Raw genomic sequence first — 72089 nt, forward strand, 5'->3', positions numbered from 1 at the left:
GGGCCACTCTGTGAAAAACGAACTGCACAGTGGAGGTAAATATGATATGTTTGTAAAAAAAAAAAATGAACCCTTACAAGTCTCAGAGGGGGACGACCCTTAATGCATAGCTCCCAACTGTCCCTGATTTGGAGGGACTGTCCCCGATTTGGAGCAATGTCCCTCTGTCCTTCATTCCTCCTCATTTGTCCCTCATTTTGGTCTGATCTATATAGATGTATATAAAATGCACTTTTTATCAATCAAAAAGTGTTTTCCAGCACTAAACATTTCATCTGATTCTATTGGCCAAAAGCCAACATAAAGGAATAGTAGTGGTAAAAAAAACACTTGTGGGTTTAACTAATCTTGTTTTTTGTACAATTCTCCTTTAAGGGGGTGTGGCAAGGGGTTTGTCCTATGCCTGCATACTTTTTCTGATAGATGTCTCTTGTTCCCATCTCAAAAAGTTGGGAGGTATGTTAATGGGTTAGGATCAAGGGCATAGGTGTGCGCAGCCTATTGCATTAGGGGTGTGCACCCTAAAAAATTCAAACAAACACACCTTTCTCTACAGCCTCAGCTGCACTGGACAGTGAATGAAAGGGAAGTGCTCTGTGCTGAGCGGCTTCCTGTTCATTCACAAACGAAAGCATAGTAAATACAGTTTACTATGCTTCAGTTATGAATGAGCACAGTGAGTGAGTGTGTTCACTGTGTTCATTTAGAAAAAGAAGGCGCTGGTAAATTACATATTTACTAGCCCCTTCCCCCACCTTCAATCCTATAACTTCCTTGCAGCAGCTAGAGGAGAGGAGGGAAGCCAGCAGCACTGCACGTGAGGGATGCCCAGGCAGTAGTGGGAAACGGCACAGCACGTGGTGATTAGGGTGTGCCCAGGCACACCTGACACACACCCTGCGCACGCCTATGATTAAGAGAGCAGTTTATGTGACATCAAGGGAGTCAGAAAGTTGGGTAGGGTGGTTCTATTATTGGCTGACATTTGTGCTTTTTGTGTTTGTTTATTTTTTTTTGTTTTGTTATTTGTTTTTTGTTTTGTTTTTCCCCTTCCTTCAGAGATTATCTCTTTTTGTAACTAAACGTTTGCAAATTAGTACTGCTGGGACCTTGAAGAAGGGGGCATAGCCTGAAAGCTTGTCCTGAAAAATTGTATTTTAGTGAAAGCTGTTGGCGCTATATAAATCCTGTATTATAATAATAATAAAAATAATAATAAATAAATAAATGATCATGGGCAGTACTCAATTGTTTCTGTTGCAAGTGCACTAATACGGCTACATTCACCTCCTGCCGGGAGAAAGGAGATTAGAAGAGTTGCAGCGTGCATGAAGGTCGCCTGTAATAGTTGATGGGGATGCCGCTCCCTCCACACATTTATCATCCTCGGACTCTGCGATTACAAGTTACAAGACATCTTAGAAGAGAGCGTCTGTTTGGGGAGCGGCGGGTGGCCTGTCACTCCTGCTGGCGGCTGAGAGCCGGACTCCCTGCGCTGCGCGGCTCGTACTTGTACAGGCAGGGCCGTGGTGACAGATAGGCAGACTGGAGTCTTTGTTGCTCAATATCTTCTCCCGGCAGGGAGCTGGATCTCACCCGACAGAGTTTCCTTTCCCATGGACCCCGGGGCCCTCCATATTGACACAACTGTCCTCCACATTGGCTGACAAAGGACGCCCCGGCGTGTGAATGTCGGAGCCACTGACAAGCTGAACAAACCGCAACATCTTCACAGGAGGGGGAAAACTACGGAGACCCCAAAATTGTATTCCAATCCATCTCAATCCAATCAACCGTTATTTGGGATCCGATCCCCATCACTATCCATAAGATCAATAACCACTTCAGCCCCGGAAGATTTTACCCCCTTCCTGACCAGAGCACTCTTTGCGATTCTGCACTGCGTCACTTCAACTGACAATTGCGCGGTCGTGCGACGTTACACCCAAAAAAAAATGATGTCCTTTTTTTCCCACAAATAGAGCTTTCTTTCGCTGGTATTTGATCACCTCTGCGTTTTTTTTTTTTTTCGCTATAAACAAAAAAAGAGCGACAACTTTGAAAGAAAAGCAATATTTTTTACTTTTTGTTATAATAAATATCCCCAAAAATATATATAAAAAAGATTGTTTTCCCTAAGTTTAGACCGATACGTATTCTTCTACATATTTTTGGTAAAAAAAAAATTGCAATAAGTGTATATTGATTGATTGGTTTGCACAAAAGTTATAGCGTCTACAAAATAGGGAATAGTTTTATGGCATTTTTTTAAATTAATTTTATTTTTATTAGTAATGGTGGTGATCTGCAATTTTTATCGTGACTACATTATGGCGGACACATCGGACACTTTTGACACTATTTTGGGACCGTTGTTATTTATACAGCAATCAGTGCTATAAAAATGCACTTACTGTGTAAATGACACTGACAGGGAAGGAGTTAAACACTAGGGGGCGATCAGGGGGTTAAGTGTGTTGTAGGGAGTGATTCTACCTGTAGGGGGATGGGCTTCAACTCACATGACAGCGATGACTGCTCCCGATGACAGGGAGGAGTAGATCTCTGTCATGTCACTAGGCAGAATGGGGAAATGCCTTGTTTACATAGGCATCTCCTGTTCTTCTGCCGATCGCGGGCACCCGGCGGACATCGAGTCCCCGCATGCCCACAATGCCGCATCTTAAAGGGGACGTACCTGTATGCCCTTTTGCCCACCCGTGCCATTCTGCCGACGTATATGTGTGCGGCAGTCAGGAAGGGGTTAATCTGCAGGAATTTATTGAATTGGTGTTAAACCCAAAAGCAAACATTGATTATATTGGAGTTTACCATTTCCATGAGGGCTGCATTCGTTTTCAGTGTTTACGCTTTCTTTCTTCTATTTTCATCTGGTGATCTAGCCAGCAAGTCTGTTGGTTTTAGACAAGAACAAGCTCCCCAGCAGATGTAGCAGTTACAGGGATGGGACAAATGATTTAACACTGGCAGGGGGTGCTTACAATGATCAGCTTTTATTTATTTACGTAAAAGCTTTATCCCAAAAGGGGAAAACAGTTTGCTGCAACTGAATATAAAGTGTGAGCTGGAGTTTGGCTTCAATTTGTTAGTGCAGTGATGGGGAACCTTGGCACACCAGATATTTTGGAACTACATTTCCCATGATGTTCATCTACACCGCATCAGTATCATGGGAAATGTAGTTCCAAAACATCTGGGGTGCCAAGGTTCCCCATCACTGTGTTAGTGTATCTAAATCTGTTGATACATCGAACACTCCCCTCCCCTTATGCCCCGTACACACGAGCGGACTTTTCAACATCCAAAGTCCGAAGGACCGAGTCCGTCAGACTATCCGATCGTGTGTGGGCTGCAATGGACTTTTGATTCGCCAAAGTCTGACGGACTTTAGAAATGAAGCATGCTTCAAATTTTCCCGAAGGAACTCCGCCGGACCCGGTCCCCTTCGAAAACTCCGCTCGTGTGTATGCTACTCCGACGGACTAAAACCGACGCTAGGGCAGCTATTGGCTACTGGCTATGAACTTCCTTATTCGAATCCAGTCGTACGTCATCACGTTCGAATCCGTCGGAGTTTAGTGTGATCGTGTGTGGCCAAGTCCGTTCGGCCGAAAAGTCTGTCAGAACTCCGGTGGAACTCCGGCGGAACTCCTTTGGAAGTCTGTCGGACATAAGTCCTCTCGTGTGTACGGGGCATTAGACTGACCAAATGCATCTGTCTGCCGTGCCCCTTGTGCTCCTTCATCCAGAGTGGGAGCTACTCTAATACAGGAGGTGTGTTACTGGCCAGATCACCAGGTGAAAACAGAGGGGGGGGGGGGGGGGGAAGGGCTAAAAAAGAAAACAAATGCAGACACCACATCTAATGATTGGTAATCTCACAGTGTGCAGTGTAAGAGTAAGCCCTTGTACATATGGTCGGAGATTTCGACAACCAAATCCGTCAGATTTTGTCCGTCGGATCTTGTCCGAAACTGTTGCATACACACGGTCGGACTAAGTTGTCGAAAAATCCGATCAATCAGAACGTGATGACGTAATTTCGTTACGATGGGACTACGTTCAGGCTAGTAGCCAATAGCTTTGATGTAGGAATTTGATCTGAGCATGCGTGGCACTTGGTCCGATCAAAATTCTCTACACATGATCGGAGTATGTCCGATCAAACCAGTTGGTCGGAAAATATTTCCAACAAGTGGAAAAGTGGAAAATTGGGTCCGACGGGTATTCCGACAGAATCAGTCCGATGCATACCACACACAGTCGGATTATCCGACAACACGGTCCGATAGGACACATTCCGACGGATTCTCCGACCGTGTGTACAAGGGCTTAGACATTTCAGTCCAGGAGAGGAGTCAGTACAAATGTGCAAGACTGAAGGGAAAGATACTTCCTATAGGTGGAGTCGTGCCTGGTACTGGTAATGTACTACAAGTGACACCCAGATCAGTCACATCGCTTGGCAAAAAAGGGAAAAAAATGACACGTAATTTAATTTCAAAGTCATTTTTGTTTCTCTGGTCTAATAACTCAAAATCTCTCATTATGTTGAGTTGTCATAGATGAGCTGAAAGCGGAAATTCAACTTGCAGGGGGAGTGTCTGCTTTATAAGCTGATAGGTGGGACCTGTCACTGCTACTCTCTCTCCTTATCCAGGGTGATTGGTCTTGTCTCCACCCCCCTTATAGTTTTCTGTAGAGGGTGGCGCCTTCTGGGACCCTCCCACAACTCTGCTCTCTTTCCTTGTGCAGAGTGATCTGTCTTGTCTCCGCCCCTCCTATAATTTTCTTTAGTGGGTGGGATCTGCTGGGCCCCTCCCACAACTGGTGATTGTCTTGTCTCCTCCCCACCTATAGTTTTCTGTAGAGGGTGGAGCCTTCTGGGTCCCTCCCACAGCTCTGCTCTCTCTCTCTCTCTCTCTCTTTGTGAAGGGTGATTTGTCTTGTCTCCGCCCCACCTCTAGTTTTCTTTAGAGGGTGGGGTCTCCTGGGTCCCGCCCACAGCTCGGCTCTCTGCCCAGGCTATTTTTACAAGGTGATATCTGGGTTTGCAGAGGCATTTGGTGCACGCAACTGGATTTCGATCCTTTGTGGCTATTGAGGAATATTTTAACATGGAGGTTTTATTGTCCGGTTTTTGTGTCCTTTAACACTTTTTATCTCTAGATTACATAGTGTGTTTCATATGATTGGCTGGTGCCTGATAAGATGGCAGGAAGGCAGCGCGAATGGAGCTAATAAGCCCCCCGGTAGCCCTCCTGTAGAATTCAGCATTTTGTGGATTTATAAGGAAGTGATGATCGGCGGAGACCTTCTGTAAAATACATTATTAATTCTTTTTATGAGCTTTTAAATCCTCCCGGCTGCGGTTCTGCAGATTTCAGCCTTGAACGCTGATTTCCCCTTTTTTTTTTTGGAGAGACCAACACAGAGAAGAAACTTTCCAGACCTCATACAGCGGGAAAGGCGTTTGTGAAAAATTAGGAATGTCAAGGATCTCCGAGACGACTGCGGATTGCGGGGTGCAGACCGCAGACTGGGGGGAAGGTCAGTTCATGAGCACCAGTCTGGGCTGACCGCAGAGAGGCTGAGAAATGAGCCCCCAATATTATACTGATCTTCATTCTGATGGAGGATAAGATGCAGATCTTTCTAGGCTACACTAGGAAATACAAAGAGGCTTATACATTTGTTCTGTGTAAGTAGGGGAAAAATGTAATGTTTTTAAGTTATTTTCTCTTCAGGTTGGATGTTATTCATTCATTCGCAAATATAGTGAATCAGCAAAATACCACATTATAGCCACTAGGTAGAGCTGTCAAGCATAGTAAATAAGAATTTGTTTCCTTTGATCATCAGCTTCATCTAGTGGCCATAATGTGGTATTTTACTGATTCACTCCATTCTGTATGAAGAAGAACATACAACCTGGAGAGAAAATAGTCTAATAACTCTTCATTTGCCCCTGATCGCACATCCCCACCTCTTCTACAGAATCCTGACAGTGATCATTGGAGGAGTTATGCCATGGCAGTGGGTCATTTCTGAGAGCTGTGCTAGCTGCTGCATCTTCCAGAATAAACTGCATCTCCCATGATTCAATTAGTCAAGGGTGCAGCTGTTGGGTGGGAAATAGTAGTGACTATCCACTGATTGACAAGCTAGCTAGAGCCATTCTGTTAATGGTTCTAACCACACCTACTCTGATGTCAGTGTGCCCTGTTGTAGTTGTGCCTGAAGCAACGGGAAGCAAACAGAACCGTTTTTGCAGAAGGGAAGCTACATCATTAACCCACTTCGAGGAAGAAGACCTCTAGCTTCTGAGACGTATGGTACCGGAAAACACCTGCTGCCTGCCTCAACCTCCACCTGGACCTGAATACTTTCTCTGCCTGACTCAACCCCTGCCTGGATTTCACTACTCTCTTGCCTGCTGCTTGCCTGCTGCTTGCCTCAACACCTGCCTAGACCTAACTGTTCTCTTTGTTCTCTCGACTGCTGCCTTTCCTCAGCCCCTGTCCGGACTACTCTCTCATCTGTCACCTTCCTCCCTCCTCAATCCTGTTCTGGACCTCACTTCTCTCTCACCTGCTGCTTGCCTCCACCCCTGCCTAGGCCTGACTGCTCTCTCATCTGCTGACTTCCTCAAACCCTGCCTGGACCTGACTACTCTCTTGCCTGCCTCAACCCCTGTCTGAATTTCACTACTCTCATGCCTGCTGCTTGCCTTCACCCTTGCCTAGACCTGACTGTTCTCTTGACTGCTGCCTGCCTCAGCCCCTGTCTGGACCTGACTACTCTCTTGTCTGTCACCTTCTCCCCACCTTGATCCTGTTCTGGACCTCACTTCTCTTTCACCTGCTGCTTGCCTCCACCTCTGCCTAGGCTTGACTTCTCTCTCATCTGCTGCCTTCCTCAACCCCTGCCTGGACGTGACTACTCTCTTGTTTGCTGCCTGTCTTCACCCTTACCTGGATCTGACTAATCTCTTGCCTACTGCTTGCCTTGACCCCTACCTAGACTGCACTACTCTCTCACCTGCCGCTTATCTTAATCTCTGCCTGGACCTGACTACTCTCTTGCCTGTCTCAACCACTGCCATTATCTGACTATTCTTTCGCCTGCTGCTTGCCTCCCTCTTGCCTAGACCTGACTGCTCTCTAGACTGCTACCTTCCTCAGCCTCTGGCTGGATATCTGACTACTCTACTACCTGCCACTTGCCTCCATTCATGCCTAGATTGCATTACTCTCTTGCCTACCACTTATCTCAATGTCTGCCTGTACCTGACTACTTTCTCACCTGCCACAACCACTACCAGTATCTGACTACTCTCCTGCCGCTTGCCTTCACCTGACTGCTCTCTAGACTGCTGCCTGCCTCAGCCTCTGCCTGGATCTGACTACTCTATCTCCTGCGGCTTGCCTCCACTTCCACCTAGGCCTGACTTCTCTCTCGAAAGCTGCCCGCCCCAACCACTGCCTGGACTTGACTGCTCTCTTGCCTGTCGCCTGTCTTTACCCACTCTGGACCTGACTTCTCTCTCACCTGCTGCTTGCCTTCACCCCTGCCTACACCTGACATCTCTTTCATCTGCCACTTGCCTCGGCCCCTACCTGGACCTCACTACTCTCTTCTGTGCCTCAGCCACTGCCTGTACTGACTACTTTCTTGCCTGCCACTTGTCTCCACCTCTTACTAGACCTGACTGCTCTTTCACCTGCTCTCCCCCCTCCTCTCCCTCTCCCCTCTCTCTTACCACCTCTCTCACGACCCTCTCTCTTACCCCGTCTCTCGTCCCTTCTCTCACCCCTTCCCTCACTCACTCACCTCCACTCTCTCCCACCCCCCCCCTCACCCTCTCTCACCCCCCTCCCTCTCCCCCCTCTCTCTTACCACCTCTCTCTCTTACCCTCTCTCTCTCAACACCCCTCTCGTTCACCCCCCTCTTGTCTCCACTCTCAACCCTCTCTCTCTCACTCACCTCCACTCTCTCCCACCCCCTCTCTTGCCCCCTCTCTCTCATTCCTCATCTTACTCTCCCCCTTTCTCTTACCACCTCTCTCTCTCTCTCTCTTACCACCTCTCTCTCAATGCCCCTCTCTCGTTCACCCCCTCTATCTCTCCTCCCCTCTCTCTTTCTTACCTTTACTCTCTTCCACCCTCTCTCTCTTTCCTCCTCTCACCCCTCCTCTCCCCCTCTCTTTTACCACCTCTCTCTTACCCTTCTCTGTCTCTCTCACGCCCCTCTCTCGTTAACCCCTCCATCTCGTCTCCCCTCTCACCCCCCTCTCTTACTTTTACTCTCTCCCACCCCCTTTTCTCTCTCTCACCCCCTCTCTTTCACCCCACCTTCTTTCTCTTCCTCACTCTCTCTCAAACCCCCTCTCTTCAAAAATATGTACATGCATTCTCTCACCCTCCCGCTCTCTCACCCCCCTCTCTCTCCTACCCCTCTCTCTCCTACCCCTCTCTTACCACCTCTCTCCATCTCTTACCTCCACTCTCTCTCTCAACCCCTCTCTCTCACCTCTACTCTCTCCCATCCCCTCTACTCTCTCTCACCCCCTCCCACCCCTCTCTCTCCCTTACCACCTCTCGCCCCCTCTCTTTCTCTCACCTCTACTCTCTCCCTCTCTCACCTCCACTCTCTCCCACCCCCATCTCTTACCCCCTCTCACCCCCTCTCTCTCACCCCTCTCTCGTACCCCCTCTGCCTCTCTCACCACCCTTCTCTCATTCACCATCCCTCTCTCTCATTCCCCTCTCTCTTACCACCTCTCTCTCTCACCCCCTCTCTCCCGCCCCTCCCTCTCACCCCCTCTCTCCCCCCTCACACCCCCCTCTCTCTCTCACACCTTCACTCTCTCCCCCTCCTCTCCCTCACCCCCTCTCTCTTACCACCTCTCTCTCTCTTACCCCCTCTACTCTCTCCCACCACCCTCTAACCCCTCCCTCTCACTCACCTCTACTCTCTCTCACCCCCTCTACTCTCTCCCACCACCCTCTAACCCCCTCTCTCTCACCTCTACTCTCCCCCCTCTCTCTTACCACCTCTCTCTCTCAATACCTCTCTCTCGTCCCCCCTCTCACCCCTCTCTCTCTCTCACTCACCTCCACTCTCTCCCACCCCCCTCTTTTACCCCTCTCTCACCCCTTCTCTCTTTCCCCCTCTCACTCTCACTTCCTCTCTCCCACCCCTGCTCTCTCTCTCTTACTCCCCTGTCATGCTCCCACCCTCTCACCCCCTCTCTCTCTTTCCCCCTCTCTCCAACCCCCTCTCTCTCTTACCCCCCTCTCATCCTCCCTCTCTCTCACCCCTCCTCTCTCTCCCCCTCTCTTTCTAACCCTTGCATTCCTCCCTCTCTCTCTCACCCCTCCTCTCTCTCCTCCCATTTTTCTCTCTCTCTCTCTCCTCTCTCTCTTTCCCTCCTCTTTCTCACCCCCTTACCCCTCCCTATCTCCCCCTCTCTCTCTCTCTCTCTCATCCCCTTTCTCATTCTCACCCCTCCCTCTCTCGCACCCCTTTCTCATTCTCACCCCTACCTCTCTCTCAACCCCTTTCTCATTCTCAACCCTCCCTCTCTCTTGTTTGCATGTTTTCTAAGTGTAAAAAAAAACATGGGGGTTAGTAACCCTACCAGGAAGGAGCTGAGTGGGAGCCGAAAGGCTGCACAAGGCAGTCAATCCCTCAATCATCAAGCATCTTTACTGTGCTATGTAATCAGCAGGTGCTTCCTTCTGCCCCCAAAAACCACACCCAATATTTGCCATGGCATGCTGCACCCAGCACACTTCCTTCTCCAGCATTAGGGCCCAAATAATGATTGTGCACATAGGCTCACTTCTTTCATAAAATGCCCCTGGTTGCGCAATAAAGATGGCTTCTGCACGGCAGCCAGTTTTAAACCTGGGTGTACCCATTGGCTTCTATAGAAATAAGTTGGTAACTTACATGCAGGGTATGCTGCAGGTAGATATTTAAATGCCCCCTTTATGCAGCTGAGCTGCAATAACTAAATGGCAGGTGCTCAAATTGCCACCACCTTTGAACCTTTTGGATGTTCGGTGGCTTCCCAGCAACGGTAATGGGATTCTCTTTGAGACCTGTTAGGTGCCCAACATAGGAGGCATGCTTGGGAAGCCATTGGGCACCTGACAAGTTCTCAAATGCCCACCACCTTTGAATGATTTACTTCCCAGCAATGACAATGGGAGTCTCCATGATCCTAAGCTGCAGACAGGAATTGGCCCACTCCTGAACATGAGGGCCCAACAGCTTCCATAGTTTGCTGATGGGCCCTTCTGTACAGCTGAGATGCAGTATGTGGAGGATGGCTGCCATGAATGCATTTAATGTGGGCAGTGCAATATGTAGGTCAGGCTTTGTGTGGGTGTGGCCGAGGACACAGGGGGTCCATGATCTCCTATTGCCCGAGGGACCCCATGAGTTGTCAGTCCGTTCCTGATCGTATATTATTTCTGTGTGCAGTAAAATTAATCATAGTGTGTTTCTTTCCCTGAAAATATTGGGTCTGATAACCTGTTGCGCTAATAACTTGTGATGCAAAAAATTGCAACTTCTAGGGTCTCTACTTTATTCTCCAGGGTCTCTACTTTTATAAAATGTAACATTTTTGAGTTTTAAAGAGGACCCTCCATCCCCTTTCCCTGTCCCTACTCTATAAACCATTAAACCTGAATAGGGGGGAAATAAACAATTATACTTACCTATACTCTTGTGACTTTTTCTTCATACTTACCTATTTTTGTCCTGTCTTTGTGCCCTTTCCTGCACCACCATATTTAAAATGCTTGCGACACTGTGCATACGCAAGATGAAGCAAGTAGGACACTACAGGTATCTATTGGGGGGGGGGGGGGACCTCAAAAAATGTCAGGAAAGTATTCCCTCCCCCCACCCCAACAGATGCCTGTAGTGTCACGGCGCATGCGTGAAATTAAGTGCGTGACGTCATGCGCTTCATCTCGCGCATACGTTGTATGACAATACTGTGGGTATGGGATTTCACTGAAGGCAGTGGCAACATTGCATTTCCAGGGGGCATCAATGTAGCTGGGGTTTCGTCACCACTGCCTTCAGGAAAACCAGGAAGTAGAGGGGAAAAAAAGGAAAATTACAAAAAATAAAATAAAAAATGTATTCAGCAGGGAAAATGTACTTTATTTATTTATTTAATCTTTTTTTTTAAACTTTTGACAGATTTACTAAATGCAAACACAGATGTTGAAAAAAATAATAATAGCGAATTCATCGAAAAATGTTTCTAATTGCTTTAGAAAGAACAGAATACATGGCACCCAGAACGCACCAGCGCGCAGTTTGGGCGCGTTCATGCTTTGTGAGTTTTTGTTGACCCCCCACGTCTCTTCTCCTGGCCAGAAGCCACCGCCGGTTCTCTATACTCCGGATTATAATTTCATCTTCTTCTGCCAGGTAAAAAAAAGTTTAGCATCCTCGCAGGATGTGCCGGGTCGCCGAGTCTCCTGGCAGCGCTGAGTTATTGTGGTAACCTTTAAGAAGCGCGCGGCGGTGCGTGTCGCAGGAACGGGGCGATCACCTCCACCTCGGGTCACCCGGAGCGCAGATAAATCTGGGCAGATGCAGAAGTCGGTGCAGCGCGGGGACAGTGCATAAATAACGGCCTTTATTGCCGGTCCCAAAACACTGAAGGCTTAACTGGGAGCATTACTTCTTCTCGTCATAATACGGAGAGGAAATTTACAACATCCACCCCGCAGTTCATTTGCAAAGAGACCTTCAGAGAAACATGAAGAGCTTTCACAATTCGTCTTCGCAGGTGCACATGAAAATTTGGGGTGCAGGGGGATCAGAAAAGCACCTGTTGCCCATTTACGACAGAAACATTCACCACAACACATGAGCCAATATATTTAATTATTAATAATATTAAACTGTTGGCGCTATATAAATCCTGTATATTGATACCACTACTACTACTACCCTGTTTCCCTGAAAATAAGACCTAGTGTGATTGTCGGTGATGGCTGCAATATAAGCCCTAGCCCCCAAATAAGTCCTTGTTAAAGTCCTTGTAGGTCTTATTTTAAGGGTGGGGCTTATTTTCGGGGGAAACAGGGTAGGGCTTATTTGGGGGGTAGGCCTTATATTGCTGCCATCACCGACAATCACGCTAGGTCTTATTTTCGGGGAAACAGGGTATTACTACTAAAAATAATAATAATAATAATAATAAAAATAATAATATCACTATTTCTTATAATTAAGATTTTTTTTCTTTTTGCATTATAATACTACATTTTTTTTCTCTTTGTGAATAAAAACATATTAACTACTACAATACAGGGCACTTTCACCCCCTTCCTTCCCAGCCCAATTTTCAGCTTTCAGCGCTCTAGCGCTTTCAGTGACAATTGCGCGGTCATGCTACACTGTACCCAAATGAAATTGTTATCATTTTATTCGCACAAATAGAGCTTTATTTTGGTGTTATTTATTCACGACTCCGTTTTTTATTTTTGCGATATAAGTGCAAAAATAGCGGAAATTTGGAAAAAAAACAATATTTTCTTTTTTCTATTTGAAAAGAAATCCAATAAAATCAAATTTTGGCATAAATTTAAGCCAAAATGTATTCTGCTACATGTTTTTGGTAAAAAAAATTCCGTTAAGTGTATAATAATTGGTTTGTGTGATCACGGACATATGTACGCAAATGATCATGTACATATGTGTGCAGGTGATCACGTACATATGTGTGCAGATAATCATTGGGACATGTGATTTTAGTGGGACATATGTGGGGGACATGTTTTTATTATTAGGGACATGTGTTTTTATTATTTGGGGACATGTATGTTTTGGGGACGTGTGTTATGGGGACATATGTGGGGACTGTGTTTGTACTGTGTGGTGTGTTGTGTGTTTACACTACACTGATGATCAGTGAGTAAAAAGCTGTAAAAAGCAGCCCATACTCACTGATCATCAGCCGGCTGCAGCGTTCTGCTCTCCTCTCCTCAGCGATGACTTCTGTGTGAGGAGAGGAGGAGCCGATTGCCTAGCAACCGGCTGTTTGTTTACATCACATGACGGCCGTGATTGGACACGGCCGTCATGTGATCAGGAGGGCCAATCACAGAGCCCTCCTGCCGATCTGAGATGTGCCGTGTCCGGGTGACACGAGCACATCGGGATCGCGCCGCTGCGCGGGCGCGATCCCGCTACTCCTGAAGGACATTCCTGAACGTCCTATCAGGAGTAGACGGCTCCCACCCGGCCGTATATATGCATTGGCCGGGTGGGAAGTGGTTAAATATATCATTTTTTTTCTTTTTTTAATATTATGTTCAAGATGTATTTATTTTTTCTTACTGACTAGAAAAATATGACATCAACCTTGAAAACTGGGGATTCACTGTTCAGGGGGATCAGTAAAAAGCACCTGTAAAGCCTCATACACACTATCAGATTTTCTGCTGATTTCTTCCATCAGATTTACCAAAACCATATAATATGAGGTCAAACCTTAGGAGTTCCAATGTGTATGTAATCAGGCAGGCCCTTCTACTACATGGTTTTGGTAAATCTGAAGAAAAAAATCAGCAGAAAATCTGATCGTGTGTATCGGGCTTTAGACTTTAGTACAGAAACATCCACCACAGCACATGAATAATAGTAGGAATATAGGATTTATTTATCTATCTATCTATATACAGTACACACTGTATATACAAAAAAAATAAAAAAATAATATATATATATATATATATATATATATATAGATATATATAGATATATATAGATATATATATATATATATATATATATATATATATATATAGATATATATATATATATATATATATATATATATATATATTTATTTATTTATATACATAGATATATATATATATAAATCTATATATCTATCTATCTATCTAGATATATTTATATATAGATAGATAGATAGATATTATCACTCTGTATTGCTTTTTCCTTCTTTTTGAAATATTTCATTTTTGATTGCAAAGATATCAAATATATCATTTGAATATTCATTTTTACCACCTGCAATCGACAGGTGACAAGCTCCAACTTAGATCATCTGTGCTATGAATTAGGCAAAAAAGAGAGATCAGGTTACACTGAGTGTAGAGTGAGGGTTATGGTTTTTATGATGTTCAAGATTTAAAAAATTGTTTTTCATTTTAATTTTTTTTCAATATTATGTTCAAGATTTTTTCTCTCTTTTGATTACAAAAATAAAAATTGGGGTACAGGGGGGAGTAGCAAAGTGCAATTGTTACCCATTTATGATTCATCCATCCTTCCAGAAACATCTGCCACAGCAACAATAGTGAACAATATTCAGAATATAAGATTTAAGATTTAATATAAGATTTATACATACAGTATACATACAGTGAATATATATATATATATATATATATATATATATATATACAGAATATATATATATATTTTAGCACTCTCGCCTAGCAGTAAGAAGGGTCACTGGTTTGAATCCCAACCACGACACTACCTGCCTGGAGTTTGTATGTTCTCCCTGTGTCCGCATGGGTTTCCTCCGGGTACTCCGGCTTCCTCCCACAATCCAAAGACATGCAGGTAGGTTAATTGGCTTCTGTCCAAAATTGGCCCTAGTATATGAATGGGGACCTTGGATTGTGGGCTCCTTGAGGGTGTAGGGACCAATGTAAGTGTGCAATGTACAGGGATAGGGACAATTGTAGACACTCACTCAGGTTGAACTAGATGGACTGGTGTCTTTATTCAACCTTACTAACTATATACATATACTTTTTCAAGGCACTGTGTATATATATATATATATATATATATATATATATATATATACACAGTGCCGTGAAAAATTATTCATACCCCTTGAAATTTTCCAAATTTTGGCATGTTACTAAAAACATAAATGTATTTTATTGGGAGCGCCTTCTTCCCCATGTTTGCTGTGTCCCCCACATGGCTTCTCACAAACTGTAAACGTAAATTCTTATGGCTTTCTTTCACCAATGGCTTTCTTCTTGCCACTCTTCCATAAGGTCAGATTTGTGGAGAGCACGACTAATAGTTGTCCTATGGACAGATTCTCCCCCTGAGCTGTGGATCTCTGCATCTCCTCCAGAGTTACCATGGACCTCTTGGCTCTTCTCTGATGAATGTTCTCCTTGCCCGGCCTGTCAGTTTAGGTGAACGGCCATGTCTTGGTAGGTTTACAGTTGTGCTATACGCTTTCCATTTTCGGATGATGGATTGAACTGTGAGATGTTCAAAGCTTGGGATATTTTTTTATAGACTAAACCTGCTTTAAAGTGGTTGAAAACCCATTACAACCACTTTAACCTACAGGTAAGCCTAGATAAAGGCTTACCAGTAGATGCAAGAAATATCTCCCAAACCTAAAAGGTTTAGAAGATATTTGCAGAATTAGCGGCACTGATGTCGGGCGCAGACGCACTGAGCGTGCTGTTTCCAATGGCAATCAAGCCGTTAGTAGCAACCCCAGCGCGTATGTGCGGGAGTGACGTCATCACGGCTCTGGCCAGTCACAGCGCCAGAGCCATGATACCTGGAAGTCACTCCGGGATAGGTGGCGGCATCGGAGGAGGCGAACAAGGGCCAATGCCAGGGCTTCGTTTTCAGGTACAGGTTATCTCAGGTTTGCAGGGTGTATTTTTTTTTTTTTTAAGAGGCTTTACTTCCTCTTTAAATTTCTCCACAACTTTATCCCTGACCTGTCTGGTGTGTTCCTTGGCCTTCATGATGCGGTTTGTTCACGAAGGTTCTCTAACAAACCTCTGAGGGCTTCAAAGAAGAGCTGTATTTATACTGAGATTAAATTACACACAGGTGGCCTCTATTTACTAATTAGGTTACTTCTGAAGACAATTGGTTCCACTAGATTTTATTTAGGGGTATCAGAGTAAAGGTGAATACAAATGCACGCCACACTTTTCACATATTTATTAACCATTTATCATTTTCCTTCCACTTCAATTATGTGCCAACCACTTTGTGTTGGTCTATCACATAAAATCCCAATAAAATACATTTACATTTTTGGTTGTAACATGACAAAGAGTGGAAAATTTGATATATATGTGTGTGTGTGTGTGTATATATTTAAAATATTGTTTTCTTGTTTTTCAATATTATGTGCAATATTTTTTTTCTATTACAAAAATATTAAACATATCATTTGAATATTAAAATTATTATTATTGTTATTATTATTATTATTATTATTAATAATAATAATCATAATAATAATAATAATAATAATAATAATAAAGAAGAAGCCAGTGTGCTGGGAAAGCTTGCACTAAAATGTATTTAGTTAGCCAAAAAATGGTATCATCCCAAACCCAAGCTTCCATTTCTATATAAATAATATGAAAAAATTATATAAAACAAGTGTTTATACAGCTGTAAACTTTGAAATTAATCATTAATATAAAACTAATCATAAACCATGACAGCACTCCATTACAGCTGTCCACATAATGGAAGGACATAATTGAATGCTAATTACTACTTAAAAAAAATTTGTAGCTATAATCCAAACGTGACAAAAGGCTTGCTACAAAAAAATGGACAGAATTATTCCTTCCTCAAAATGTTTTGGTAATATTTTACCACCTACAGAAGCTTTTCAACAGGAAAACTTAAAATCTCGGTTCAAATCTCAACCACGGCACTACCTGCCTGGAGTTTGCATGTTCCCCCTGTGTCTGCGTGGTTTTCCTCCGGTTACTCTGGTTTCCTCCTCTTAGGGCACTGTGTTTCATCCACTGATACCAACAATGGGGCATAATTCCTCCCAATTACACCAACATTTGGGCCCAATGACACCAATGATGGGGCACAATTCCTCCCAATGACACCAACAATTGAGCCCAGAGGACACCAATGATGGGGCAAATCCCTACCAATGATACCAATGATGGGACACAATTCCTCACACTGACTCCAATAATGGGGCATAATTCCTCCCAATGACACAAACAATTGGGCCCAATGCCACCAATGATGAGGCACAATTCCTCCCAATGGCACCAATGATGGGGCACTATTCCTCCCACTGATACCAGCGATGGGGCACAAATCCTCCCAATGACATCAATGATGGGGCACTATTCCTCCCAATGACACCAACAATTGAGCCCAGAGGACACCAATGACGTGGCGAATACCTACCAATGATACCAATGATAGGGCACAATTCCTCACACTGACTCCAACGATGAGACACAATTCCTCCCAATGGCACCAATGATGGGGCACTATTCCTCCCACTGAAGCAAACGTTGGGGCACAACTCCTCCCACTGCTACCAATGATGGTGCACAACTCCTCCCACTGACACCAACGATCATGCACATTTCCTCCCAAGGACATCAAAGATGGGGCATTATTTTTTCATGCTGATATCAGGGCATTTTCTACTCCTACAGGCCACAGTCTGGCCCTCTAAAGTCTGAAAAGCAGTAAACTGGGCCCCTGTTTAGAACGTTTGGAAGGACTGTCCCTGATTTGGAGGGACTGTCCCTGATTTGGAGCAATGTCCCTCTGTCCCTCTTTCCCCCACATTTGTCCCTCATTTTGGTCTGATCTATATAGATGTATATAAAATGCATTATTTATCTTTCAAAAGGTATTTCCCAGTGTTAAACCTTTTATCCAAATTCTAAATTGTTGCATTTGGGATAGTAGTGGTAAGAAAAGCACTTGTGGGTTTAACAAATCTTTTTTTTACTTTAATTCTCCTTTAAAGGGGGTGTGGCAGTGGGTTTGTCCTACATACTTTTATTAATAGGTGTCCTTCGTTCCCATCTCAGACAGCTGGAGGGTATCCAGGTTGGTGATGTCTTCCGCAGCATATCCCAACCCTACCCTATCCTGTCCTAACTCTGACCCTCATTTCCTATATTAGGTCTACAGTCTCTGACACTCCTCTCCAGCATTACATATACTGAACATTATGTGCGGCCCTTTGGTGATGTCAGGGGTTACGTTTAAGGCTTGCTTTAGTTCATAAGCTGACATTCGCTGATGTAGATCATGTGACTGCAGGCTACAGGAGATCAGCAGCACTAGTAAAACAAACAGTAAAAAAAACAAAAAAACAAGCATTTTGTTTATTTACTTCTTTTAGAAATGGCAATAATTGTATTTATTTATTTCTTCATATTATATTATATTTATCTATTTTAGAAATGGCAAATATTTTATTTATTATTTTTATATTTCTTCATATTATATTATATTTATGTATTTATTTTAGAAATGGCAATTGTTTTTTTGTTTATTATTGTTTGATTTATTTATTTATATTGTATTTGTGTATTTATTTTAGAAATGGCAATTGTTTGATTTATTTTTTTAAATGTTTTTATTTAGTTATATTTTATTATATTTGTTTATTTATTTTAGAAATGGCGATTATTTTATTTATTATTTTTACATTTATTTCTTCATATTATATTATATTTATGTATGAATTTTAGAAATGGCAGTTGTTTTTTTTATTATTATTTTTATATTTATTTCTTTATATTATATTATATTATATTTATGTATTATTATAGAAATGGCAAGTGTTTTATTTTTATTTTTTTAAATGTTTTAATTTAGTTGTGTTTTCTTATTTTTATTTATTTATTTTAGAAACAGCGATTATTTTATTTATTATTTCTACATTTATTTATTTATTTTATATTATATTTATGTATTTAGTAGAGATGGCAATTGTTTTATTTAGAAAACATGATTTTATGTAGTAATATTTTTGTTATATTTATCTATTTATTTTAGAAATGGCCATTATTTTATTTTATATTTTTATATCTCTTTCTTTCTCTTATATTTATCTATTTATTTTAGAATGGGCAATTGTTTTATTTATTTTCTAAGCTTTATTTATTTAGTTATATTTTATTATATTTATTTATTTTAGAAATGGCAATTTGTTTTATTTTATATTTTTACATTTAGTTATTTCTCTTATAATATATTTATATTTATATAGTTATTAAAGGGCAATTGTTTTTATTTTTTAAAACTTTTTTTATTTATTTAGATTTTTTTATATTTATTTATTTAGATTTATATATTTATTAAAGGGCAATTGTTTTTATTTTTTAAATACATTTTTTTTATTTATTTAGATTTTATTATATTTATTTATTTTAGAAATGGCGATTATTTAATTTATTTATTTATATTTACTTATAATATTTTTATTTATTTTTATTTTAGAAAATGTTTAAGACACAGTGAACAGAGCAAACAAACAACCGCTTAGCTCACTTTGATACAGGCTGTGGATCCTTTGGCCCTGAATTTGCGATTTGTTTCCAATCTCTATCCATTGTAAACACCCCTGTGGCTTTAAATCTCCACGATAAAAAAAAAAAAAGAGATGGCAGAAAACAAACTCTTTTTCTCTCCTGATCCAATAAGCAGCTGTAACCCGGGGCAAGCAGCTGTCTGCGGCGTGCAGTCCTGACCTATACCTTATTAGACGCAATATGTTGGGAGTGCAGCCTGCCAGCCGAGCTTATGTTACCCTGAAAGGACGCGCTCGCCTCCATGCTGCAAATGTCAGGGATCTGCCAGCGCCGTTCCTGGAAGCTGACGCTCTGTCTGTTTTCCCGTGGCCGCTGGTGACCTTTTTCTAGCAGATGTGCAGGCGGCGGCGGCGGCCGCCTGCGGCCTGACACCATTGTACAGATCATCGGCGCAAATTGAGGCCGAGGTAATTGAGACGAAAATCGCCGGGAATAGAGCGTCCGCGGGGCCTTGTCGCTGTAATTCACAGTATTTGTCGAAGATCTAACGTGCGGTTCATGGTCGTCCTCAGATGATTCCGGAAAGGTGGTTAGGTTGGAGGTTAGGTTCACACTCCTGTGCATCAGGAACGCGTGCAAAATCATGCGCTTTCCCAAAAAGCAGAGAAACGCGCTGCCCTTGAGTTAATTAGTACTACACCCCCCTCCCCCCCCCCCCCGGCACTTACAGTATCTCACAAAAGTGAGTACACCCCTCACATTGTGTAAATATTTTACTCTCTCTTTACACGTGACAACACTGAAGAAATGACACTTTGCTACAATGTACAGTAGTGAGTGTACAGCTTGTATAACAGTGTAGATTTTCTGTCCCTTCAAAATAACTCAACACACAGCCATTAATGTCTAAACCGCTGGCAACAAAAGTGAGTACACCCCTAAGTGAAAATGTCCAAATTGGGCCCAATTAGCCATTTTCCCTCCCCGGTGTCATGTGACTCGTTAGTGTTACAAGGTCTCAGGTGCAAATGGGGAGCAGGTGTGTTAAATTTGGTGTTATCGCTCTCACTCTCTCATACTGGTCACTGAAAGTTCAACATGGCACCTCATGGCAAAGAACTCTCAGAGGGTCTGAAAAAAAGAATCGTTGCTCTACATAAAGGTGGCCTAGGCGAAAAGAAGATTGCCAAGACCCTGAAACTGAGCTGCAGCACGGTGGCCAAGACCATCACAGCGGTTTAACAGGACAGGTTCCACTCAGAACAGGCCTCGTCATGGTCAACCAAAGAAGCTGAGTGCACGTGCTCAGCGTCATATCCAGAGGGTGTCTTTGGGAAATAGACGTATGAGTGCTGCCAGCATTGCTGCAGGAGGCTGAAGGGGTGGGGGGGTCAGCCTGTCAGTGCTCAGACCATACGCCGCACACTGCATCAAATTGGCCTGCATAGCTGTCATCCCAGAAGGAAGCCTCTTCTAAAGATGATGCACATGAAAGCTCGAAGACAAGCAGACTAAGGACATGGATTACTGGAACCATGTCCTGTGGTCTGATGAGACCAAGATAAACCTATTTGGTTCAGATGGTGTCAGGTGAGGAGTACAAAGACATGTGTGTGAATGAATGAATGAAATACTTGTATAGCGCACAATGCGAACTGAATCGCCTCTAGGCGCTCTAGACGCGGTGTCTTGCCTACAGTCAAGCATGGTGGTGGGAGTGTCATGGTCTGGGGCTGAATGAGTGCTTCCGGCACTGGGGAGCTACAGTTTATTGAGGGAACCATGAATGCCAACATGTACTGTGACATACTGAAGAAGAGCATGATCCCTTCCCTTTGGAGACTGGGCTGCAGGGCAGTATTCCAACATGATAATGACCTCAAACACACCTCCAAGACATCCACTGTCTTTCTAAAGAAGCTGAGGGTAAAGGTGATGGAGTGGCCAAACATGTCTCCAGACCTAAACCCTATTGAGCATCTGTGGGGCTTCCTCAAATGGAAGGTGGAAGAGTGCAAGGTCTCTAACATCCACCAGCTCTGTGATGTCATCATGGAGGAGGGGAAGAGGACTCCAGTGGCAACTTGTGAGTCTCTGGTGAACTCCATACCCAAGAGGGTTGACACTTTGGGCCCAATTTGGGTATTTTCACTTATGCCCCGTACACACGAGAGGGATTAAGTCTGACAGACCTCCAAAGGAGTTCCGCCGGAGTTCCGACGGAGTTCTGGCGGACTTTTCGACCGAACGGACTTGACCACACACCATCACACCAAACTCCGACGGAGTCGAACGTGATGACGTACGACTGGATTCGACGTAGGGAAGTTCCTAGACAGTAGCCAATAGCTGCCCTAGCGTCGGTTTTAGTCCGTCGGAGTAGCACACACACGAGCGGATTTTTCGAAGGGGACCGGGTCCGGCGGAGTTCCGTCGGGAAAATTTAAAGCATGCTTCATTTCTAAAGTCCGTCAGACTTTAGCTTCGCTAAAGTCCGTTGCAGCCCACACACGAGCGGATAGTCCGCCGGACTCAGTCCGTCGGAGTTTGGATGTCGAAAAGTCCGCTCGTGTGTACGGGGCTTAAGGGGTGTACTCACTTTTGTTGCCGGCGGTTTAGACATTAATGGCTGTGTGTTGAGTTATATTGAGGGGACAGCAAATTTACACTGTTATACAAGCTGTACACTCACTACTTTACATTGTAGACAAGTGTCATTTCTTCAGTGTTGTCACATGAAAAGATAATAAAATATTTACAAAAATGTGAGGGGTGTACTAACTTTTGTGAGATACTGTATCTGCATTTTTACTTGTGCCAAACCGCATGGTGCGATTCACTTTTAGAAAAAGGTTCAGTGACATCTTCTTCTGTGTTTCTCAACTGTAAGGGCAGCCTATTGAAATGAATAGGCCACCCGACACGTGACCCACAAGTGCATGTAAAAAAAAAATGCATGGAAATGCGTGTGCGTTTTCGATGGCGCCTGTAGGTTTGAACCCAGCCTCTGGGGGTTTGGGCATGCATTTTACATCTACTGAAGAAACAAGAGGCAACCTAAGGGCCAGTTCACACCAGAAAGCAGTGCGGGGAAACCCGCGTTCCGTGCACGTTTCCTGCTCTGCATTCAAAATGCGATCTGCATTGCGGGTGTCGATGCAATTCTAACGACACCCAAAAAACGCAGATTGCAAACATATTGTTTTTGTCTGCACTAGATCGCATGATACAGAAGTACCGTGCATTCCCAGCATTTTATAGCAGTGCATGCGCTACTTTCACATTTGATCATCAAGTCCTTGGGACTCGGCTGATCACAGATCGGAGTAAAGGCCCAATCCCGGCCCTTTACCATGTGATCACATGATGTAAACAGAAGCTGGTAATCGGCTTTTTTTTCCTCACGCTGAGAGCATGAGGAAAAAAAAACAAGCTGATTACTGGCTCATGTAGTGCTAAGCAATGATCACCACCTACCAGTGCCACCAGTGAATATCAGTGTCCACCAGTGCTGTCTATCAGTGCCTCCTACCAGTGCCCATTAGTGCCGCCCATCAGTGCCATCTTTCAGTGCTGCCTTTCAGTGCTGTCTATCAGTGCCTCCTGATCAGTGCCCACCAGTACCTCCTCATCAGTGACACCTATCAGTGCCCATCAGTGCCTCATCATCAGTGCCATCTATCAGTGCTGCCTACCAATGCCTCCTACCAGTGCCCATTAGTGCCACCTATCAGTGCTGCCCATCAGTGCCACCTATCAGTGCTGTCTATCAGTCCCTCCTTATCAGTGCCCCCCAGTACCTCCTCATCAGTGACACCCTATCAGTGCCCATCAGTTCCACCTATCAGTGCCTCATCATCAGTGCCATCTATCAGTGCTGCCTACCAGTGCCCATCAGTGCCACCCATCAGTGCCACCTATCAGTGCCACCCATCAGTGCCACCTTTCAGTGCCACCTATCAGTGCTGTCTATCAGTGCCTCCTTATCAGTGCCCACCAGTACCTCCTCATCAGTGACACCTATCAGTGCCCATCAGTTCCACCTATCAGTGCCACCTATCAGTGCCCATCAGTGCTACCTTATCAGTGCCTATCAGTGCCATCAGTGCAGCCTCATCAGTGCCCATCAATGAAAGAGAAAAAAATACCTGTTTGCAAAATCTATAACAAGCTCTGAAAACTTTTTTTTTATTTATTTCGGTCAATTTTTGTTTGTTTAGTAAAAAATGAAACCCCAGCGGTGATTAAATGCCACCAAAAGAAAGCTCTATGGGTACATTGTTGCATGACCACACAATTGTCATTCAAAATGTAACAGCATTGAAAGCTGAAAATTGGTTTGGGCAGAAAGGGGGTGAAAGTGCCCGGTAGCAGTGGCGTTGCTAGGGGGTGGTTACTGAAACTATAGCCCCGAATCTGGGGCCAATAGCCCTGATTCTCTTACCTAGGGTTGGCCCTGGGCTCAATCTTCTCAGCTGGAACATGACTAGTTAATGTTATCAGGCACAAGTTGTTATTTATATTCAGCAATTCCGACAATCGAATCATTGTCCGAAGACTTCTATAAGCAGTAAGTACTTGAGCTGAGGGGTTAAACAGTCCTGTTGCTTTCCCTGAACCCCCAGCTGAGCAGAAGTTTTTTTTTATAATTGCTGTAGACAGGGGGGGGGGGGCTCTCTCAGGACCCTGACGTAAGGGGGGGGGGCTCTGGGGGCCCTGATGTAAGGGGGCGGCTCTCTGGGGACCCTGATGTAAAGAAGGGGCTTTCTGGGGACCCTGCTGTAACGGGGGCTCTCTGGGGACCCTGATGTAAGGGGAGGCTCTCTGGGGACCCTGATGTATGGAGGTGCCCTCTGGGGTCCGCATTGTAAAGAAGAGGCTCTCTGGGGACCCTGATGTAAGGATTGGTCTCTCTGGGGACCCTGATGTAAGGAGGGGGGCTGTCTGGGGACCCTGATGTAAGGGGGAAGCTCTCTGGGCACCCTAATATAAGGGGGAGGCTCTCTGGGGACCCTGATGTAAGGGGAGGCTCTCTGGGGACCCTGATGTAAGGAAGGGGCTCTCTGGGGACCCTAATGTAAGGAAGGGGCTCTCTGGGGACCCTGATGCAAGGGGAGGCTCTCCGGGGACTCTGATGTAAAGAAGGGGCTCTCTGGGGACCCTGATGTAAGGACGAGGCTCTCTGGGGACCCTGATGTAAGGGAGAGGCTCTCTGGGGACCCTGATGTAAGGGGGCGGCTCTTTGGGGACCCTGATGTAAGGGGGAGGCTCTCTGGGGACCCTGGTGTAAGGGGGAGGCTCTCTGGGGACCCAGATGTAAGGAAGGGGCTTTCTGGGGACCCTAATGTAAGGAAGGGGCTCTCTGGGGACCCTGATGTAAGGGGGAGGCTCTCTGGGGACTCTGATGTAAAGAAGGGGCTCTCTGGGGACCCTGATGTAAGGAGGAGGCTTCGGGGACCCTCATGTAAGGAAGGGGCTCTCAGGGGACCCTGATGTAAGGAGGCGGCTCTCTGGGGACCCTGATGTAAGGGGGGGCTCTCTTGGGACCCTGATGTAAGGGGGGGCTCTCTGGGGACTCTGATGTAAGGGGGAGGCTCTCTGGGGACCCTGATGTAAGGGGGAGGATCTCTGGGGACTCTGATGTAAAGGGGAGGCTCTCTGGGGACCCTGATGTAAGGGGGAGGCTCTCTGGGGACTCTGCTGTAAGGGGGAGGCCCTCTGGGGACCCTGATGTAAGGGTGAGGCTTTCTGTGGACCCTGATGTAAAGGGGAGGCTCTCTGGGGACCCTGATGTAAGGGGGAATCTGCACTCAGATACATAACAATATATATATATCTATATATACTGTATATATAGATATATAGAGCTACACACACACACACACACACACACACATATATATATATACATATATACACACATATGTATATTATATACATGTGTATGCCTGCCCAAGCGTATGACTTTCTTTACTTTGCTGCTATGGGCTCTAGCCCCAGATCTTTTGTAGAACTAACAACGCCCCTGCTGGTAGGGAAGTGGTGAAGCATAAAAAGGGGGCAGAGGGTCTAAGAATTTGGAAAAACCAGAAGAAATAGTTACTTGACAAAGATATGGAATATATAAGGTTTTTGTGTTTCATGCAACAGGAAAAAAGAAAAACAAGAAAGCAACAAATACAAACAAGACAAAGACAGTATCAAACGGTGTAAGGAAAGGAAAGAAGGAAGTGTCCTTCAGTTCAAGAGTTACAACCATATCTGATGTAACATTCCCATCCAACCTTGAAATACAATGTTACACTGTACAGTATTCTTACGTGAATAAGAATACAGTGACAATGGTATTGAATATGGAACATACATGCAATAGCTGATTCAACTTATTCTTGAAGATTAATCGCAGTCTGTGTATTTTTTATTTATTTTTTAATTGTACTGAATGCAAAAAGGAGTCAGCAGAAGCTGGCCACAAATCAGTAGAAGTGTGTTGGAAATTTTTCATTTTTAGAACATTTGTTTATTTTTTTCAAATTTCTTCATTAATTTAGGCCAATATGTATTCTGCCACATATTTTTGGTTAAAAAAATAATAATCCCCATAAACGTATATTTATTGGTTTACGCCAAAAGCTATAGTGTCTACAAACTATGGCATATTTTTCTTTCTTACTTTATTTATTTTTCCTAGTAATGGTGGCAAACAGCGACTTAAAACAGGATATTGCGGCAGACATTCTGACACTAATCGACACTTTTTACACTTTTTGGGGACCAGGGACACCAATACAGTGATCAGTGTTAAAAAATATGCACTGCCACTGTACTAATGACAACTAAGGTGCGATCAAAGGGTTAAATGTGTGCCTAGCCAGTGTTTTATTACAGTGTGGGAGGCTCTTTTGCTTTGCAGGAACACAGGATCCATGTCTACCCTCAGAACAGTGATCTTCCTTGTTTACATAGGCAGACCGCCATTCTGCCTCTGTGCTGGATGATTGCTGGTGGACATCAAGTCTTTAGTACCTAATGAATAAGCGCACTTGTTAGTGTGAAACGTGTCTACCATTTGAACTGTCTGTAACACTTGGGATGTTCGTTATTAAATAAGAATTTTGATGGATCTTGGAGTGCAGCCATTTCTTCAGTGTTGATTGTATGCGGTGGCGAGCCGAGGCGGGCACCTGTGATATCATTAGGCTTCCTGTCTCACCTGGAGCAGCGAGTTCTTTTGTTTGTAAGTCCTTAGTACCCACCGATGGGCTCCCGTTGTGTATGATCACAGTGGGAGCGAGCCGGCGGTGGTACGTATGCATGCCCCCTAACCAAAAGAGCTGCCACACTTTAGCAGTAAAACTGCTATAGGGGCAGACAGCAAGTGGATAAAGCCTTTTACACAGGTGGGTGAGGGGTGGTCAAAATATACAGTTGAGCCAAGTTTTTGTCATTCTCTGACCACCAAAGTACAAGTTAACACTGACAGCAGCCATGGTCACGGTGCAGCAGTGCGGTAAAATTTATACAACAGGTTATATTCGGCAGGCAGGACCACTTTGGGTCACTTTTCGGAGAGTGACACTCAAGTAAACAAGCCCTGATGGTCATTGGGTTCAAATGGATGTTAAATTTCAACTGTAGCGATGGGAAAAGCAGAGGAGGGGGATGGAAAAACTTTATATGGGAGATTGGCTTCTGCCAGCAGGGAAGGCTATCCACTGGTAGAACGTAATAGCTCTGTGGGAAGGGTTCCCCTATCAACACTTTATGTGTTCATGGGGGAATCAAGAATTGTATAATCCATGACTTGCCCAGAGTTTTCCTTGCTTCTAAATTTTTAACGTCATGTTTCCAGTTAATGAAGAGCCAGGGATAGGTGAAATGAGCTTACTTAACCCTCAAGAGCCTTCAGGTCAATGATGTCACTAGCATTCCTGTCCCTTTGTTATAAGGAACTGCAGATAATTGTGCCCACTAACATGTGACAGTTTCCCATGAGTTCAGACCTTAGCTCATTACCAGAAAGGTGGTCTCCAAAATTAAATGAATAGATTGTAGTGCATATGCAACATTTTGGGACCACGCAAACACTATTCATGAGGCATAAGGTCATCATATACCCAAAGAAGGTTTCCTGCATGGACCTGAAATATTCATTATCTATGAAATCATAAAGGAGGATTTTCATTTGTTGGTGTTCTGACAATATATCTAGCCTACTAATATACCAGGTACATAGCTGATTGAACCAGTGGCCTTTTTCCACAGGCTTGGGCTGAACTGGGTTTCACCCAAACCTTAGCTCATCACCACTCAGCACCCCGGCAAGCTTGTCTTCCAAAAATAATCTTTTTTTAGATAAGCAAAGTGTGGGACCATGTAAAGACCCTTCATAAAGCATGAGGTCATTATACCTAATGAGGGGTCTCTGCAAGGACCTGAAATGTTCCTTATCTATGAGAGCATACCCTAAAATTAAGCTTTTCACTTGTTGGCACTCTGACAATATATCTTATCCATCCTACTCATATATCAGGTACAAGGCTAATTGGACCAATGGCCTGCTGTCATGTGACATCTTTCCATGGGCTTGGGCTGAAACCAGGTTTGATCTGAACCTTATCTCATCACTTGTCTGCACACCAACAAATTTGTTCAAAATGAGTTTGTTAACCACTTAAGGACCGCCGTATTGCCATTATACGTTATCAGAATGGCACAGGCAGGCACAAGCACGTAGATGTACGTGCCTGCCTTCCAGCGGGTGGGCGGTCCGATCGGACCCCCTCCCGCTGGATACGGCGGTCCCTTTCGGTGCCGGAGCGATCCGCGATGAGGGGATGGCCGTTGGTTTCTGGCCATCCCCTCTTGATCGCTCCTGGCCAGTGACGAACTTCCTCCCCTGTGAAAATGTAAACACAGGAGGAGGAAGTGATGTCACACTCCTCGTGGCGGTCTTTTTGAACCGGACAGCCAACAGTCCAACAGTCCACTGACACATAGGTACACATAGGCACACATTTCACCCCAGTCACCCCCTGATCACTCCCCCGATCGGCCCCCCGCCCCCCCCCCCCCCCCCCCAGTCACAGTGTCACTAATGCAGTGTTCATTTATTTATTGATCACTACATTTAGTGTCAGTTGTGACTGTAAAAAGTGTCAGGGCAGCTAGTGTTAGGCCCCTTTAGGTCCAGGGTAGCCCCTACCCCCCTAATAAAGGTTTAACCCCTTGATTGCCCTCCCAGTTAACCCTTTCACCCCCTTTTACCAGTGTCACTAAGCGATCGTTTTTCTGATCGCTGCAATAGTGTCACTGGTCCCGCTAGGAAGCTAGTTTTTTTTAGGTTCAACGCCAGGTTTTTATAGCGTTAGGTACCCCGATATATAACCTAATAAAGGTTTTAACCCTTTGATTGCCCCTAGAGTTAACCCTTTCACCAGCGATCGCTGCATAAGTGTCACTGGTGACGCTGGTTAGCCAGTTAGTTATTTAGTTATTTAGGTTCCCCGTCAGGTTTTTATAAAGCTTCAGGTACCCCCATATAAATACCCAATAAAGGTTTTAACCCCTGATTGCCCTTAGTTAACCCTTTCACCAGTGATCACCGTATAAGTGTTACGGGTGACGCTGGTTAGGTAGTTCGCTTTTTATAGCATCAGGGCACCGCCATTTATTACCTAATAAAGGTTTAACCCCCTGATCACCCGGCGGGTGATATAAATTTGGTTTTAGGGTCAGAAAGGGTCTGCGTCGCCCCAGGCAGTGCTAGGTTAGTGCCAGTACCGCTAACACCCACGCGCAAAGCATACACCTCCCTTAGTGGTATAGTATCTGAACAGATCAATATCTGATCTGATCAGATCTATACTAGCGTGCCCAGCAATTTAGGGTTCTAAAAAAACACATTGTTAGCAGGATCAATCCAGATACCTGCTAGCACCTGCGTTTTGCCCATCTGCCCAGCCCAGGCCAGCCCACCCAAGTGCAGTATCGATCGATCACTGTCACTTACAAAACACAACACACATAACTGCAGCGTTCGCAGAGTCAGGCCTGATCCCTGCGATCGCTAACAGTTTTTTTTGTAGCGTTTTATACAGTCGCTGACAGGCTAGGTGCTTTTTTACCTGTGAGTCTCACTACTGTACCCCTAAATTTAGAGCCCAAAATGGCAAAGCGAAGGTACACTAGTGAAGAGCCCTACACGTTTCTGAGCATGACAGATAGTGAAGAGGAAGACACTGATCTGTCAGATTCAGGCTCAGAATACGAACCTGTAGAGGACAGCGCCTCCATGTCAGATAGCTCTGACGATGAAGAAGAGGTCCCTGCTAACGTCAGGCGTACCCGACCCCGATTTTCTGATGTTGTTGAGGTGCAGGAACCGCAAGTCCCTCGTATGGAGTATAGAGCCAGTACTAGCGCCGCTCATCCTTTTGGTGAACTGGCAAGCACCAGCGGCCTAGTACACCCTGGACGTACATCCAGCACTGCAGTATCACGTGGTGACGTGGCGAGTCCCATAAGTGCAGTTCAAGCTGGCGAGGTGGCAAGCACAAGTAGTGTCCCGCTGCCACCAAGAAGAAGACGAAGACAGGCCCGTCGTTCCCATAGTGCCCTTCCTGCAGAATTCGCCAATCCTGATTGGGTGCCCACCACTTCTGCAGCACCAGTACTTCCCCCATTCACTGCCCAACCCGGTATTCAGGTGGATACAGATGATTTTACGCCACTCTATTTTTATTCTCTGTATTTCACGGAAGGTCTCTATAGATCTATTGTGGACCAAACCAATTTATATGCTGGTCAACACATCGCCGCTAATCCCCAGTTGCCGTCTCTTGCCAGAGATTGGAAACCAGTTACGGTTTCCGAATTTAAGACCTTTCTGGGCCTTTCCCTCAACATGGGCACACATAAATTCATGCGGATGCAGGCTTATTGGTCCACGCATCCGGCTGACCACATGCCCGTGTTCTCTAACTCCATGTCCAGGAAACGATACGAGCAGATCTTGCGGTTCTTGCACTTCAGTGACAATGAACTTTGTCGTCCATGTGGAGACCCTGAATACGATCGGCTCTACAAAATTCGGCCCCTCATAAACCACTTCAACCAACGTTTTGCAGACTTGTTTACTCCCCAAAAAGTTGTCTGCGTTGATGAGTCCCTGGTTAAGTTTACTGGTCGCTTGTCATTCAAACAGTACATTCCCAACAAGCGTACCAGATACGGGGTCAAGCTCTATAAGTGCTGTGACAGGGCCACAGGCTATGCATGGAGCTTTATGGTTTATGAGGGTAAAGATAGTTACGTAGAGCCGGAGAACTGCCCTGATTACATAGGAAGCGCTGGCAAGATAGTGTGGAAATTGGTGTCACCCTTATTCGGCAAGGGGTACCACTTGTACGTGGACAACTATTACACCAGCGTGCCACTGTTTAGTAATTTATTTGATCATCAGATTGGAGCATGTGGCACCGTGTGACCTAATCGCCGGGGCTTTCCCCAGCGGCTTGTAGATTCCCGTCTTAGGCTGGGGGAGAGAGCCTGCTATCGGTGTAATAATTTGCTCGCTATGGAGTGGAGGGATACTAAGAATGTTTTCGTTCCTACCTCCCTTCATGCAGACACGACGGTCCAAATTTCTATGGCGACTGGTATTGTGGAGAAACCCCTCTGTGTCCACGAATATAACAAAAATATGGGAGGGTGGACCTCAATGACCAGATGTTGGCGCCGTATCTAGCTTCCCGTAAGGCCAGACGCTGGTACAAAAAAGTGTCTGCTTACTTATTTCAATTGGCTTTGCTGAATGCTTTTGTGCTATACAAAACTTCAGGCGGGACATTAACCTTTCTTTTCTTCCGAAGAGAGGTTGTCACAGAGCTTCTGTATCCAGAGGGTTCTGCACCTCACCATTCCCAACCAAATGCAGTAAGCCGGCTGCATGAGAGGCATTTTTCTTATGTCCTCCCAAGTACCCCTACCCAACGAACCCCCCAAAAAAGATGTCGTGTCTGTACCAAGCGCGGATTTAGGCGTGACACCCGTTCTTATTGTCCACGCTGTCCTGGCAATCCTGGTCTTTGTCAGGGTGAGTGTTTTGAACGCTACCACACACTAGTGAAGTATTAGCGTAGGGTACAGCATTTCACAGGCTAGGCACACTAACACAGAGTCTCCCAAGAAGCCATCGCATTTTGAGAGACCCGAACCGTTACAGTTTACAGTTCAAAAAAAAGTGTATAAAAAATAAAAAATAAAATAAAAAGTAAAATAAAAAAAACAAAAAAAATATAAAATATAAAAAACAAAAATAGTTGTCGTTTTATTGTTCTCTCTCTCTCTCTCTCTCTTCTCTCTAATTTTTTATACTTTACTGTTTACTATGTTATTGTTAACCATTTTTCATGTTTTCAGGTACGCCATTCAGCTGCAGTGTGGATTTATTTATCTTGACAGCAACAGCGTTTGCTCCCACGATACATAAAGCCGCGACTCCAGTGCTGTAGGAGGTGATTTCACCACCACAGTTAAAAAAGAGCATATATGCCGAAGCATGGGGGCATAAGGGGTGGAGGAGCGATTTTGCTCCTAATGCCGCGTACATACGGTCAAAATTCCGACGGAGGGCTTGCCCGTGGAAAAGTTTGAACGTATGTACGCGGCATAACTTTTTTGCGGGAGGATGCCCCCATGCTTTGGCATATATATATTTTAGGCACAGGTTGTGTTAAAAAATGTTTTATTTTTTACTGTTTTTTTTGCCATTTGCTTTGCAGGTATGGTATGGTAAGGTTTTCCTGTGATGTTACTTTGTTTTAACGTTAACCATAATTTGCTTAGCAGGTACGCCATTCAGCTGCAGCGCGGATTTATTTATCTTGACAGCAACAGCGTTTGCTCCCACGATACATAAAGCCGTGACTCCAGTGCTGTAGGAGGTGATTTCACCACCACAGTTAAAAAAGAGCATATATGCCGAAGCATGGGGGCATAAGGGGTGGAGGAGCGATTTTTCTCCTAATGCCGCGTACATACGGTCAAAATTCCGACGGAGGGCTTGCCCACGGAAAAGTTTGAACGTATGTACGCGGCATAACTTTTTTGCGGGAGGATGCCCCCATGCTTCGGCATATATAAATGGTACATGTATGTCCATCATTAGAAGTGGGTGGATGAAGGGAGGTATCTAATGGTGGGCATACCCACCGATCAATCTCTTTTTTTTCGTTCAGACAACATGACTCTCAGTAAATAGCTTGGGGTGTCTACTTTTCAAAATGGGATAATTTGGGGGGGTTTTGTGCTATTTTGGCATTTTAAGGCCTTCGAAACTGTAATAGGTAGTGAGGAGCGAAATAAAAAAATTGCGCCCTTAGAAATCCAGAAGGTGGCGATTGGTTTTTGGGGCCCCGTACGCAGCTAGGCTCCCAAAAAGTCCCACACATGTGGTATCCCCGTACTCAGGAGAAGCAGCAAAATGTATTTTGGGGTGCAATTCCACATATAACCATGGCATGTGTGAGCAATATATAATTTAGTGACAACTTTTTGTAAAAAAAATAAATATTTTTATTTTTTGTCATTATTCAATCCCTTGGAACAAAAAAAAAAATATTCAATGGTCTCAACATGCCCCTCAGCAAATAGCTTGGGGTGTCTACTTTCCAAAATGGGGTCATTTGGGGGGGGTTTTGTGCCATCTTGGCATTTTATGGCCGTCAAAACTGTGATAGGTAGTGAGGAGTAAAATAAAAAAATTAATGCCCTTAGAAATCCTGAAGGCGGTGCTTGGATTTCGGGGTCCCGTACGCGGCTAGGCTCCCAAAAAGTCCCACATATGTGGTATCCCTGTACTCAGGAGAAGCAGCAGAATGTCATTTCACATATGCCCATAGCATGTGTGAGCAATATATCATTTAGTGACAACTTTGTGCAAAAAAAAAAAGTTTGTAATATTCCCGCAACTTGTGGCAAAATATAAAATATTCCATGGACTCAACATGCCTCTCAGTAAATAGCTTGGGGTGTCCACTTTCCAAAATGGGGTCATTTTGGGGGGTTTTGTGCTATTTTGGCATTTTATGGCCTTCGAAACTGTGATAGGTAGTGAGGGGTGAAATCAAAAATTTGCACCCTTAGAAATCCTGAAGGTGGTGATTGGTTTACGGGGTGCCGTGCGCGACTAGACTCCCAAAAAGTCCCACACATGTGGTATCCCCGTACTCGGGAGAAGTAGCGGAATATATTTTGGGATGCAATTCCACATATAACTATGGCATGTGTGAGCAATATATCATTTAGTGACAACTTTTTGTAAATTTTTTTTTTTTTTGTCATTATTCAATCCCTTAGGACAAAAAAAATAAAGTTTCAATGGGCTCAACATACCCATCAGCAGTTTCCTTGGGGTGTCTACTTTCCAAAATGGGGTCATTTGGGGGGGGTTTGTACTGCCCTGCCATTTTAGCACCTCAAGAAATGAGATAGGCAGTCATAAATTAAAAGCTGTGTAAATTCCAGAAAATGTACTCTAGTTTGTAGACGCTATAACTTTTGCGCAAACCAAAAAATATACGCTTATTGAAATTTTTTTTACTAAAGACATGTGGCTGAATAAATTTTGCCCTCAATGTATGACTAAAATTTAGTTTATTCGATTTTTCTTATAACAAAAAGAAGAAAATATCATTTTTTTTCAAAATTTTCGCTCTTTTTCCATGTATATCGCAAAAAATAAAAATCGCAGAGGCAATCAAATACCATCAAAAGAAAGCTCTATTTGTGGGAAGAAAAGGACGCAAATTTCGTTTGGGTGCAATATTGCATGACTGCGCAATTACCAGTTAAAGCAGCGCAGTGCGAAATTGTAAAAAGACCTCTGGTCCTTAAGGTGTTTATTGGTCCGAGGCTGAAATGGTTAATTGGATGATAAACATTGTGGGATCATGCATAAACCCTTTGTGAGGCATGAGGTCATCATATATCTAACAAAGGGTCCCTGCATGGACCCAAAGTGTTCATTAGCCCATCCTGTGGCCTGTTATCATGTGACATCTTCTGATGGGCTTGGGCTAAACTGGATTTGACCCGAATCTTAGCTAATCACCAGTCAACACGCCAACAAGCTTGTCTCCAAAAAAGATAATTTTTTGGATAAGCAAAGTTTGGGACCATGTAAGAACCATTCATGAGGTCATCATATACCTAATGAAGGGTCCCTACATGAACCCGAAATGTTCCTTATCTATGAGAGCATACAATAAAGGAAGCTTTTCACTTTTTGGTGTTCTAATGACTTATCTTGCCCATCTTACTAATATACCAGGTACATGATTGATTGGACTAGTGGCCTGCTATTAAATGACATTTTCCCATGAGCCTGGACTGAACTGGGTTCGTCCTGAACCTTAACTCATTTCCAGTCAGAACACCAACAAGCTTATTTCCAAAATATCTTATATCTAATGAAGGATCCTTGCATGGACCCAAAATGTTCCTTAGTCCTCCCAGTGGCCTGCTATCATATAACATCTTCCCATGGTCTTGGGCTGAACTGGGTTTGACCCAAACCTTAGCTCATCGCCAGTCAGCATACCAACAAGTTTGTTTCCAAAAATTCTTTTTTTATTGGATGATAAACATTTGGGGACCATGCAAGAACTCTTTGTGAGGTATGAGGTCATCATATATCTAACAAAGGGTCCATGCATGGACTCAAAATGTTCCTTAGCCCTTCCAGTGGCCTGCTATCATATAACATCTTCCCATGATCTTGGGCTGAACTGGGTTTGACCCAAACCTTAGCTCAACTACAGGCAGCACACCAAAGAGCTTGTCCCCAAAAAAGATAATTTTTTTGGATGAGCAAAGTTTGGGACCAACGTTTGAGACCAAAGACTCTTCATGAGGCATGAGGTCATTGTATCCCTAAGGAAGGGTCCCTACATGGACCCAGTATGTTCCTTAGCTAGAAGAACATATAAAAAAGGAACCTTTTAACTTGTTGGCACTTTGACAATATATCTTATCTATCCTACTCATATGCCAGGTACATGGATGATTGGACCAGTGGCCTACTATCATGAAACATCTTCCCAGGGGCTTGGATTGACTAGGTTCAACCCAAACCTTAGCTTGTCATCAGTCAGCACACCAAAAAACTTGTTTCCAAAAAATATTTTTTCATTGGACCCTGCAAGAACCCTATGTGAGGCATGAGGTCATCATATACTTAAAGAAGGATCCCTGCATGGACCCAACATGTTCCTTAGCCCTTCCAGTGGCCTGTTATCATGTAACATCTTCCCACGGGCCTTGGCTGAACTGGATTCGACCTGAACCTTAGCTTATCACCAGTCAGTACACCAGCAACCTTATCTCCACAAACACATAATTTTCTTGGATGAGCAAAGCTTGGGACCATGTAAGCATCATTTGTGAGGCATGAGGTCATCATATACCTAATGAAGGGTCCCTGTATGCACCCAAAATGTTCCTTAGCTCTTCCAGTGGCCTGCTTTCACATAACACATTTCTACGGGATCAGGCTGAACTGGATATGATCCGAAGTTCGAACATTAACTTATTACCAGTCAGCACACCAGCAATCTTGTTTCCAAAAAAAAAACATATTTTATCAGATGATAAGCAGTTTGGGACCACTGTATGGACCAGAAATGTTCCTTATCTTTAGAATCATGCGATAAAGCAAGCTTTTCACTTTAAGAGAAGCATGTTGATGTGCTGAAAACTTATCTTACCCATCCTACTCATGTACCAGGGAAACGGCCATTCTTCTCTCCCTCCATAGGCTGCAGTCAAGTAAATACTAACCTTGGACAGACCAGGCTATGAAAATTGAATTTTTGCTGGTCTGCTGTATGCCGTCATTATATTAATGTTACCGAAGAGATGAAGAGGCCAGGTGGGGAGGGGGTTTGGTATGGCTGGAATTTGTGCATTTGCACTTTGAAGTATTTCATATTTATATATTTCTTTAAGGAATTTAAATTGGCTTGCACATTTTTCAGACGTTTCACAGCGATGACTTTATGCAAAGGAAACTAATGGGTGCAGCTCAGCATGTTAATGTTTTGCAGTACCCAAGCTGACTTTAATGAGGGGACAAGTGATAACGAGGGGTCGGGGGGGGGGGGTTAACGGTGCCAATTATCAAGGTCACCAGATAGAATTTCAGTGCCAGTGGACCTCTGAACGTGTAATCGTTGGCTTTGTAACAGATGTGGGGATCGCTCTGTGTAAACAGACAATATGGAGCTGTAATTACTCATTATTCTATTGATCAGTTATGACGCCAGGTGATAAATTGTAACGTGATCCGGACCCCAATCCTCTCTCCCCACACTTATTCCATGTTTATACATACTTAACCTTCGTCCTGCAGTCACATCTTAACGATGGACCCAAAAGAAATATTATTCTAAGTTTCATGCTGTTGTCTTCTCATGATTGATGATGGGAAATGATTGCCTTTTAATTGGGATCCAGTGCTGAACCAATTGTTAGATTTCCTGATTAACTCTGGTTTTTGTACCCAGCGGTAAAACTAGACAAGCATAGAGACTTCAAACAGAACTAAAGGCAAACCTTTTTTTTTTATTTTAGTTTTTTTCATTTTGGATAGAATTAGGGAGATTTCCCTTCACTTCCCATTTATGGAGATTTCCCTTCACTTTCTGATATATTAAATTATTGGGTAAAGCCCAATATTACAACCCCCCCCCCTTTTCCATTTGGCACCAACCCTAATCCTCAAATCAGTATAATTAATCTTTTCACCAAACCCTATCATCTATAAATCTTACAATAAAAGGAATTTTATATGCGCCTCTGCAGGGGTACAACACTATTATATAAAATCGCCAAGTACTTTATTAATAAGTTTTAAAATAACTTTAAAAAACATGATTTAAAGGTAAATGAATGCCCTTTTCCCTTTTAGATGTCATGACGCATATCATAAAGGCATGACGAAACTTGTAAGGTGAGGCCTCCCCCGTGATAAAAGAAAGAAGGAGCAGGTGGGACTTTTAAGGTATAAATGGGATGTAGTACCGAATTTTGATCTCTTGACACCCAGTTCCTAAATAACTCCCCCGTGATGTCATCGCGTACAGGAACTGAACTGGAAGTTGGTGCTATTGTTGCTGGCTTGGTGAATATATTGATTTGCGCATGTTTTTTAATGCTTGTTAGTGTGGTTTTATGACTAATAAATGGTGTAGATGATGCCTACACTAAAAACAAATAGACCAGTGTTTCTCAACTCCAGTCCTCAAGGCACCCCAACAGGTCATGTTTTCAGGATTTCCCTCAGATGAAACAGCTGGGTAAATTACTAAGGCAGTGAAACTGATCAAATCACCTGTGCAAAATAATGGAAAAGCTGAAAACATGACCTGTTGGGGCGCCTTGAGGACTGGAGTTGAGAAACACTGAAATAGACTGTGCAAATAGACTGAGGCCGCGTACACACGCGCGGACTGTTCGCCCAACTTTGTCCGTCAAACAGTTTCGGCAAACAGTCCGCTCAAAATTAGCATGGACGGACATGGCCACACACGACGGACGAACAGTTTGCTGAAACCGTGCGCGATAACGTGAACGGCACGTACGACGGGACGAAAAATACGACGTCCTATACACTGCATTATAACTTTCGGCGTGTAAATCCTTTCTGAGCATGCGCGGAACTTAGTTTGACGAACAAGCCTACACACGAGCGGACTGTTCGCTGAAACAAGGTTTCAGCGGACAGTTTTTCGGAAATTCCGTAAAACCTTGTTCGTCAAACTGTCCGCTGAAACTGTCCGCTGAAAGCCCACACACGAGCGGACTGTCCGCCCAAACACTGTTCAGCGGACAAACTTGGGCGAACAGTCCGCCCGTGTGTACGCGGCCTTATTTACTAAAGACAAATAGACAGTGAACAAAGTGTAGTTGCTCCAGAGCTTAAAAAATGAGGTAAAGCTTCACTTTACAAAGAATACCCAATCACATGCAAGGAAATAAAAAAAAAAACATTTCTGCTTGCGCATAATTGGATGATGGAAGTTTTTCATTGGAGGAAGCTCAATACATCAAAAAATCCCCCATTTGACACCATCCCTAATCCTGAAATTGGTATAATTAGACTTTTTACCAAACCCCACCATCTAGGTGTGGGAAAAAATCTTACAATAAAATATATTTTATATGTGCCTCTGCAGGGGTACAACACTATCATATTAAACTGCCAATTACTTTATTACAAGTTTTAAAATAACTTTAACCACTTGCTTACTGGGCACTTAAACCCCCCTCCTGCCCAGACCAATTTTCAGCTTTCAGCGCTGATGCACTTTGAATGGCAATTGAGCGGTCATACAACACTGTACCCAAATGAAATTTTTATCTTTTTTTTCCCACAAATAGAGCTTTCTTTTGGTGGTATTTAATTACAGCTGGGAGTTTTATTTTTTGCTAAACAAACAAAAAAAAAAATCATGTTTAATAGTTTGTTATAAAATTTAGCAAACAGGTAATTTTGCTCCTTCATTGAAATGCGCTGATGAGGCGGCACTGGTGGGCACTGATAGGCTGCACTGGTGGGCACTGATAGGCACGGTTAAGGTGGCATCGATAGGCACAGATAAAGCGGTACTGATAGGCACAGATAAGGCAGCACTGATGGGCACAGATAAGATGGCACGGATGGGTGGCACAGATGGGTGGCACGGATAGGCACGGATAGGTACCACTGATATATGGGACTCATGGGCACTGATAGGTGGCTCTGATAGGTGGCACTGCTGGGCACTGATGGGCGGCACTGATGGGCACTGGTAGATGACACTGATGGGCACGGATATGTGGCATATGAGGTGCAGCACTGTTGTTGAGGCAGATTGTGGGCACTGATAGGTGGCACTGTGGGCACTGATGGGTGGCACTATGGGCACTAAGGGGTGGCACTATGGGCACTAAGGGGTGGTACTGATGGGTGGCACTTTTACTATAAGTAGGTTGCACTGGCAGGGGGCAGGTGGGCACTGATGACTTGGCCGTGATCGGGACTGAAGTCCCTCTCACGTGCGCCGGTGATCGGCTTTTTTTTTTCTCCTCGCGCTGTCAGCGCGAGGAGGAAAAATAGCTGATTACTGGCTCTGTTGTGTCACATGATCAGCTGTCATTGGCTGACAGCTGATCACGTGGTAAGGGGTTGGGATCGACCCCTTGCTCCGATCCGTGATCAGGCGAGTCTCATAGACTCACTGATCACAGAGAGCGCCGCTCGTGCACGGGACGACGTCAATAGACATTCATATAGCCGTCATTCGGCTATAGCGCGGATCTCAAGCAGTTAAAAAACATGATTTAAAAGGTACACAAATATCATTAAGTCATAAAGTTGTAGGCTTAGAAGACGTCTGTTTATGACCAAACGTGTCAGGCGGAGCCAGCCCGTGACGTCTCCGTGTGAAGGAACTGAACCAGAGGTTGTTGCCAGTGTTGCCGGTTTGGGGAATATATTGATATGCGTATGTTTTTTAATGCTTGTAAGTGTGGTTTTATGACAAATAGATGGCGTGGATGATGTCTACACTATGGAGTTGATTTACTAATCAACCCCCATAGACTGAGCACTTTAGAAATTGCAATTCCACTCTGCAAGTGCAGCTGCTGCAGAGCTTAGTAAATGAAGTAAAGCTTCACTTTTCAGAGAATACCCAATCACATGCAAGGAACTAAAAAAAAAGGCACTGTAGATTCAACAATGTGTGGGAAACATTCCTCAGATATTTTGGTGCATAGTGACATGATAGCATCACGCACATCCCAAAGGTGCTCCATTGGATGAGATGTGGTGAGTGTGGAGGCCATTGGAGATGTGGTCAGTGTGGAGGCCATTGGAGGACAGGGACCTCATTGTCTAGTGGTGAGATGATTGGAGATTTGTGACATGGTGCATTATCCTGCTGGAAGGAGCCATCAGATGAGGACACTGTAGTCATAAAGGGATGGACATGGTTAGCAACAAAACTCAGGTAGGCCGTGGCATTTAAACAATGCTCAATTGGTACTAAGGGGCCCAAAGTGTGCCCAAGTCCTGCCCTTTCTATGTTCCAGATGCGCACCAGCACCTGCCAGTGATCTTACCTTAGCAGGGACTCCAGAACCAGGGCTGTAAGAGAGGCCTTCCTCAACTCTTCAGGTTCCCCCACCAGGTACGTTACAAATGATCACTTTTAGTATATGACATAAAAGATTACTGACACGTTTACAGTGGCCGGGGCTCCCCCTCTTCAGGGCTGTTGATCATGACCACTGCAGTCTATATTCTAATATGATAACAGTGTATTTGGAGTGATTGTAAAAAACATTATCATATCAGAACACAGACTGCAGAGCTTATAAGCTACAACCCTGAAGAAAAGGAGCCCCAAAATCCCAAAACGTGTTGGATATAATTCATTTTATAGACTAATAAAGTGATCATTGTTCCCCAACTGATGTGAGTTGCCAAACATTTCTTTTGGTTCCGGAACAAGGTCACCTAGAGTCCAGGGCAAGCATACCAAATTGCATTCCTCCCCTCCAAGATGTATGAGCATTATGTGTCCGCAAAATCCCTCCCCCAAATAAAAAATATCCCCTTCTTTGCACAAATCCTCTCCCCCTCACTCCAAATCCCCCTCCCAGCACAAATTTCCCTCCCCTAATCTCCCATCCTACCACAAATTCCCCCCCCCCCCGATCACCCAAACCAGCACAAAAAAATTCTCCTCCTAGCAAAAGTCCCCCCTCCACACCATATTATATTTTCTAGCACAAATCCCTCAAATCCCCCATCCTAGCACAGATCCTCTTCCCCCATCTCCCCTCTCAACACGAATCCCCCCCCCCCAAAAAAAAATCACCACTCCTAGCACACCTCCCCAAATTTCCCCTCCTAGAGCAATTCTTACCTCCTGCCCCCCACCCAAATGTCCCCTCTTAACACAATTACCCTCCCACCATCTCCTTTTGGTGACCCCAAAACTCACATGATGCCACAGTGCCAAGGGCAGCCTCCCCTCCTGCTCACCCCTTGTCCTTTCCCTGCTGTCTTTCCATGCATGGTGCTCCTCATTTACCTGCATATGTTTTGCATGCTTGCATACCTCTCAACATTTTGAGATGGGAATGAGGGACACCTATCAGCAAAAGTATGCAGGCATAGGACACACCCCTTGCCACGCCCCCCTTAAAGGAGAATTGTACAGAAAAACAAGATTGGTTAAACACACAAGTGCTTTTTTTTTTACCACTACTATTCCTTTATATTGGCTTTTGGAATTTACAAATGCAGCAATTTAGAAATCAGATGAAAGGTTTAGCACTGGAAAACACTTTTTGATAGATAAAAAGTGCATTTTATATACAACTATATGGATCAGACCAAAATGAGGGACAAATGAGGAGGAAAGAGGGACAGAGGGACATTGCTCCAAATCAGGAACAGTCCCTCAAAATCAGGGACAGTTGGGACCTATGTGCTTGATGGAACACACATATATCAAGGATCCTCTATGGGTCAAGTTGCCCCAGACCTACTCACCACCTCAAAGGTCTAGCACTACTTTATTTAGACATACACTACAGAACAATAAAAGACTGACAGGGGGTTCTAAGCCTTCCCCACTCCATCTAGAACTTGAGAAAAAAAAAGCGTTGGCTTAAAGCTGAACTCCGGGAAAGCTAATATCTTCCAAATTCCTTCCTCATGTGAATTCTTCTTAAATCTTTGTACTTTGTGTATTTCTTCCAGATCTGTGCAGTAATCCAGTGTGAGACTTCCTGTAATAAAGACCGCTCACTGCTGCCCTCTCTCCTTGTGCAGGGTGATCGGTCTTGTCTCCGCCCCCCCTCCTGTAGGTTTCTGCATTGGGCTCCTCCCACAGCTCTGCTCTCTGCACAGGCTATGTACAGCACAGTGATGATGTCACTGCTACTCTTACAAGGTAGTAACTGTTTTTGCGAAGACATTTAATGCACACAAATTAGGTTTATATTCTTTATGGCTACTGAGGAATATATTTAAAGTGTTACTAAACCCAGGACCCTGCATTCACTATATCTGGTCTCCATACACAGAACATTGAAATGCAATTGTTTTAGTAAACATAAACTGCTAAATACCTTTTTCTCATCAGCAGTCTTGTGACTTCTATCAGTGTCTGGTTAAAGCTTGTAAGAGGAATTTTCATTCTCTGCTGACTGTCCCATGAGGCTGCAGGACCCCTGACTCTCTGTCTGGACAGTGCTGATTGGACTTGTGCTGATCACATGCACCCTCCCAAGAAAAAAAAAAACGCTGGAGTCATGATACCCAGAAGACACACCGAGGCAACATGTCATCTCCCTCAGTGTGGACCAGGTGAGATACCGACGCCTCGTTCTAAGGTAAGTATTTCATAATGAGCTAGTATGCATTGCATTCTAGCTCATTATGCCTTTTGCCTTACAGGGGTATTAAAAGTGTTAGCGGGTATACAACCTCTTTAACCACTTTCAGACCGGACCATTTGGCTGGCCAAAGACCACACCACTTTTTGCGATTCGGCACTGCGTTGCTTTAACTGACAATTGCGCGGTTGTGCGACGTGGCTCCCAAACAAAATTGACATCCTTTTTTTCCCCACAAATAGAGCTTTCTTTTGGTGGTATTTGATCACCTCTGCGGTTTTTATTTTTTGCGCTATAAAAAAAATAGAGCGACAATTTTGAAAAAAACGCATTATTTTTTACTTTTTGTTATAATAAATATCCCCCAAAAATATATAAAAAATTTTTTTTTTTACCTGAGTTTAGGCCGATATATATTCTTCTACATATTTTTGGTAAAAAAAATCGCAATAAGCGATTATTGATTGGTTTGCGCAAAAGTTATAGCGTTTACAAAATAGGGGATAGTTTTATGGCATTTTTATTAATAAATTTTTTTTTTACTAGTAATGGCGGCGATCAGCGATTTTTATTGTGACTGCGACATTATGGAGGACACATCTGACACTTTGACACATTTTTGGGATCATTGTCATTTATACAGCAATCAGTGCTATACAAATGCAGTGATTCCTGTGTAAATGACACTGGCAGTGAAGGGGTTAACCAGTGGGTGGCAGTGTAGGGGTTAAGTGTTCCTAGGGGCGTGTTACTAACTGTGGGGGGGCTGGGCTTTGTGTTAGTGAACACTGATCTCTGCTCCAATCACATGGAGCAGAGATCAGTGTCACTTATTGCTAGGCAGGACGGGGAGATGCTGTTTACAACAGTCGAGACGATCGCAGGTATCCCCGCGGCGATCGAGTCTGCGGGACCCGCGACCGGACTCACGGGAGTCCCGACCGACACGCTGTGTGCACGAGATGGCAGGGGGGCATATAGAAATGGACGTACCTGTACGCCAATATGCCTGCCCGTACCATTCTGCCAACGTACATCGTCGGGAACTGGTTAAAGAGTCATTGTAATCATTTGATGAACATTTTTAGTTTGTTTGTTCACTTTCTCGCGTTCAAATCAAACTAAAGAAAAAAAAGTTTTCCATTCGGCCGATTTAAAGTTTATTGATTTGAACGTTTCGAACCAAAAAAAAAAAAAAAAAATCGGTAAATTCGAAGAAAATTAAAAAAAGTCATAAAACAAATTCCGAATATGAATTAAACTAAGCTAGATTAACCACTTCCCGACCAGCGCACAACGATATACGTCGGCACAATGGCACGGCTGCGCAAATGGGTGTACAGGTACGTCCCCTTTAGAAAGTGGCATTGTGGGCACGTGCCCACCACATGCTCCGTGACCGTGCCCGCGGGACCCACGGACTCGATCATGTCCCACGATCGTGTCACGGAGTGGCAGAAGGGGAGATGCTGATGTAAACAAGGCATTTCCCCACGACATGACAGAGATCTACTGCTCCCTATCTTCGGGAGCAGTGATCGATGTCATGTGAGTGGTATCCCACCCCCCCAACAGTTAGAATAACTCCCTAGGACACACTTAATCCCTTCATTGCCCCCTAGTGGTTAACCCCATCCCTGCCAGTGTCATTTACACAGTAATCAGTGCATTTTTATAGCACTGATCGCTGTATAAATGACAATGGTCCCAAAATAGTATCAAAAGTGTCCGATGTGTACCATAATGTCACCGTCACAATAAAAATCACAGATCACTGCTATTACTAATTCAAAAAAAAATAAAAACACAGAGGCACACCTCCAGCTCTGCAGCTCTCATTGGCCCTCTTATGACTCCAGAGAGAAAGAGAGCTGTGCATGATGTGTGCATGCATAATTGGTGCATCTGGAACGCACCAAAAACGTGCATGCAGAAAAGCATCTGGAACGCACCCTATGGTGTGAACTGGCTCACAGTCATTTTCTCAACTTTCCATCTATGAAATCTTCTGCCCTTGTTGTTGTTTTAACTTTGGATAGTAAAACATTTTTTCTCTGCCAGTAAATCCCTTATACAGCCCACTTCCCGTTTCTTGTCTGGTCATTATTATTATTATTATTATTAGATAGGATTTATATTGTGCCAACAGTTTGCGCAGCACTTTACAACAAGAGGGCAGATAGTACATTTACAATACAAATCAATGCAGGAGGGATCAGAGGGCCTGGCTCGTTGGAACTTACATCATTAGCCCAGGCTTATGACATCATGCACAGCTCTCTTTCTCTCTGGTGAGAGTTTGCCAGGAAGGGAGGGAGGTGAGTCATAAGAGGACCAATGAGAGCTACAGAGATGGAGGTGTGCTTCTGTGTAAATCCAGGAAGTGAACATGCAGCAGCTTCAGCTGCCCACAGTTAAAATGGCTGCAGCCAGACTCAGTGGAGGTAGATTTCTGCAGCATATTTTGCAAGTACAGAATCACAGTGTATATAAAATAATATGCAAAGTGGTTGGAGGGAAGCTTCAGAATGGCAAAGATGTTTTTATTACAAAGGATGTGAGCAGACTGCAGTTCCTCTTTAAGAAAAGAAGGGGGAAAAGGCAATTTCCAGCTTCCTCAGTGAGGCCTGAAGTCAGCTTTGGAAGTAGCCATCAGAAAAGTGTTGAGGACGCACAGCGCAATCTCTGGGAAACGCGTTGGGGGTCTCTGGTTTGTGTCATAAATCTCCGCCTTCGCCGTTTGCTTCTGTTCCGTGTCCAAATTTTTTTTTTTCTATCGTTTCCAAAAAAGCTGTTTAGCCAACTAATTGATTCCCCCTTCTGTTTGCTATTAACAAGTTGCAGACTGATCAGATAATGAGCTGCGCTCCGACATGAAAGGCATTCCGGGGAGAGAGCGGGATTACGCTCACATAAACGTTGCTGGCTCCTCGCATTGTCTTCCTGCTGCTACATGATTGCAGCTCTTCATATCCCCGCTCTCTATGCATTATCTGAAGTGGGAGACACTAACAAGAGATTAGGAACTGTAATGTATTTCTCATCCAGCTCCTGTGAGTCGTAACATTGTACTGGCAGGAGATCAATTAGACATCACATCCGATAGTTAACTAAGAGCGCCTGGCTGCGCTGTCAGTCGGCCATGAAGTTGAAACGTATTTAAGAACAAAAATAATATATACACTAAATTGTCAAAAGTATTGGGACAGCTGCCTTTACACGTGAACTTTAAAGTCACCCCAGTCTTGAACCCCATACACACTATTAAGCCCCATACACACTCAGATTTACCAAAACCATATAATATGAGGTCAAACCTTAGGGGTTTTAATGTGTATGCAATCAGGCAGGCCCTTGTACTACATGGTTTTGGTAAACCTGAAGGAAAAAATCAGCAGACAATCTGATAGTGTGTATGGGGCTTTAGATTTTCTGCAGATTTAATAAAACTATGTAGTACAAGGGCCTGCCTGATTGCATACAAATTGACACTCTTAAGCCCCATACACACTATCAGATTTCCTGCTGATTTTTTCCTTCAGATTTACCAAAACCATATAATATGAGGTCAAACTTTATGCCGCGTACACACGATCGGACTTTCCGTCAGACTTTTCTGGCAGACCGTAATCCGTCAGACAATTCGATCGTGTGTGGGCTCCTTTTTTTTCCCCCAAAAAGTCAGACGGACCTAGAAATAAAACATGTTTCAAATCTATCCGACGGACTAAAAATCGTGAAAACCGTTCGTATGCTAGTCCAACGGACCAAATACGACACAAGGACAGCTATTGGCTACTGGCTATTGAACTTTCTTGTTTAGTCTCATTCAAAATGAACGGACTTTCAAACGGACTCAGTCCGGGCGTGTGTGGCCAAGTCTGTTTCGTTCAGAAAGTCCGTCGGACCTCCGTCAAAGGTCGATCGGGAAGACCGAAAGTCTGGTCGTGTGTACGCGGCATTAGGAGTTTCAATTTGTATGCAATAAGGCAGGCCCTTGCACTACATGGTTTTGGTAAATCTGAAGACAAAAATCTGCAGAAAATCTGATAGTGTGGGGTTTTAAAGCTTCGTACACAAGATCGGATTTTCCGATGGGAAATGTGTGATGACAGGCTGTTGGCGGACAATTCGACCGTGTGTACGATCCATAGGACAATTGCCGGATTTTTTTGACAAATGTTGGATGGCAGGTTTTAAAATTTTCCACGGACAAATGTGTGTTGTTGGATTTTCTGAGCGTGTGTACACAAGTCCATCGGACAAAAGTCCAAAGTACAAACACACATGCTGGGAAGCAAGGACGAGCCGGAAGCGGTCGGTCTTGTAAACTAGCGTACGTAATTCAGAATTAACATTCGTGACGCGGCAAATTATGAAATCTCGAAATACAGCGCACAATTCTCTTCTTCTTTAACCACTTGCTTACTGGGCACTTAAACCCCCCTCCTGCCCAGACCAATTTTCAGCTTTCAGCGCTGATGCACTTTGAGTGACAATTGCGCGGTCATACAACACTGTACCCAAATGAAATTTTTATCATTTTTTCCCCACAAATAGAGCTTTCTTTTGGTGGTATTTAATTACAGCTGGGAGTTTTATTTTTTGCTAAACAAACAAAAAAAGATGCAAAAAAAAATAAAAATCATGTTTAATAGTTTGTTATAAAATTTTGCAAACAGGTCATTTTTCTCCTTCATTGAAGTGCGCTGATGAGGCGGCACTGATAGACTGCATTGGTGGGCACTGATAGGCTGCATTGGTGGGCACTGATAGGCTGCACTGGTGGGCACTGATAGGCATAGTTAAGGCGGCACTAATAGGCACAGATAAGGTGGCACTGATAGGCACAGATAAGGCAGTACTGATGGGCACAGATAAGGCGGCACTGATGGGAAAAGATGGGCACAGATAGGGTGGCACGGATGGGTGGCACGGATGGGTGGTACTAAGGGGCACTGATAGGTACCACTGATAGATGGGACTGATGGGCACTGATAGGTGGCACTGATAGGTGGCTCTGATAGGTGGCACTGCTGGGCACTGATGGGCACTGGTAGATGACACTGATGGGCACGGATATGTGGCACTGGGGTGCAGCACCGTTGTTGAGGCAGATTGTGGGCACTGTGGGCACTGCTGGGTGGCACTGACGGGGGGCACTTATTTTTTTAATCAGGTGGCACTGGCAGGGGGCAGGTGGGCACTGGCAGGGCTGGCCGTGATCGGGACTGATGTCCCGATCACGGCCGCCGGTGATCGGCTCTTTTTTTTTCTCCTCCCGCTGACAGCGCGAGGAGGAATAATAGCTGATTACCAGCTCCGTTGTATCACATGATCAGCTGTCATTGGCTGACAGCTGATCACGTGGTAAGGGGTCGGGATCGACCCCTTGCTCGGATCAGTGATCAGGCGAGTCTCATAGACTCGCCGATCACAGAGCGCGTCGCGCGCGCCCCTCGGCAAAGGAGGTCCGCGCTGTAGCCGTCATTCGGCTATAGCGCGGGTCTCACGTGGTTAAAGCGGTTGTAAACCCTCCCCCACAACTTTGTCCCATGTAAATCAGCATAAAAAACCCAAATGAACACTGCTTGTAGATATCTCCTTACTTGCTTAGTATTGTTGTAATCCTTTTTGTTCTTTAGAATGACATCACTGAGCATGCCCAGATCTCCCCTGATTTACAGCACACTCTCTATGTCTTATCTATCTGTTATCAGGACTTCCTACTGCACAACACTGAACTCCTAGGAGGCTGCTAATCACTCAGAGCTTCCTTCTACACCCCATGTGACCATGTGACATGACATGCAGTGTAAAGCAGGGCATGGGACAGCATTACTGCAGTCTTATCAGCTGAAGCTGATAGGACCCATACAGGCAAACACTAGGTAATCAGCAAAAGTAAATACTATGAAATAAAACAAGTCAGCTATGAACAGGGAAGCAGGGTTGCCATAGAAACGTTGGATTGAGAAGGAGGCTTGGTTAACAGTACAGGAAGTGCTCAATGTAAGGGCGGAAATACACTCCACTGTGGACTCAGAAAACAATACTTAAGATGGCGCTGCCTAACCCCTGGAAACAAGATTTTTAAAGTTTCTTTAGACAGTAAGTAATATGTGATTTGGGCTGGATTACAGTGGCTATACTTTGATAATTACTTATTATAATGGACTATATTAAAAGAAGCATCAGAGTGGGAGAGTTTACTTCCTCTTTAATGGGATAATAATGAAGCTGCTCTGCTGGTGATACTGATGGAGTTATTGCAAACTAATTTTCAAAGGATTTTTTATTCTAGTGATATCAAGAATAATATTATTATGCTTTTTTTTGGGGGGAAGTTACCACAACACCATTATCCCGTAGTTTTTTTTTGGTGTCCCTTGTTAATTTTACATTGTATTTTTTTAAATGTAACTGCCTACTCCCAAACTGTCATTTGAAGTAAAACACATAGCCAAGTATTATTCTCCACCATTTTTTTAATTGTGCATTAAAAAAAGAAAACCAATAAAATTAGGCATGCTATCTGCTAATAGAACTTAACCAAAGAGTGCATTCTATGCATCCAAAAATATAGAAAATATATCAAATCAAATCATTATTATTCAATCAAAAAATAAAATAAAAGCCTCATGCATTTGCCCTGCTTCTTAATATAGGGGGTCTCCAATGCCAAGAGTTGGTGAAAACAGGGGTCCGTCATCCGGAGCTAATTCCGAAAATCATCCGGATTATTCTGCTGGAGCTCCCGCAGCAAAGGCATATAACATAATTGGTCACGATTAATAAAGTAACCATTTTTTGGTCTAAGAAATCCTGCTCCTGTTCCTGGATTCGGGTCAAAGCAATACCTCCAAGGCTAATAATAAATAATACGTTATCTCCTCTATCTCCTCTGATTCCACAACATGGCTGGTTGACGAGCGGCCATTCAGAAACCAACTGAAAAGCGCAAAATGAAAAGCGCGAACTGTAAAGTGTGAAATGAAAAGCACAAATCAACGCTCAGCAAACTTCTACTAACACGAAATTAGCAGAAGGAGCCTAAAGGGGGGTGCTAAAGAGCTGAAAAAACACGCAGTAAACTACGTTCGTGTTTGTTGGCCGACAATTCCTTGCCATTTGTATGCAAGACAAAATCCATGCGTCTGAGACTTTGTCTGTGGAAGATCCAATTGCGTGTACAAGGCTTTAAGGTTTGGCCTCATATTATATGGTTTTGGTAGATCTGAAGACAAAAATCTGCAGAAAATCTAATAGTGTGTATGAGGCCTAATTCCCTGTACACGCGGTCGCAAATTCCGACGGAAAAGGTCCGATCGGATTATATTGTCGGAAAATCCGATCTTCTGTGGGCTCTATCGGACTTTTTCCATCGCAATTTCCGACTGAAAAAATTTCAGGACCTCAAATTTTCCGACAACAAAATCCGATCGGATTTTTTCCAATTGTTTGTAGAGAATTCCGATCGGACAAAGTGCCACGCATGCTCAGATCAAATTACGAGACCAAAGCTATTGGCTACTAGCCGCAACGTAGTCCCGTCGCAAGAAACGAATGTCATCACGTTCCGAACGATCGGATTTTACGGCAACTTTGTCCGACCGTGTGTATGCAACACCAGTTTCGGACAAAATCCGTCAGAAAAAAAACAACGGATTTTGTTGTCGGAATGTCCTACCGTGTGTACGGTGGCTTAGTGCATTGGGTTCAATATTGAGTTGGCCTCCTTTGCAGCTATAACAGCTTCAACTCTTCTGAGAAGTCTGTCCACAAGGTTTAGGAGTGTGTCTATGGGAATGTTTGACCATTCTTCCAGAAGAGCATTCGTGAGGTCAGGCACTGATGTTGGACAAGAAGGCCTGGCTCAAGGTCTCCGCTTTAATTCATCCCAAAAGTGTTCTATCGGGTTGATGTCAGGACTCTGTGCAGGCCAGTCAAAAGCCTCCACCCCAAACTCACTCATCCATGTCTTTATGGACCTTGCTTTGTGCACTGGTGCGCAGTCATGATGGAACAGGAAGGGGCCATCCCCAAATAGAGCTTTCTTTTGGTGGTTTTTAATCACCACTGGGGTTTTTATTTTTTGCGATATAAGAGTAGCAAACATTTTGAAAAAAATATTTTTTTTTTTAGTTTTTTATTATAAAATTTTGCAAATAAGTAATTTTTGTTCATCGATTTGGGCTAAATTTGTACTGCTACATCTCTTTGGTAAAAAAATAACCCGAATTAGTGGATATTATTTGGCCTGTGTGAAAGTTTTAGAGTGTACAAGCTGTGGTGCAAATGATAAAAAATTGATCACACCTCAAGTACTGACCTCATTTCTTGAGGCCCTGAAAATGTCAGGACAGTACAGATTCCCCCCAAATTGTGGAATGTAGACAGTCAAATGTGTTTAGTAAGTGGCATGGTGAGTTTTTTGAAGTTGTAATTTTTTTCCCACAATTCTTGGGAAATACTCAGGTACTCTGATGGGCTGGTGACAAGTACTCGGTACTCCAATGGTCTGGTGACAGGTACTCGGATACTGTGATGGGTGGGAGACAGGTACTCAGGTACTCTGATGGGCTGGAGAAGGGTATTCGGGTACTCCGATGGGCTGGTGACAGGTACACTGGTACTCTGATGGGCTGATGAATGGTACTCGAGTACTCTGAAGGGCTGGAGACAGGTACTCGAGTACTCCGATGGGTTGGTGACAGTTACTCGGGTATGATGAGCTCATGATAGGTACTCGGTTACTCTGATGCTGGTGACAGGTACTCCGGTACTCTGATGATGACAGGTACTTAGGTATTCTGATGAGCTGGTGGCAGGTTCTAGGTTACTCAGATGGTGACAGGTACTCGGGTACACTGATGGGCTGGTGACAGGTACTCCGGTACTCTGATGGGCTGGAGACAGGTACTCACGTACTCTGATAGGTTGGTGACAGGTACTTGGGTACTATGTTGAGCTGATGATAGGTACTCGGGTACTCTGATGCTGGTGACAGATACTCAGGTACTCTGATGGTGACAGGTACTTGGGTACTCTGATGGTGACAGGTACTTGGGTACTCTGATGGTGACAGGTACTTGGGTACTCTGATGGTGACAGGTACTTGGGTACTCTGATGGTGACAGGTACTTGGGTACTCTGATGGTGACAGGTACTTAGGTATTATGATGAGCTGGTGGCAGGTTCTGGGGTACTCAGATGGTGACAGGTATTCGGGTACTCTGATGGGCTGATGATAGGTACTCTGGTACTCTGATGCTGGTGACAGGTACTCTGAGGGTGTCATGTACTCGGGTACTCAGATGGTGCCAGGCACTCGGGTACTCTGAAGGGCTGGAGACAGGTACTCGAGTACTCCGATGGGTTGGTGACAGGTACTTGGGTACTATGATGAGCTGATAAGTACTCGGGTACTCTGATGCTGGTGACAGGTACTCAGGTACTCTGATGGTGACAGGTACTTAGGTACTCTGATGAGCAGGTGGCAGGTACTCAGGTATTCTGATGGGCTGGTGACAGGTACTTGAGTACTATGATGAGCTCATAATAGGTACTCGGGTACTCTGATGCTGGTGACAGGTACTCCGGTACTCTGATGGGCTGGAGACAGGTACTCGGGTACTCTGATAGGTTGGTGACAGGTACTTGGGTACTATGATGAGCTGATGATAGGTACTCGGGTACTCTGATACCGGTGACACGTACTCAGGTACTCTGATGGTGACAGGTACTTGGGTACTCTGATGGTGACAAGTACTTAGGTATTCTGATGAGCTGGTGGCAGGTTCTGGGGTACTCAGATGGTGACAGGTATTCAGGTACTCTGATGGGCTGATGATAGGTACTCAGGTACTCTGATGCTGGTGACAGTTACTCCGGTACTCTGATGGTGTCATGTACTCGGGTACTCAGATGGTGCCAGGCACTCGGGTGCTCTGATGGTGACATGTACTCGGGTACCTAGATGCTGGTGACAGGTACTCTGATGGGCTGTGAGAGGTCCTCTTTATTTGGGGGAGCAATCAGGCACTGTACTGTAGTGTTTTTTTCCAGGTCTCCTGCTCACACAGTGAGGAGGGGAACCCGGAAAAGGCATTACAGCCGTTTATTGACATCTGTGACCAGCTGTGATTGGTCACAGCCGGTCACATGGTAAAGAGCCAATTTCATTGCGGGCACTAATCATGGGGAACTTTGTCACAGTAAGTGGGCTTAAACCCCATATACCAATATGGTGTGACCAAATCCCCATATTTTTTGATAATGTTTTTTGAAAATGTCTAGGTGTTTTAAATAAGCCTTGCCTGAATGTATTTTTTGCATGTGTGCGCTGTAATATTTTGTTCTGTTGTATGGTCTTATGGCTGCACCCTCTTTAATGCATCTTTTAGGGTGTGCCCCACAAATATCTTGTTTGTACACTGCCAGTGCACCCTCAGATACAGATCGCAAATGCAATGCGTTTGTGGGCACCAGATCACACGGTACCACAGTATCATGCGAATTGGAGCGGCACATAATGCATGCACTGCTTTCTCCACCTTCCGGTGCGATTTCAGCCTGTAAAATCGCACACCACGGGAACGCTCTTGTGTGCGATCCCAGTGTGACCCTAACTTTTCTTAACACATAGGAAGAACAAACAATAATTACCTTATCTAAAGCAGAACTTCACCACCGCATCAATCCCCTCTTCCAGTTCCTCTTCTGCTCCTCCATCTTCCAAAAGCCAGCGCAGACGCACCTCCAGTCTCTGCAAGGTATTTGAGACCAGCGGCGTATCTGTGTATACAAATGCTGCCAGTTTCTGGTATGTCGGCACGGTAATGGCTAGCAGGAATGTGTGCATGCACACCGCAGTTGCACATGCTCTAAATTTTGTGGCACACTGTCTCCCGGGATAGCTGTGACATGGTAATCCCTGGGGGTCTGGTCTCCTGGAAGCAGGGCCGGGACAAGGGGTGGACAAGAGGGACGGCTGACCTGGGCACAGTGATATCATGTGAGCTGTGGGGGGGACGACACCACAAGGAGATTGGGGAGGAGGGGATTTGTGTTGAGAAGGGGAATTTTGGCAGGGGGGGGGCAGGGGGTAAGACTTGTTCTAGGAGGACAAATTTGGGGAGGTGTGCTAGGAGTTATAATTTGGGGGGATTTATGTTGGAAGCGGGTATGGGGAAACACGATTTGTGCTAGGAGGGGGGAATTTGGGGTGTTTGTGCTTTTAAAAGTAATATGGTAGAAGTAAAATTTATATTTATTTGGGGGGGGGGGGGGCAGGGAATTTGTGCTAGTAGGGATAAATGGGGGGTATTTGTGCTAGGAGGGGGAAATTGGAAAATTGGGGGGTATTTGTTCTAGGAGGGGAAAATTGGGGGGAATTTGTGCTAACATGGGGATTGGAGGAGGGGAATTTGTGCTGGAAGGGGGGAATTTGGAGTGGGGGGATTTGTGCTTGGAGGTGGGATTTGGGGTGTTTGTGCTAAAAAAATAATATGGTAGAAGTAAAATTTACATTTTTTTTTTTTTTTGGGGGGGGGGGTTGTGCTAGTGGGGATGCTTGGGGGGTATTTGTGCTAGGAGGGGAAAATTTGAAAATTGGGGGGGGGGGGTTGTGCTAAGATGGGGGATTGGAGAAGGGGAATTTGTGCTGGAAGGGGGGAATTTGGAGATGGGGGGGATTTGTGCTTGGAGGGGAAATTTGAGGGTGGGGGTATTTGTGCTGGGGGCTTATGGGGAAAGAGAAGATTTGAGCTGGGAGGGGGGATGGGGGGGCAAAGATTTGTGCTGGGAGGGGGGATTTCAGCAGGGGGTAGATTTATACTGGGAGGAGGCAGAATTTATGCCTATGGGGTGAGCATGCAGATTAGTGCTCAATTTTTTAGGGGGGGATACGGCCTCAGCCTCGACTCCTCCCAAGCCAAGGGCTGATGCATTTTGCCCAACCCCCGCTATGCCATGGGTCTATGACTAAGCTCTGGGGAGGGGAAAAACGCATCAGTCAATCAGAGTGGGCACGTGATCGGCAGGTCCTTGTGCCCCCCTCCCCCGGCCGTACAGACCCAGTTAAAGGTATGCCAAGGCAGGAAGGGGTTAGTAACAAAGACCACCAAAATTTTGATAACATTCTTGTTTAACATCTTTCTAAATATTTTTTTTTTGCGTTTTGCACATTTGTAGGAGCCACAATAATGTGTCCAATCACCTGAACAAACCATAGCGGTGTTGCGCGGTCAAGCGCTCTCCCCTGGCGGTTATTGGTCGGCCGTGCTTGCATCTGTCTTGATAATTGGAGTCTCTTTTTTTTAGGCTCTTCTTTTTTAGCGTTCTCTTTAGGAATATTTTACGGCTGAGATAAACATTTTGAAAAAAAAATATTTTTTTTTAGTTTTTTATTATAAAATTTTGCAAATAAGTAATTTTTGTTCATCAATTTGGGCTAAATTTGTACTGCTACATCTCTTTGGTAAAAAAATAACCCGAATTAGTGGATATTATTTGGTCTGTGTGAAAGTTTTAGAGTGTACAAGCTGTGGTGCAAATGATAACAAATTGATCACACCTCAAGTACTGACCTCATTTCTTGAGGCCCTGAAAATGTCAGGACAGTACAGATTCCCCCCAAATTGTGGAATGTAGACAGTCAAATGTGTTTAGTAAGTGGCATGGTGAGTTTTTTGAAGTTGTAATTTTTTTCCCACAATTCTTGGGAAATACTCAGGTACTCTGATGGGCTGGTGACAAGTACTCAGTACTCCAATGGTCTGGTGACAGGTACTCGGATACTGTGATGGGCGGGAGACAGGTACTCAGGTACTCTGATGGGCTGGAGATGGGTATTCGGGTACTCCGATGGGCTGGTGACAGGTACACTGGTACTCTGATGGGCTGATGAATGGTACTCGAGTACTCTGAAGGGCTGGAGACAGGTACTCGAGTACTCCGATGGGTTGGTGACAGTTACTCGGGTATGATGAGCTCATGATAGGTACTCGGTTACTCTGATGCTGGTGACAGGTACTCCGGTACTCTGATGATGACAGGTACTTAGGTATTCTGATGAGCTGGTGGCAGGTTCTAGGTTACTCAGATGGTGACAGGTACTCGGGTACGCTGATGGGCTGGTGACAGGTACTCCGGTACTCTGATGGGCTGGAGACAGGTACTCACGTACTCTGATAGGTTGGTGACAGGTACTTGGGTACTATGTTGAGCTGATGATAGGTACTCGGGTACTCTGATGCTGGTGACAGATACTCAGGTACTCTGATGGTGACAGGTACTTGGGTACTCTGATGGTGACAGGTACTTGGGTACTCTGATGGTGACAGGTACTTGGGTACTCTGATGGTGACAGGTACTTGGGTACTCTGATGGTGACAGGTACTTAGGTATTCTGATGAGCTGGTGGCAGGTTCTGGGGTACTCAGATGGTGACAGGTATTCGGGTACTCTGATGGGCTGATGATAGGTACTCTGGTACTCTGATGCTGGTGACAGGTACTCTGAGGGTGTCATGTACTCGGGTACTCAGATGGTGCCAGGCACTCGGGTACTCTGAAGGGCTGGAGACAGGTACTCGAGTACTCCGATGGGTTGGTGACAGGTACTTGGGTACTATGATGAGCTGATAAGTACTCGGGTACTCTGATGCTGGTGACAGGTACTCAGGTACTCTGATGGTGACAGGTACTTAGGTACTCTGATGAGCAGGTGGCAGGTACTCGGGTATTCTGATGGGCTGGTGACAGGTACTTGAGTACTATGATGAGCTCATGATAGGTACTCGGGTACTCTGATGCTGGTGACAGGTACTCCGGTACTCTGATGGGCTGGAGACAGGTACTCGGGTACTCTGATAGGTTGGTGACAGGTACTTGGGTACTATGATGAGCTGATGATAGGTACTCGGGTACTCTGATACCGGTGACACGTACTCAGGTACTCTGATGGTGACAGGTACTTGGGTACTCTGATGGTGACAAGTACTTAGGTATTCTGATGAGCTGGTGGCAGGTTCTGGGGTACTCAGATGGTGACAGGTATTCAGGTACTCTGATGGGCTGATGATAGGTACTCAGGTACTCTGATGCTGGTGACAGTTACTCCGGTACTCTGATGGGGGCATGTACTCGGGTACTCAGATGGTGCCAGGCACTCGGGTGCTCTGATGGTGACATGTACTCGGGTACCTAGATGCTGGTGACAGGTACTCTGATGGGCTGTGAGAGGTCCTCTTTATTTGGGGGAGCAATCAGGCACTGTACTGTAGTGTTTTTTTCCAGGTCTCTTGCTCACACAGTGAGGAGGGGAACCCGGAAAAGGCATTACAGCCGTTTATTGACATCTGTGACCAGCTGTGATTGGTCACAGCCGGTCACATGGTAAAGAGCCAATTTCATTGCGGGCACTAATCATGGGGAACTTTGTCACAGTAAGTGGGCTTAAACCCCATATAGCAATATGGTGTGACCAAATCCCCATATTTTTTGATAATGTTTTTTGAAAATGTCTAGGTGTTTTAAATAAGCCTTGCCTGAATGTATTTTTTGCATGTGTGCGCTGTAATATTTTGTTCTGTTGTATGGTCTTATGGCTGCACCCTCTTTAATGCATCTTTTAGGGTGTGCCCCACAAATATCTTGTTTGTACACTGCCAGTGCACCCTCAGATACAGATCGCAAATGCAATGCGTTTGTGGGCACCAGATCACACGGTACCACAGTATCATGTGAATTGGAGCGGCACATAATGCATGCACTGCTTTCTCCACCTTCCGGTGCGATTTCAGCCTGTAAAATCGCACACCACGGGAACGCTCTTGTGTGCGATCCCAGTGTGACCCTAACTTTTCTTAACACATAGGAAGAACAAACAATAATTACCTTATCTAAAGCAGAACTTCACCACCGCATCAATCCCCTCTTCCAGTTCCTCTTCTGCTCCTCCATCTTCCAAAAGCCAGCGCAGACGCACCTCCAGTCTCTGCAAGGTATTTGAGACCAGCGGCGTATCTGTGTATACAAATGCTGCCAGTTTCTGGTATGTCGGCACGGTAATGGCTAGCAGGAATGTGTGCATGCACACCGCAGTTGCACATGCTCTAAATTTTGTGGCACACTGTCTCCCGGGATAGCTGTGACATGGTAATCCCTGGGGGTCTGGTCTCCTGGAAGCAGGGCCGGGACAAGGGGTGGACAAGAGGGACGGCTGACCTGGGCACAGTGATATCATGTGAGCTGTGGGGGGGACGACACCACAAGGAGATTGGGGAGGAGGGGATTTGTGTTGAGAAGGGGAATTTTGGCAGGGGGGGGGCAGGGGGTAAGACTTGTTCTAGGAGGACAAATTTGGGGAGGTGTGCTAGGAGTTATAATTTGGGGGGATTTATGTTGGAAGCGGGTATGGGGAAACACGATTTGTGCTAGGAGGGGGGAATTTGGGGTGTTTGTGCTTTTAAAAGTAATATGGTAGAAGTAAAATTTATATTTATTTGGGGGGGGGGGGCAGGGAATTTGTGCTAGTAGGGATAAATGGGGGGTATTTGTGCTAGGAGGGGGAAATTGGAAAATTGGGGGGTATTTGTTCTAGGAGGGGAAAATTGGGGGGAATTTGTGCTAACATGGGGATTGGAGGAGGGGAATTTGTGCTGGAAGGGGGGAATTTGGAGTGGGGGGATTTGTGCTTGGAGGTGGGATTTGGGGTGTTTGTGCTAAAAAAATAATATGGTAGAAGTAAAATTTACATTTATTTTTTTTTTGGGGGGGGGGTTGTGCTAGTGGGGATGCTTGGGGGGTATTTGTGCTAGGAGGGGAAAATTTGAAAATTGGGGGGGGGGGTTGTGCTAAGATGGGGGATTGGAGAAGGGGAATTTGTGCTGGAAGGGGGGAATTTGGAGATGGGGGGGATTTGTGCTTGGAGGGGAAATTTGAGGGTGGGGGTATTTGTGCTGGGGGCTTATGGGGAAAGAGAAGATTTGAGCTGGGAGGGGGGATGGGGGGGCAAAGATTTGTGCTGGGAGGGGGGATTTCAGCAGGGGGTAGATTTATACTGGGAGGAGGCAGAATTTATGCCTATGGGGTGAGCATGCAGATTAGTGCTCAATTTTTTAGGGGGGGATACGGCCTCAGCCTCGACTCCTCCCAAGCCAAGGGCTGATGCATTTTGCCCAACCCCCGCTATGCCATGGGTCTATGACTAAGCTCTGGGGAGGGGAAAAACGCATCAGTCAATCAGAGTGGGCACGTGATCGGCAGGTCCTTGTGCCCCCCTCCCCCGGCCGTACAGACCCAGTTAAAGGTATGCCAAGGCAGGAAGGGGTTAGTAACAAAGACCACCAAAATTTTGATAACATTCTTGTTTAACATCTTTCTAAATATTTTTTTTTTGCGTTTTGCACATTTGTAGGAGCCACAATAATGTGTCCAATCACCTGAACAAACCATAGCGGTGTTGCGCGGTCAAGCGCTCTCCCCTGGCGGTTATTGGTCGGCCGTGCTTGCATCTGTCTTGATAATTGGAGTCTCTTTTTTTTAGGCTCTTCTTTTTTAGCGTTCTCTTTAGGAATATTTTACGGCTGAGATAAACACGACGTTTTCAGAGCCCCGTGTAATAAAATTTAACGGCTAACATGTCACTTTAGCATGAATTATTCTGCCTGCTTGGCTTAACCAAAAGGAATTCATTGCTAGATCCACACAGCGACAACTCGAGTTTTTACCATTTCCCATCCGGTGTATTTAGCGTCACGGTCACCTGTCCACCAACTCAACTGATCGGCTTTATCTTCTAAAAGTGGACCTGTCACCTGATCTAGTTCTTCATGAGAAGTATGGCATGCTGAATAATATGTTAATGCAACACTTCCAGGTATTCATTCAATGTTCAGCCATCATCCATGATCAGCATCTACTTCTAACTAATACTGGCTTAGCTATGGCACAGCCGCCATGTAAACTAGTTCTTGGCTGCATCCACCAATGCCTGACATAGGACAGCCCCCATTGATCTGTGTTGGACCTCTGCAGAAAGACTACTGCTTGGGGAGCAAGGGTCCTTCTCTGCAGCTTGCTGGCTGGATACATTTGGCCGGTCCCTACTGAACTGGCCACATTTCGATCCATGTATGGCCAGCTTATGATCTTGCACACTTTTTGTTTTGATGCATCTGTTGTAACACTCACCTCTCCAGAGAATGCAGCTTTGGGTCTTCTCCATGGTGGGCGGCCATTGTCACTTCTGGGTTTATGAGTGCAAGTTCTTCGGCCGACCAGGAAACAGCACAGGGGACACCATCCTGCGCCAAGTGCACCCCCTGTGCACCCCATGTCCCTACATGCACCTCTAGGCACCTTCATGACTCCTATGTCTCAGCACAGCCTCCGGTACTCCCTAAGCATTTCCGATTTTTTTCTGATCTCACTTACAGGGCCAGGTGGCACGTGGCTCGGCCTTTGAACAATGCATCTCTTTGCCTCCAGCTCATGTCTTCAAGTTCACCTCTTGTGTTTCCCATGTCTTCAAGTGCATCCCTATGCACCCCATGATGCCAAGTGCACCTCTTGTGCTCCCTATGTCATCAAATGCACCTCATGTTGCTAAGTATGCTCCCTGTGTACTATGTGTCTCAAAGTGCACCCATCTCTTCAAGTGCACCTTCTTTGTATCCCATGTCTCCATTCCATGTGCACCCCATGTGTTCCCCAAGTCTTCAAGTGCGTCCCCTGTGCTTCCATGTCTTCAGGTGTGCCCCTATGTGTCATGTTTCTCCAAGTGAACCCCCTGTGCTCCCCATGTCTTGAGGTGTGCCCCTGTGCACCCTATGTCTCCCAGTGCGCTGCCTTTGCACTCCATATCTCCAAGTGCGCCCCTGCTCTCCCTATGTCTTCAAGTTCACCTCTTGTGCTCCCCAATGTCTTCAAGTACACCCCTGTGCACCCCATGTCATCAAGTGCACCCCCTGTGCACCCCATGTCTCCAAGTCTGCCCCTGTGCACCCCATGTTGCCAAGTGCACCCCCTTGTGCTCCCTCTGTCATCAAGTGCACCCCCTGTGCACCTCATGGTGCCAAGTATGCTTCCTGTGCAGCATGTGTCTCAAAAAAGTGCACCCCATGTCTTCAAGTGCACCTTTTTTTATCCCATGTCTCCATTTGCTCCCCCTGTGCACCCCAAGTGCACTCCCCTGTGCTCCCCATGACTTCAAGTGTGCCCTTGTGCATCCCATGTTTCCCAGTGCATTGCCTTTGCCCACCATGTCTCCAAGTACATCTCTTGTGCAGTGCACCTCATGTTGCCAAATACATCCCTGTGCACCATGTGCCTCCAAGTGGACCTCCTGTGCTCCTTGTGCCTCCAATTCCATCCCTGGACAACCCATGTCTTCAAATGTACCCCTGTGCTCCTCTAAATTCTTAAGTGTGCCCCCTATGCACCTTGTGTCTCAAAGTGCACCACCTGTGTGCCTCATGTCTCTAAGTGCATCTATTAGCACCCTATATCTCTAATGCCGCATACACACGATCAGACTATCCAGCGGACTTAGTCCGGCGGACAACCCACCGTAATTTCCAGCGGAGACTTGACCACACAAGAATGGACTTTCCGGCGGACAATCCGCCAGACTTTTGGCGGAGGTCCGTCGGACTTTGCAAATGAACGGACTTGCCCACATACCGACTAAAGTCCGTTCATTTTGACCGTGACTTCAGGTATGATGGGACTATCGAAGGAAGTCAATGTTGCCACTTGCATCAGCGAGATTGACACCTTTTGAGCCCCGTCGCCTGGTATGGGTTTTAAGGGTAACCCCTACACCGAAAAATGGCGTGGGGGTCCCCCCAAAGTTGGTACTCCTTGGTACTCCCTTCAGTTATCTGACTGGCTGCCCTCCACTGTCAATACCCTTTGTTGCCTCTCTACCTTCAGGTATGCTCTTGCAATCACCAGTCCCTGTGACTATGACAAGTGGGAAGGAATTTACCTGATAGAAACTAAAAATTCAGTGCCACTTTACGGTGGCTTTTAGTTCTTTTTTTTTATTTTTTTTGCTACTTTAGAACTGTCCGTCCTTTCTTGATTGCTACTGGATATTGTAAATTTACGAATTAAACTTTTATCAACTAAAAAAAAAATGAACAGTAAAAAAATCAGCACTAGGGCCCCCGTGGTTTTGGACCCTGCCGCTGATTCCCGCAGATTCCGCTCCGTCTCCTCTCAGATTCCTCTCTGAATATGGATGAGGAATAAGGTGACAAGACGAGCCGACATTTCTGCAAGTTTGGAAATTCTTTCCCCCCAAGGCAACAATTAAACCCAAATTACAGCAAGTAATGCCACGTGTGTTTCTGTTCTCTAATTTGCTTGTTAGGATCTATAAATATTTTCATACGTTTCACCACCTGCTGTTTGCCGCGTCTAAATGAGCAGCCTGCAATTTCCAAGCTGCCGCTGAGATGCCATTCAGGGGATTTTTATTCACCGAGGTGCAAAGTGAGCCGTACAATAAGCCCAATTCCCACGTTAGGCATCGATTATGACACAACAAGGCAAGATGATCTCTGCGTCTTAGTAGAAGCCGCAACTGCTGATTTACAGGTTGTTTTTTTCTTCTCTGAATCTCTTTTAGGAGATTTGCTGCATACTTACTTTTTTTTTTTTTTTTTTTCAATAAAATTCCAGTTTTTACATCTCTTTCATTTTTTTTTTTTTTTTTTTACATCTTGGAGCTGATGATCCCTTGCAGCCTCTTTGCAGCCACTTCCTGTCTACCTGCCCTCCAGTGATGGCTGCATGGTACACTATATTGTCCAAAGTATTGAGACGCCTGAATTTATAAACTTTAATGGCATCCCAGTCATAGACCCCATACACACTATTAGATTTTCGACCAGATTTTTGTCTTAAGATTTACCAAAACCATGTAGTGGAAGGGCCTGCCTGATTATATACAAATTGAAACTCTTAAGGTTTGACCTCATATTACATGATTTTGGTAAATCTGAACACAAAAAATTGCAGAAAATTGAATAGTGTGTATGGGGCTTTAGCCCATAGGGTTTACTATTGAGTTGGCCCACCCTTTGCAGTTATAACAGCTTCAGCTCTTCTGGGAAGGCCGTCCACAAGATTTAGGAGTGTGTCTATGGGAATGTTTCACCATTCTTCCAGAAGCGCATTTGTGAGGCCTGGCTCGCAGTCTCCACTCTAATTTATCCCAAAGGTGTTCTATCGGGTTGAGGTCATGACTCTGTGCAGGCCAGTCAAGTTCCTCAACCCCAAACTCGCTCATACATGTCTTTATGGACCTTGCTTTGTGCACTGGTGCACAATCATGTTGGAACAGGAAGGGAACATCCCCAAACTGTTCCCACAAAGTTGGTAGCATAAAATTGTCCAAATGTCTCGGTATGCTGACGCCTTAAGAGTTCCCTTCATTGGAACTAAGGGGCCAAACCCAACCCCTAAAAAACAACCTCGTACCATAACCCCCCCTCCACCAAATGATTTGGATCAGTGTACAAAGCAAGGTCCATAAAGACGTGAGTAGCGCCCACATATGAAAACATGTGAGGTATCGCCGAGATCGGTAGATTGAGAGCAATAATTCCAGCCTTGGACCTTCTCTTTAACTTAAAACATGCAACCTGTAGAATTTTTTAAACGACGCCTATGGAGATTTTTAAGGGAAAAAGTTTGTCGCCATTCCACGAGCGGGCGCAATTTTGAAGCATGACATGTTGGGTATCAATTTACTTGGCGTAACATTATCTTTCACATTATAAAAAAAATTGGGCTAACTTTACTGTTATCTTATTTTTTAATTCAAAAAAGTGTATTTTTCTCCAAAAAAAAGTGTGATTGTAAGACCGCTGTCTTAGCCCTTGTACACACGGTCGGAGAATCCGTCGGAATGTGTCCTATCGGACCGTGTTGTCGGTTAATCCGACTGTGTGTGTGGTATGCATCGGACTGTTTCCGTCGGAATATCCGTCAGACCAAATTTTCCAACTTGCTGGAAATATTTTCCGACAAACTGGTCCGATAGGACATACTCCGATCATGTGTAGAGAATTCTGATCGGACAAAGTGCCACGCATGCTCAGATCAAATTACGAGACCAAAGCTATTGGCTACTAGCCTGAACGTAGTCCCATCGTAACGAAATTACGTCATCACGTTCTGAAAGATCGGATTTTCCAACAACTTTGTCCGACCGTGTGTATGCAATAGTTTCGGACAAGATCCGTCTGACAAAATCCGACGGAATAAAATCCGACGGATTTGGTTGTCAGAATGTCCGACCGTGTGTACAAGGGCTTATACGGTGTGGCAGAAAGATACATGTAAGATATACGGTGTGACAGAAAGTATTGCAACAACCGCCGTTTTATTCTCTAGGGTGTTAGAAAAAAAATTATAATGTTTGGAGGTTCTAAGTAATTTTCCAGCAAAAAAAACCCAAAAAACTGTTTTTAAACAACAAATCTCAAAAAAAGGCCCAGTCCTTAAGTGGTTAAAAATCCACAAAAACATTTTGATTTTGGCCTTCGCAGCGCCTTTCAACATTAGAAAAAAATTTGATATAGTTACATGTGGGCTGATGTTCTCTGTTTTTCTCTTCTAACCAGACAAGCTCCCCTTTAGATTAGGGCCACTGTGGTGTGTGCGTTACTCCGTTAACCTCAAATCTTCCCGTCGGGAGATAAAAGTCGGGAAATCCCGGCTCATTTGCTTCACAGTCTGTTTCTTATTCCGTTCTGTAAACTTCGTATCGGCTGAGCAGGCAGGCCTTCATTTGTCATCAGATTATTTAAGTGGAAAGCATCTGGGGGCCCCGAAGCTTTAATGTGGCTCATTTGACCATCAAGCTGGTGTGGCTTGTACAAGTGCCAGCGTGAAGGCGATCTTTCAGCGTGGCATAATCTAATCAGAAACTTGGCAAAACTTAAACAGATCTGCGTAGAGTGTGCGGAGTAATTGACAGCAGCACCAGACTGCAGATGTGAGAAGAACGTGGCCTGGTGGGAGTGCTTATTGCTAATTGGCGTGATAGGGAGGTAAATTCGTTGTCAGGTTTATCCTGAGTAATGATTATTTTAAAAGAATATTCTGCTAAGAGCCGATTGTATCGAAAGTGCCCAAAAGAGGTAAGTGAGGCACTGATAATCTTCAGCGTTAGTATCATTCAACAAAAACTCACTTGACCCACTAGTGATTGTCAGCCAATGCCCCATGGGGTCTACCACATACAGTATCTCCCAAAAGTGAGTACACCCCTCACATTTTTGTAAATATTTTATTCTATCTTTTCATGTGACAACACTGAAGAAATTACACTTGTCTATAATGTAAAGTAGTGAGTGTACAGCTTGTATAACAGTGTAAATTTGCTGTCCCCTCAAAATAACTCAACACACAGACATTAATGTCTAAACCGCTGGCAACAAAAGTGAGTACACCCCTAAGTGAAAATGTCCTTAGGCGGGCTGACTTTCAAATGTGGGGTGCAGCACCCTTAGGTAGGATGGGTCTAAAATTTGGGTTTCACCATCCTTATGCCATGTACACACGGCCGGACTTTTCGTCAGCAAAGGTCCAACGGAACGAATTCATCGGACAATTTGACCACGTATGGGCTTCATCGGACCTTTGCTGTGGAAAAATCAGACAGATTTTGGATTTAGAACATGTTTCAAATCTTTCCAATGGACTTTACATCCGTTTGTCTGTATGCTAGTCCGATGGATGAAAACCGATGCTAGGGCAGCTATTGGCTACTGGCTATGAACTTCCTTATTGTAGTCCGGTCATACGTCATCACGGTCTAATCTGTCTGATTTTGGTGTGATTGTGTGTGGGCAAATCCGTTAGTTCGGAAAGTCAGTCGAAAGTCCACCGAGAGTCCGTCGGTAAGAACTAATCCGTTGGACAATTCGACCATGTGTGGGCTTCATTGGACCTTTGCTGTCGAAAAATCAGACGGACTTTAGATTTAGAACATGTTTCAAATCTTTCTGACGGACTTTACATCCGTTCGTCTGTATGCTAGTCCGACGGATGAAAAGCGACACTAGGGCAGCTATTGGCTACTTGCTATGAACTTCCTTATTCTAGTCTGGTCCTACGTCATCACGGTCAAATTCATTGGACTTTGGTGTGATTGTGTATGGCCAAGCCCTTTTGTTCGTAAAGTCCGCCGAGAGTCTGTCAGGAAGACTGTCGGACCTAGTCTGCCGGAAAGTCTGGTCGTGTGTACAGGGCATTAGGTGGGATGGCTGTAAAATGTGGGTGCACCAGCCTTAGGTGGGGTGGATCTAAAGTGTGGGGTGCACCATCTTTAGGCAGGATGGCTGTAAAATATGGCGTGCACCATCCTTAGGTCAGATGGATCTAAAATGTGGGGTTCACCATCCTTAGGCAGGATGATTTTAAAATGTAGGGTGCAACACCCCTAGGTGGGATGACTTTAAAATGTAGGGTGCACTACCCTTAGGTAAGATGAATCTAAAACGAAAGCGTGGGTGCAACAAGCTTAGGCAGGATGGCTGAAAAAAGAGTGGGGTGCACCATCCTTAGGTGAGATGGATCTAAAATGTGGGGTGCACAATCCTTAGGTGGGGTGGGTCTAAAATGTGGGGTGCACCATCCTTTGGCAGGATGGCTGTAAAATGTGGGGTGCACCACACTTCTGTGAGATGGATCTAAAATTTGGGATGTATCATCCTTAGGTTTGGATGGCTGTAAAATGTAGGGTACACCACCCTTAGGTGAGATGGGTCTAAAGCGTGGGTGCACTATCTTTAGGTAGGATGACTGTAAAATATAGGGTGCAATATCCTTACGGATCTAAAATGTGGGGTTCACCATACTTAGGTGGGATGGCTGTAAAATGTAGGGTGCACTACCTTTGAGTGAGATGGATATAAAATGTGGGGTTCACCATCCTTAGGTGGCATGACTGTAAAACATAGGGTGTACCACCCTTGGGTGGCATAGATGTAAAATGTAGGGTGTACCATCCTTAGGTGTGGTGTATCTAAAGTGTGGAGTGCACCATCTTTAGGCAGGGTGGCTGTAAAATATGGGGTGCAGATGGTCAGATGGATCAAAAATGTGTGGTGCACCATCCTTAGGCGGGATGACTTTAAAATGTTCGGTGCACCACCCTTAGGTGGCATGGCTGTAAAATATAGGGTGCACTACCCTTAGGTGGGATGGCTGTAAAAAAAGTTAGGTTTCCAACTTGCAGAGCTAAAGTTTGTGTAGCTTATCCAAGTTCCAAGAAAGGTTCTCCCATCCATTATTGTAATGTAACCAGTGTGAGATGTGTGTTCAAAAGCATTAAAAAAAAAGAACATATTACACAGTCGAGGAAATACCACTCTGGGACAGTAAATGCATTATTTCCCAAAGAAAGATGGTTTCCTTTCTACTATCTCTAAATCAGTGGAGTGAAACAACTACAAACAGCTCACATAAGGTATATGTTTGCATGTATTTGTTTGTCTTTAGTTCTGCTTTATATATAGCTGATAGAGGCATGAAGATCATTTATTTAAGGCCTAGTGGCCATTGGTCTATCCAAAGCCGCTGGTTATGGCCCACATATAGCCTAAATATAAAACCATTTATTCAACTACACATCCAGACCTACCGATCCGCAGTACACATACATCCTAAATATAGAGCCATTCATCCAACTGTCCATCTAGAGCCTCTGGTTTATAGACCAGATGCATCCAAAATATAGAACCATTTATCCAACTGTCCATCCAGAGCCACTGGCTTATAGACCAAATCCATCTCTAAATCTAGAGCTATTTATCCAACTGTCCATCCACAGCCTCTTGTTTTTAGACCAGATACATCCTAAATATAGATCTATTTATCCAACTGTCCATCCAGAGCCTCTGGTTTATAGATGTAGCACTGACCCCCGAAGGAGCGGCTGGTTTTCTTGGGCTTACCATTTACATTCTCCGCCTTGTAACTCGTCGTTCTTGTCTAGGGGTTCCTGAGGTTGATAGCCCAATAACTGCAGAGACTGACACATTAATTCCTTTAGGAATTTTTATTTGCTTAAAACTTTGAACAGAAACGCAGTCTCTCAGTTGGGAATAGAGGGTATAGGTATGGAAGCTCAGGCACTTTGCAAACTGCTGACACTTAAATTTCTACCTGTAGGCAATCCAGGGAATAGCCACTCGCAACTGGATATTTCCACTATCAGATAAATCCCGGTTTATGGATTTATCAGCCGACAAATGACTCAAACTTAGCAAAGTCTCTGCCACAGACTTGGTTGCAAACTTTAGATGCACACAGAAAGTCTCTCACAGGAACTTAGTTGTAACTAAAGGAGGAGAATAGGAACTTTCTTACAGTACCAGTATCTTGCAGCCGGTTCCGGCGATACCGTAAGAAATGTGGATTCAATTAGTGTCCATACAGCTTGGCTTCCAGGCTCTTACCAAGCAGCCAGCCTCGTGCGTGGCCCTCTTCCAAAGAGTCCTTCCCCGGTTGCATGACGAGTTGCTGGGCCTCTCCAAAACCCGAGACGGCACTGGACCACTTCAGAATCCTCCCTCCAGTTACTGTGCCTCGGACTAGCCAGTTCCGAGACTCGGAAACGGATGGATCCGCACCCCAGGCCATGAGGGCCCCTGGGGGCTGGTCAGGAGGACCAGGGCCATGGAGTCAGAACATACTTCTAGACCGGAACCCAGAACTACGTGACTTCAGCACCTTAAGTACCCTCTCCCGGAATACACAGCGAGACAACGCACCCACTGATTGGCTCAGAGAGAGAGATTGGTACCCAATGCGTCCAACCAGACTGCGTTCCAATGCCTGTAAAAGTGCTTCCTACACCTAAGACCAGGCAGAACATTAGTACAACCCAGCCAAACTGATGCCAAAACCACAATTTGGAGCAATTAACCCAGAGACTCAACTATAGTCTTGGGAAAAAACTAAATTTACAGACATAGCACGTACTCTTCAGGCATACCGTTGCTACATAGACAAAATATATCTCTAAATATAGAGCCATTTATCCAACTGTCCATCCAGAGCCTCTGGTTTATAGACAAGAAACATCTGAAATATAGAACCATTTATCCAACGGTACGTCCAGAGCCTCTGGTTTATAAGCCTTATACAGTCTAAATATAGAGCTATTTATTTAATTGTACATACACAGCCATTGGTTTATACATACATCCTGAATATAGAGCCATTTATCCAACTGTCCATCTAGAATTGCTGGTTTATAGACTAGACACAAACTTAATAGAGAACCATTTATCCAAATATACATACACAACCACTGGTTTATGTCGTACGCAACCTAATTACAGAACCATTTAACCAATTTGCATTTAGATGTTTCTAGTTTATTGGCCTCATCAGTGCAGTCTATGTAAATATTTCAGCTCCAGTGTATAGTTAAAACCAACATTCACCAAGTTATTCAAGTAAAGGAAAAAGTAAACACTAGAAGCAAAGATTGGAATCCAAAATAATCCACTAATTGGAGGTAATTTCTCTATATTCCAGATAAGAATCACATTACTGAGAATGTAACACCCTCATTTCCTCACCAAATCCTCAGTGTTCTAACACCCATAATCCTCGGGCCTGTGTAGGCCAAATCCTATTTTAACGGGAAGGTCAGCCCGCAGCTTGGGTGTGAGTGACAACTTGATGTACTTCAAGGACTTTGCGGCTTATTTCTGCTAAAGATCAGAATTGATAAAATTGCAAAAATTCTGGTGATTTATACTGTAAAACCGGGCAATTTCTCCAGCCTTTTTTTTTCATGTATTTCTAGTGATAATAATTTTTCCAGGTGCCAATCCATGGCAGTATACTACCCCATGTTTGCTGCCATGGGTTGGCACTAAGAAAAGAAAATTTAAGGTAAGTATCGATACAGTTTTCCATTTGCTGGGGCCAAAATGGCAACACACACGTGGTAGTATGCAGCCATGGATTGGCACTAGGAAAAGAAAATTAAGGTAAATATTTGATATCATTTTCCACTTCCTGGCACCAAAATGGTAACACGCATGTGGTAGTATGCAGCCATGGGTTGGCACTATGAAAAGAAAATTAAGGTAAATATTTGATACAGTTTTCCATTTGCTGGAACCAAAATGGCAACATACATGTTGTAGTATACTGCCATGGGTTGACACTTGGAAAAGAAAATTATGGTAAGTATTTGATACAACTTTCTATTTGATGGGTCCAAAAAGGCAACAAACATGTGTCAGTATGCTGCTATGTGTTGGCTGTAGGAAAAGAAAATTAAGGTAAATATGTGATATAATTTTCCATTCCCTAGTGCCAAAGTGGCAACATACATGTGGTATTAGGCTGCCATAGGTTGGAACTAGGAAAAGAAAATGAACCACTTCAGCCCGGACCATTTGGCTGGCCAAAGACCAGAGCACTTTTTGCGATTCAGCACTGCATCGTTTTAGTTCACAATTGCACGGTTGTGGGACATGACTCCCAAACAAAATTGACGTCCTTTTTTTCCCCACAAATTGAGCTTTCTTTTGGTGGTATTTGATCACCTTTATTTTTTGCGCTTTAAACAAAAAAAGAGTGACAATTTTGAAAAAAAAAACGCATTATTTTTTATTTTTTGCTATAATAAATATTCCCAAAAAATATATAAAAAAACATTTTTTCCTCAGTTTAGGCTGATACGTATTCTTCTACATAGTTTTGGTAAAAAAAACCTGCAATAAGCATATATTGATTGGTTTGTGCAAAAGTTATAGCATCTAAAAAATAGGGGATAGTTTTATGGCATTTTTATTAATATTTTTTTTTTAATAGTAATGGCGGCGATCAGCGATGTTTATCATAACTGCGACATTATGGTGGACATCTTGGACATTTTTGACACATTTTTAGGACCATTGGCATTAATACAGCGATCAATGCGATTAAAAATGCATTGATTACTGTAAAAATGTCACTGGCAGTAATGGGGTTAACACTAGGAGGCAGTGAAGGGGTTAATGTGTCCTAGTTTGTGTTCTAACTGAAGGGGGATGGGGACTGTGCAGGGAAACTAACAGATCGCTGTTCATACACACAGTTCCGGGTTCTCCGTGTGCCCCGAGTGATCGCGGGAACCCCCGGCGGTGATCAAGACTGCTGGGCACTCGCATCGGCTTGGGAAGCGAGCGGGGATGTGCGCACGCACCCCCTAGTGGTCACAGGGCGAAGCGACGTTACATAACGTAGTTTCGCCCAGCCATGCCATTCTGCCGCAGTACAACTGAGGCGGCTGGTCGGCATGAGGTTATGGTAGGTATTTGATACAATTTTCTATTTCCTAGCGCCAACATTGTAACATGCATGTAGTATTAGGCTGCCATGGGTTGGAACTATGAAAAGAAATTTAAGGTAAATATTTGATACAATTTTCCATTCCCTAGCATCAAAATAGCGCTATGCTGCCATGGGTTAGCTATAGGAAAAGAAAATTAAGGTAAGTATTTGATACAGTTTTCCATTTGCTAGGGCCAAAATGGCAACATAAATGTGGTAGTAGGCTGCCAATTATTGGCACCAGGAAAGGAAAATGATGGTAAGTATTTGGTACAATTTTCCACTATAGATGTAGACTTCACCACTGTAGCTCTCTAACCCAAACTTTCATCAGCCAGAGGAAAAGTGTTTGAGACTTAGCAGCAATCAGGTGATATTGGGAGAGACAAAGAGCTATTATTTTACCGTAAATAGGCCCCTTTGTGTAATGACCGTCCATCATTCACCAGATCAATGGAATTCTGCGTCCTCAGAGTCCTGGCGGCTTCACATATTTATCTTGTGAGTCATTCACATCACAGATTGATGTGAAAAAAGTGACACAACAATGGAAGTTTCACTGCAGAGATAAGAGGAACTAAAGCTTAGTACACGCGGGCTGAATGTCGGCGGGCATCAGCCGGTTCAATAGAAATCATTTGACATTTGGCCCGGGTGTACTGCAGCCGGTCAGACAGAAGGCTTCTGTCAATGGGGTATGACCGAAAAAGGTCTGCTGATCAGCTTCCGATCAGCGCTCCCAGCCATCTGTGCATGTGTGGGTTTCCCTGCACACAGGTGCATGGACAGAGGCATCAGGAAGGTCCACGATCCCAACAAGCATATATTGATTGGTTTACGCAAATGTTATAGCGTCTACAAACTATGGGATATATACTGGAATTTTTTTATTTTCATTTTTTTTTGTTT

This window comes from Lithobates pipiens, unplaced genomic scaffold, assembly GCF_037356315.1.
Source record: "Lithobates pipiens isolate NorthernLeopardFrog02 unplaced genomic scaffold, aLitPip1_a1.2 Scaffold_30, whole genome shotgun sequence".
NCBI lineage: Eukaryota > Metazoa > Chordata > Amphibia > Anura > Ranidae > Lithobates > Lithobates pipiens.